General features: G+C 46.3%; 1 protein-coding gene across 1 annotated transcript; it reads left to right on the top strand.

Moving 5' to 3' along the window:
* The first annotated feature begins 25,918 nt into the window (after window positions 1–25,918).
* GRPEL2 (GrpE like 2, mitochondrial) lies at window positions 25,919–47,111 on the top strand. The gene is made up of 4 exons (XM_088475805.1): window positions 25,919–26,078; window positions 41,198–41,339; window positions 43,841–43,922; window positions 44,555–47,111. The coding sequence occupies exons 1-4, from the start codon at window positions 26,002–26,004 to the stop codon at window positions 44,875–44,877; spliced, it is 624 nt and encodes a 207-aa protein (XP_088331931.1). The 5' UTR covers window positions 25,919–26,001; the 3' UTR covers window positions 44,878–47,111.
* Window positions 47,112–72,089: the final 24,978 nt, after the last annotated feature.

Genomic DNA, 72,089 nt, shown 5'->3' with positions numbered 1-72,089 from the left:
TAAAGCTGCCTAAGCCGCCCCCCTGCGTAATGTTGACTCGACTCCAGCCGGGCACCAACGAAACTGAGGTGCCTCTGGCTCGGGGTATAGGGAGAGTGGACCAATGCATCCTGGGAGCTGAAAGCTTTTAACTGCGTGGTGCCGGATTCAGGCCCTGATTTAGAGCCGGACGCTCTGACAGAGCGCTCGCTCTGAAACAGGGCCATCCCTCCTACCTTTTGGAGCGGCCTCCTGGCCGCTCGCATAGCTGTGGGTGACCACCCACAGCTATAGCGAGCGGCCAAAATGATGGTCGCGATGGTCAACACCATCGTAACCATCGGGCTTGCGACAAGACCTTTGTGGTAGGGTCTCGCTGCCGCAAGCCCTGGAGTCCTTTTGGCTCTATCAGAGCCAAAAGCACTCCCACTGACATCACTAGTGATGTCAGTGGGGCCGGCCCCAGACAGTAGGCGTTCCCATGGGAACGCCTCCGTCTGGGCAGCCACGCCCCCGGCACGCCCACCAAAGGGTGCGTGCTGTCAATCACCATCGACAGCACCCCTTATTCGGGTCTCGCGCATGCGCACGAAGGAGCCGCCTCCGTCGTGCGCATGCGCACTTGGCCAACATCGACCCGCTTGCGAGCGGGTCTGAATCAGGCCCTCGGTTCCATCACCTACACCAAAGGTCTCCCTGTAGAGCCTATGGACCCTGAAGAAATAAAATATTCTCAGCATCAGATTCTGAGAATGATAGTGTGTCTCCCAGAGGTAAATTAACATGTATAAAAACACTTACTTCTGGTACGTCTGTATGAGTGGTCATGTCAAAGAAAATCACAAAGAATCCATATGCAGAATTGTACACTTTTGAGAATGTAAAATAGGTACCTTCATGATATTAATAGTAGATAGCCACCATAGATGACTTATATTATCAGGATAGCACAGAGGTCTTCTCAAGCTGCACATCGCCACCGGCTGCTGCTGAGGTCTGTCTGTACTGCTCCTGCCCCGTCCGCTCAGTGTCCTGTTACTGAACATGGAGATAGCTCTATGCAGCCCCTTGTCACAGCGTGTCTTCACAGCATGATGGCACAAAGGCTGCACCCGAGTTCCATCCTAAACAGTATGGGCGCAGCCATGTTGGACTCTGTCACCTGACGCTCTTCCTCCACTCAGGCCGCTGCTCCCAGACCAGCTGATTGCACCATCCAATCCCTGGGGATCCTCCGCTATATATATTCCATTCCAGACTGGCCTCTGGGCCTGATTCAGAGCCGGACGCTCTGACCAGAGCGCTCGCTCTGAATCAGTGCCCTCCTACCTTAAAATGGAGCGGCCTCCTGGCCGCTCGCATAGCTGTGGGTGACCACCCACAGCATATGCGAGAAGCCAAAAAGATGGTCGCGATGGTCTTGACCATCGGGCATGCGACGCGACCCTTGTGGTAGGGTCTTGTTGCCGCAAGCCCTGGAGTGATTTTGGCTCTATTAGAGCCAAAATCACTCCCATTGACATCACTAGAGATGTCAGTGGGGCCGGCTTCAGACGGTAGGCGTTCCCATGGGAACGCCTCCGTCTGGCAACCACGCCCACTAAAGGGGATGTGCTGTCAGTCACCATCGACAGCACGCCCCCTTTAGTGCGAGACCCATAACGACGGCTTGGCCATCGTTATTCGGGTCTCGCGCATGACGGAGCTCCCTCCGTCGTGCGCATGCGCATTGGGGGAACATCGACCCACTTGCGAGCGTCCTGCACTCGCGAACGGGTCTGAATGACCCCCTCTGTTGCCAGTACAATGTCACTTCTTGCTGAAGTTACAGCTCAGTGCTGAGCTCCCAGGTACTTTGTATCTGAACCGTGTCTGGGCCTGATTCACTACTGATCGCAACTGCGAATGCAATTGCGATTACGCACACAGTTCAACTGCGATAGTATGATAATCCATTGCGATTGCTATGCCCACTTTACCTTATTCACATCCGTAATGTTTAGCAAGACTGCAAAACCATCGGCAGGGCCGGATTAACAATGGGGCGGGTGGAGCTACAGCTCCAGGCCTCCCATTGAAAATAGGCCCACACCGACTGCAGTGCAGGCAGGAAAAAAAAGTTTTTTTTTTCCTGTCAACACTAAGGAACAGCTCAGCCAGCTCTCTCACCTAATGGCTGTCATAAATAGAGCTTAGCCCATTCTGACCTCCCCGGTCCCCACCCGTTCCCCTCCTCTTGGAGGATCGACAGGCCAGGACAAAGCCCCGCCCACCCGCGGGCCGCTGAAGCCCCGCCCACCTCGGAAGCCCTGCCGAAGCTCCACCTCCATTATACCGAGGCTCCGCCTCCTGAACCATCCTACTCCAAAGCGGTGTCAAGCGCCTAGTTGAAGAGGGAAGACAGCTCAGCCAAGCATGTCAGGATTAGCTTTACTCAGGTCAGTGTAATGTCTGGCCTCTGTCTACTCTATATATGTATGTAATTATCTATTCTCTATCTATAATATTAGGTGGGTATAAGAGCTTGTGTATCTACACATATATATATATATATATACACCCACACGTATATGTGTGTGTGTGTGTATATATGTATATATATTTATATATATATACATACACACACATGTACTGTATATATGTGTATATATATGCACATACTTGTTTGTGTGTGTATATATATGTATGTATGTGTGTAAATGTATGTTTGTGTATATGTATGTTTATATACACACACGTGTATATATGCACGTACTTGTGTCTGTGTGTATGTGTGTATATATATATGCGTGTGTATATATATATATATATATATACATATATGTACGTACTTGAGTGTGTGTATATGTATGTGTGTAAATGTATGTTTGTGGATATGTATGTGTATATACACACACACACACACACGTGTATATATGCACGTACTTGTGTCTGTGTGTGTGTATATGTATGTGTGTAAATGTATGTTTGTGGATATGTATGTGTATGTGTGTGTATGTATATATATACATATATGTACGTACTTGTGTAAATATATGTATGTGTGTGTATATGTATATATATACACACACGTGTATATATATGCACGTACGTGTGTGCGTATATATACATACACACACATGGTGGTAAATAGGGATGGTACAGGAGCTTCAGACACATTTAAGGGGACTGAAGCGGATGTGGAATGATATGTAAACATTCATCATGTTAATAGGAGAATGTCAAGATGGTCATAATGTTGAAGTTGTCCGTGTCGAACATTCATGTAGATAGTGATGGAATGTCGACATATCATCCCTGTTGGCCCAGCGCTCACTGACCTGCTCCTAATGGCTGCAGTGACTCCAGCACGGCTTCTGGATTGGGTCATGACCTCACTAACCCTAATGCCTACCCCTTACCTTATAATGCCTTTCCCTAACCTCCTCCCCCCGCATTCTAACTGTAACCTCCCCCTAGTGCCTAACCCTATCCTCCTCCCCCCGTAGCCTAACTCTAACCTTCCCCTAGTGCCTAACCCCCCCATGTAGCCTAACCCTAATGTCGACATTTTCATGACTGTCAACATACTTCGCCACACCTGCTTCAGTCCCCTTAAGTGTGCCTCAAGCCCCTGTACCTACACAATTTACGTGTATGTGGGTGTGTATGTGGGTGTGTATGTATGTACACACCCACATACACATATATATATATATAGCAGTCAAATGGGCGGCACTCTGGACGGCTTTTATAAAACACACTAAAACTCAGTTTAAGTTATCAACGCTTCAGAACTTGTATTTATTCTTTCGTCAGGATTACTGAAAGGATGAATACAAGTTCTGAAATGTTGTTAACTTAAATGGATTTTAATGTGTTTTATACAAGTCATCCAGAGTGCCGCCCATTCGACTGCTACATGGTTCCCGCCCTTCACAGCCAGAGGTAATTAGGAGGGCACCAGACGCTATAGCATTATACTTTGCACAGGAGTGCTGGCCTACACATGCACAGTCAGCGGCATAGCAGGGCTAACTCCGGAGCACCTTGTGCCAGCCCCGTGCCTCTTAAGTGCGTAACGTCATGCCGTTGCGTAGAGGTACTGAGGCCACCGGCACCTGAAAATGCAGCACTGCCCGGAGCGTCCTGGGAGAATGCTGCACTGGCCACACCCCTATGTAAACCACAACCACACCGCACTGGTCATGGCCCCACATTACCAGTCACACTGCTACGGCACTTGTCCCACCCCCTTCAGCGGCATACAATAGGCCCATCATAAATTTCAGCTCCAGGCCCATGTGGACATTAATCTGGCACTGACCATCGGTACAATCGAGTACCATTGCAGCTTCAAACACACTTGCACAAGGTCTGACTTTACTCATAAATTGCTAACTTCATCGCACGTTATGAGTCCTCAAGCTGCGTAAGGCATCGTGGTGGCAAATTTATGCACGCCCCTGCAACGGCTTTCAAACCCACTGGAATACTTGCATCTCTCCGACCACCCCCCATCACCACCCACAAACGGCACTTGCTGTCAATCACTCTGTGATGGGTCTTCGTAGTCATTGCGATCGCAGTGGCCGGCTCATGCACTGCGATGCATAGGCAGAATGCAACAATCTGATGATTTTGTGTGTAATTGCAGTTGCGATTGGTAGTGAATCAGGCCTTCAGTCCATTATATCCAGTTCCTAGACCTGGTAAACAAGTCTTCTATACTATCTTGCACACCAGTCTGGTTTTTACCACTGAGACTTGTTCTTACAGCCACCATCAGTTCCAGCTGATACCTCCTATCGGTCTCATCCGATGCTTCCAACATTCGACTCATATTATTAAGTTCTTTAATTCATCAACATCGGTCCCAATCAATCAAGTTCATCAACATCGGACTCTTATTAAGTTCTTCAACATCGGTCTTGGGTCCCGATTCAGACCGGCTTGCTAGGCTGCGTTCGCACGTAGCCAGACGGTTTTTGCAATCTGCGCATGCGTATGCATCGCAGTGCGCGTGCGTGAATGAGACCGAGCAATCAGGAAGCGTTCGCTCGCTGCACATAGACAGCCCAGATGATTGAGTGACATGAGAAGCCGTTTGTGGGTGGTGACTGGTGCTGGCCGCTAGAAACGGGGGTGTGGAGGTGCGAATGCAGGCGTGTTTGAGCGTCTTAACTAGGGGTGTGCACCGGCCACTTTTCGTGTTTTGTGTTTGGTTTTGGATCTGGATCTTTCTTCGTGTTTTGGATCTGGATTGGTTTTGCCAAAACCACCCTTCCGTGTTTTGGGTTCTGGGTTTTGTGTTTTGGATCTGTATTTTTTTTTAAAAAAGCATAAAAACAGCTAAAATCACAGAATTTGTAGGTTTTTCTGCTCCTATGCTATTATTAACCTCAATAACCTTAATTTCCACTCATTTCCAGTCTATTCTGAACACCTCACACCTCACAATAGTGTTTTTATGTCCAAAACGTTGCACCGAGGTAGCTGGATGACTATGCTAAGCGACACGAGTGGGCGGCACAAACACGTGACCCATCTAGGCGTGAAACTGCAGTGGCAGACAGGATGGCAGTTTGAAAAACTAGGCCCCAAACTGTACATAATGCAAAGAAAAAAAAGAGGTGCAAGATGGAATCATCCTCATCCTCCTCATCCACCGATTCCTCACCCTCTTCAGTGTGTACATCCTCATCCTCACAAAGTATTAACTCGTCCCCACTTGAATCCACCACCACAGGTCCCTCTGTACCTTCTGGAGGCTGGTCTCCCTGGAAGAGCTGATAATTCATTTTGATGAACATCATCTTCTCCACATTCTGTGGAAGCAACCTCCTACGCCTTTCGCTGACAAGGTTCCCGGCTGCACTAAACACTCTTTCGGAGTACACACTGGAGGGGGGGCAACTCAGGTAAAATAGAGCCAGTTTGTACAGGGGCCTCCAAATTGCCTCTTTTTCCTGCCAGTACAGGTATGGACTGTCTGCCATGCCTACTTGGATGCTGTCACCGATGTAATCCTCCACCATTCTGTCAATGGTGACAGTATCATATGCAGTGACAGTAGACATGTCAGAAATTGTTGCCAGGTCCTTCAGTCCGGACAAGATGTCCAAACTTGGTCCTGCCTGCCCTGCATCACCGCCAGCGGGTTGCTTAGGATACCTAAGTTTTTTCCTGGCAGCCCCAGTTGCAGGAGAAAATGAAGAAGGAGCCGTTGACGTGTCACGTTCCGCTTCAGCTGACAGTGTGTTCACCAGCAGGTCTTTGCACCTCTGCAGGCTTGTGTCGGCCGGAAAGAGAGACACCACATAGGCTTTAAACCTAGGATCGAGCACGGTGGCCAAAACGTAGTGGTCTGATTTCAACAGATTGACCACCCTGGAATCCTGGCAAAGCGAATGAAGGGCTTCATCCACAAGTCCCACATGCCGAGCGGAATCGCTCCGTCTTAGCTCCTCCTTCACTTTCTCCAGCTGCTTCTGCAAAAGCCTGATGAGGGGAATGACCTGACTCAAGCTGGCAGTGTCTGAACTGACTTCACGTGTGGCAAGTTCGAAGGGCTGGAGAACCTTGCACAACACGGAAATCATTCTCCACTGCGCTTGAGTCAGGTGCATACCCCCTCCTTTGCCTATGTCATAGGTGGATGTATAGGCTTGTATGGCCTTTTGCTGCTCCTCCATCCTCTGAAGCATATAGAGGGTTGAGTTCCACCGCGTCACAACCTCTTGCTTCAGGTGATGGCGGGGCAGGTTCAAGAGTGTTTGCTGGCGCTCCAGTCTTCGGCACGCAGTCGCTGAATGGCGAAAGTGGCCAGAAATTTTTCGGGCCACCCAAAGCGTCTCCTGCACGCCCCTGTCGCTTTTCAGAAAATTCTGCACCACCAAGTTTATTGTGTGAGCAAAACATGGGATGTGCTGGAATTTGCCCAGATGTAATGCCCGCACAATATTGGTGGCGTTGTCAGATATCACAAATCCCCAGGAGAGTCTAAGTGGGGTAAGCCACTGGGCGATGATTTCCCTCAGTTTCTCTAAGAGGTTGTCGGCGGTGTGCCTCTTACTGAAACCGGTGATACACAGCGTAGCCTGCCTTGTAACGAGCTGGCATTTCTGAGATGCTGCTACTGGTGACGCTGCTGCTGTTGCTGCGTAAGGTGATACATCTACCCAGTGGGCTGTCACAGTCATATAGTCCTTAGTCTGCCCTGTTCCACTTGTCCACATGTCCGTGGTTAAGTGGACATTGTGTACAACGGCATTTTTCAGGACACTGAGGACACTTTTTCTGACGTTTCTGTACAGTCTCGGTATCGCCTGCCTAGTGAAGTGGAATCTAGACGGGATTTGGAACCGGGGACACACTACCTCCATCAATTGTCTAAATCCCACTGCACTAATGGCGGATACCGGACGCACGTCTAACACCAACATAGCAGTCAAGGCCTCAGTTATACATTTTGCTTCAGGATGACTGCTGTCGTACTTCATCCTCCTCGCTAAGGACTGTTGGAGGGTCAATTGTTTAGTAAAAGTAGTGGTGTTCCTACTTCCTCTCTGGGATGATGAACGACTCCCAGCAGCAGCAACAGCAGCAGCGGCAGCAGTAGGCGTAGCAATGCAGGATCCTCCAGAGGAATCCCGGATAGGAGAGTCAGTCATGCCAGTGACATGGCCTGCAGGACTACTTCCGATCCTGACTAAGGAGGAAATTGACGAGGAGGGAGTTGACGGTGTGGTTTGCAGGCGCTTGGATACAACAGGACAACGGGATTTAGGTGTCCCTGGACTGCTTACGGTCTTAGCCAAAGTTTCTGAACTTGACAGTAACTTTTTATGATCGCGCTGCAGGTGCCGTATAAGGGAGGATGTTCCTAGGTGGTTGACGTCCCTACCCCTACTTATTTCACCTTTACATATGGTACATATGGCAAGACAGTTGTTGTCCGGATTTGGATAGAAATATTGCCAGACCAAAGAGGTGGAATGTTTGGTCTTCTGCCCAGGCATGACCGTGATGGGCTTTTTCATCCCACGGACAACAACTGTCTCCCCCGGAGCCTGATTTAAACAAACCACATCACCATCAGAATCCTCCTCGCCAACTTCCTCCTCAGCGCCAGCTACACCAGTATCCTCATCCTGTTGTACTTCAACAGTGACATCTTCAATTTGCATATCAGCAAGTGGACTGTGGGTGCTCCTTTCAGCACTTGCAGGGGGCGTGCAAATGGTGGAAAGAGCCACCTCTTCCCGTCCAGTGCTGGGAAGGTCAGGCATCGCAACCACCACCACACTTGGACTCTCCTTGGGGATTTGTGATATCTTCTTAGAAAGCACAGTTCTTCGCTGTGCTTTTGCCAGCTTAACTCTTTTGATTTTTTTAGTGGGAGGAGGGCTTCCATCGTCATGTGAAGCTGAACCACTAGTCATGAACATACTAGGGATCGACCTTAGCCGTTCCTTGCCACTCCGTGTCGTAAATGGCATATTGGCAAGTTTACGTTTCTCTTCAGCTGATTTAAATGTCTTTTTCAAGGTCATTTTCCTGAACTTTGCCATTTGGGATTGTATGTGCCCTCTACTATGACATTGGGCATCGGCCTTGGCAGACGACGTTGATGGCATGTTATCGTCTATGTCATGACTAGTGGCAGCAGCTTCAGCACTAGGAGGAAGTGGTTCTTGATCTTTCTCTATTTTATTTTTATCGGAGAAAGTTTGGTCCTCCATTTATGTTATATCGATTTGATATATACGTGCGGCTAAACACAGAAAATAATTTTTTTTTTGGTTTGGACTGGAGTGTACTTTGTGGGTTACAGCACCCTTTAACGGTCAAGCCAGCCGGCCCTTTACTTATGACACAGGCGCACGCTTGGCACTACTTTGTTGATGCACGTGCGGCTACTGCGCACACAATTCACAAACACAGAAAATAATTTTTTTTTGGTTTGGACTGGAGTGTACTTTCGGGGGTTACAGCACCCTTTAACGGTCAAGCCAGCCAGCCCTTTACTTATGACACAGGCGCACGCTTGGCACTACTTTGTTGATGCACGTGCGGCTACTGCGCACACAATTCACAAACACAGAAAATAATTTTTTTTTGGTTTGGACTGGAGTGTTCTTTCGGGGGTTACAGCACCCTTAACGGTCAAGCCAGCCGGCCCTTTACTTATGACACAGGCGCACGCTTGGCACTACTTTGTTGATGCACGTGCGGCTACTGCGCACACAATTCACAAACACAGAAAATAATTTTTTTTTGGTTTGGACTGGAGTGTACTTTCGGGGGTTACAGCACCCTTTAACGGTCAAGCCAGCCGGCCCTTTACTTATGACACAGGCGCACGCTTGGCACTACTTTGTTGATGCACGTGCGGCTACTGCGCACACAATTCACAAACACAGAAAATAATTTTTTTTTGGTTTGGACTGGAGTGTACTTTCGGGGGTTACAGCACCCTTTAACGGTCAAGCCAGCCGGCCCTTTACTTATGACACAGGCGCACGCTTGGCACTACTTTGTTGATGCACGTGCGGCTACTGCGCACACAATTCACAAACACAGAAAATAATTTTTTTTTGGTTTGGACTGGAGTGTACTTTCGGGGGTTACAGCACCCTTTAACGGTCAAGCCAGCCGGCCCTTTACTTATGACACAGGCGCACGCTTGGCACTACTTTGTTGATGCACGTGCGGCTACTGCACACACAATTCACAAACACAGAAAATAATTTTTTTTTTGGTTTGGACTGGAGTGTACTTTGGGGGTTACAGCACCCTTTAACGGTCAAGCCAGCCGGCCCTTTACTTATGACACAGGCGCACGCTTGGCACTACTTTGTTGATGCACGTGCGGCTACTGCGCACACAATTCACAAACACAGAAAATAATTTTTTTTTTGGTTTGGACTGGAGTGTACTTTCGGGGGTTACAGCACCCTTAACGGTCAAGCCAGCCGGCCCTTTACTTATGACACAGGCGCACGCTTGGCACTACTTTGTTGATGCACGTGCGGCTACTGCGCACACAATTCACAAACACAGAAAATAATTTTTTTTTGGTTTGGACTGGAGTGTACTTTCGGGGGTTACAGCACCCTTTAACGGTCAAGCCAGCCGGCCCTTTACTTATGACACAGGCGCACGCTTGGCACTACTTTGTTGATGCACCTGCGGCTACTGCGCACACAATTCACAAACACAGAAAATAATATTTTTTTTGGTTTGGACTGGAGTGTACTTTGGGGGTTACAGCACCCTTTAACGGTCAAGCCAGCCGGCCCTTTACTTATGACACAGGCGCACGCTTGGCACTACTTTGTTGATGCACGTGCGGCTACTGCGCACACAATTCACAAACACAGAAAATAATTTTTTTTTTGGTTTGGACTGGAGTGTACTTTCGGGGGTTACAGCACCCTTAACGGTCAAGCCAGCCGGCCCTTTACTTATGACACAGGCGCACGCTTGGCACTACTTTGTTGATGCACGTGCGGCTACTGCGCACACAATTCACAAACACAGAAAATAATTTTTTTTTGGTTTGGACTGGAGTGTACTTTCGGGGGTTACAGCACCCTTTAACGGTCAAGCCAGCCGGCCCTTTACTTATGACACAGGCGCACGCTTGGCACTACTTTGTTGATGCACGTGCGGCTACTGCGCACACAATTCACAAACACAGAAAATAATTTTTTTTTTGGTTTGGACTGGAGTGTACTTTCGGGGGTTACAGCACCCTTAACGGTCAAGCCAGCCGGCCCTTTACTTATGACACAGGCGCACGCTTGGCACTACTTTGTTGATGCACGTGCGGCTACTGCGCACACAATTCACAAACACAGAAAATAATTTTTTTTTGGTTTGGACTGGAGTGTACTTTCGGGGGTTACAGCACCCTTAACGGTCAAGCCAGCCGGCCCTTTACTTATGACACAGGCGCACGCTTGGCACTACTTTGTTGATGCACGTGCGGCTACTGCGCACACAATTCACAAACACAGAAAATAATTTTTTTTTTGGTTTGGACTGGAGTGTACTTTCGGGGGTTACAGCACCCTTAACGGTCAAGCCAGCCGGCCCTTTACTTATGACACAGGCGCACGCTTGGCACTACTTTGTTGATGCACGTGCGGCTACTGCGCACACAATTCACAAACACAGAAAATAATTTTTTTTTTGGTTTGGACTGGAGTGTACTTTCGGGGGTTACAGCACCCTTAACGGTCAAGCCAGCCGGCCCTTTACTTATGACACAGGCGCACGCTTGGCACTACTTTGTTGATGCACGTGCGGCTACTGCGCACACAATTCACAAACACAGAAAATATTTTTTTTTTTGGTTTGGACTGGAGTGTACTTTCGGGGGTTACAGCACCCTTAACGGTCAAGCCAGCCGGCCCTTTACTTATGACACAGGCGCACGCTTGGCACTACTTTGTTGATGCACGTGCGGCTACTGCGCACACAATTCACAAACACAGAAAATAATTTTATTTTTGGTTTGGACTGGAGTGTACTTTCGGGGGTTACAGCACCCTTAACGGTCAAGCCAGCCGGCCCTTTACTTATGACACAGGCGCACGCTTGGCACTACTTTGTTGATGCACGTGCGGCTACTGCGCACACAATTCACAAACACAGAAAATAATTTTTTTTCTGGTTTGGACTGGAGTGTACTTTCGGGGGTTACAGCACCCTTAACGGTCAAGCCAGCCGGCCCTTTACTTATGACACAGGCGCACGCTTGGCACTACTTTGTTGATGCACGTGCGGCTACTGCGCACACAATTCACAAACACAGAAAATAATTTTTTTTTTGGTTTGGACTGGAGTGTACTTTCGGGGGTTACAGCACCCTTAACGGTCAAGCCAGCCGGCCCTTTACTTATGACACAGGCGCACGCTTGGCACTACTTTGTTGATGCACGTGCGGCTACTGCGCACACAATTCACAAACACAGAAAATAATTTTTTTTTTGGTTTGGACTGGAGTGTACTTTCGGGGGTTACAGCACCCTTAACGGTCAAGCCAGCCGGCCCTTTACTTATGACACAGGCGCACGCTTGGCAGTACTTTGTTGATGCACGTGCGGCTACTGCGCACACAATTCACAAACACAGAAAATAATTTTTTTTTTGGTTTGGACTGGAGTGTACTTTCGGGGGTTACAGCACCCTTAACGGTCAAGCCAGCCGGCCCTTTACTTATGACACAGGCGCACGCTTGGCACTACTTTGTTGATGCACGTGCGGCTACTGCGCACACAATTCACAAACACAGAAAATATTTTTTTTTTTGGTTTGGACTGGAGTGTACTTTCGGGGGTTACAGCACCCTTAACGGTCAAGCCAGCCGGCCCTTTACTTATGACACAGGCGCACGCTTGGCACTACTTTGTTGATGCACGTGCGGCTACTGCGCACACAATTCACAAACACAGAAAATATATTATTTTTTTAGCACTTGGGGGGAGCACCCCTGATGGACAGAGCACCCCCTGGACAACACTGCAGCACTCCTTTAGGACTGGGACACTGCACAGGACTTTGGAGTGGACACAGCCCCTATGGAGAACTGACTGCACAACACAGTCCAGCCAGCCCCTATGGACTTTGAAGTAGTGGACACAGCCCCTATTAACAACAGCAGCACAGCACAACACAGCCAGCCCCTATGGACTTTGAAGTAGTGGACAACAGCAGCACTACACTACACTACACTACACAGCCCTAACTCCCACCCTCCCTCTTCACTGTCCACAGCCGAGTGAGAAAATGGCGCCGACGTGGGTACCTTATATAGGATCCAAAACCCGCGAGACTCGGAAGGCGGGATGATGACGTTTTGCCTCGATTTCAGATCCGAGTCAGGCGGGAAAAGTCGAGCCTGATTCGGATCGGACTCGGATCGGGGGGGCTCGGGGGGGTTCGGATTTCAGAAATCCGAACCCGCCCACCCCTAGTCTTAACGCTGTTTAAGAGGCGATCATAATTAAGAGGCAGCATCATAGTACACGTCACTTGGCTGAAATTTACACTGAAGAGCTCGCAGGGCTTGCGGAAGGGTATGGTCAACCACAAGTGCTGCGATTGCATCCGATGGTACTCGAAGTTACCTATGGTTGTATACACTTCCTGGAGATGACGTGCATTAGTGGGCAACTTAGGACAGGCTGGTGGGCGTCTGCATACACAGAGTGATTGCACGCTAAGATACAGTGAGCGTGCTAATGCCTTGCCGTGCGATCGCTTGCCTTTGCCAGATTTGCATACGCTGAGTGCGTGCAAACGCATCTATTGAGCGGGTCTGACTCAAGCCCACAAACCGATCAAGTTGATCAATTCTTCAACATCAATTCTTCACACTAGGAAGTGGGCAGTAAATGGGAGATCCACCTATTCTTCTGGGTGTGCATGGGACTACCCGAAAAGTCAGGAGTCCTTTGCACTCTCCGGGAGATTAGGCAAGTATGCACCAAAATTAAGGATGAAGGCCCTGATTCAGAGCCGGACGCAAGTGGCTGCTCGTTCGCTCCGAGCGATGTTTGCCCAACTGCGCATGCGTACGGATCGTTATACGCATGCGCGAACCACTCAGTGCGGCCGAAATTCATGTGCTCGCAAAATAGCGAATGCCTGATAATTTGAGTGACAGAAAGAGGCGTATGTGGGTGGTAACAGGGGAAGGTGCTTGAGAACGGGGAGCGGAGATCCGATCGCAGGCGTGCTTAAAGGTCAAAACGGGCGTTTTATGGGTGTGCATATTTAAAACAGCAGCGTCATTGACTACGTCACTGGGTTCTTTTATAGCCAGAACTGCTCGCAAAATTGTGGTAGCTAAAACCAACCACAAGAATAGCGAGCAGTTCATACCCTGGTCGATGTACTCGATTAATCTAATAAATAGCGGACATGACGTAGGATGCGAGCGGCCAGGGGGCGTATTTTTCCAAAAAACGAACGCAAGTTTTGTTCGCTCGTTCAGACCTAGAGGCGTGAACAGACCGCAAACAGCGAACGGTTCATTTGAATAGCCACCCCTTGTTTTAGAACGAACGACCGCAAATAGCGAGTGGCTCTGAATGAGGGCCGATGATAATAATAATACAAATTCCTACTTATGGTTAAAGGACTAATCCCAAACATGAAAACAAGAAAATTACATAGACTGTCTAGTCTCACGCATTACCCACAAGTAACCTGTAAGGAGAAACCTAGATAAGATGACGAGGCTGAAGTTGGCTTCTTATTCATTTCTTATTCACTTCTTATTCATTTCTTATTCACTTCTTATTCAAGCTCCAGCTTCTTATTCAGAAAATGTTACATTTAAATATTTAAATAAAGTTAGATCACTAAACTAACACTATGTAAACAAAGAATTATGTCCCTTACACAGTCTACAATTATTATTTTCCTGGCACCACAAGGATTTGGGCATGTAAAGGGCAGTAAAGCGGGCACAGGCACCACATTTTGTCATTTTTAATAAGAAGCTGTAGTTGTGCAGGGGTTAACTAGCTTCGGTCATCAAATGTTACACTTGAAACCCACAGAGGGTGGTCTGGTACATATGACCCACTTGTCATTTGTCTTGACCAACAAGGATTTTGGCATGATTAGGGCAGTAAACGGGCACAGGCTCCAGAATTTGTAATTTTGAATAAGAAGCTGTAGTTGTGCAGGGGTTAACTAGCTTCGGTCATCAAATGTTACACTTGAAACCCACAGAGGGTGGTCTGGTACATATGACCCACTTGTCATTTGCCTTGACCAACAAGGATTTTGGCATGAATAGGGCAGTAAAGCGGGCACAGGCACCAGATTATCTCATTTTGAATAAGAAGCTGTAGTTGTGCAGGGGTTAACTAGCTTCGGTCATCAAATGTTACACTTGAAACCCACAGAGGGTGGTCTGGTACATATGACCCACTTGTCATTTGTCTTGACCAACAAGGATTTTGGCATGAATAGGGCAGTAAACGGGCACAGGCTCCAGAATTTGTAATTTTGAATAAGAAGCTGTAGTTGTGCAGGGGTTAACTAGCTTCGGTCATCAAATGTTGCACTTGAAACCCACAGAGGGTGGTCTGGTACATATGACCCACTTGTCATTTGCCTTGACCAACAAGGATTTTGGCATGAATAGGGCAGTAAAGCGGACACAGGCACCAGATTATCTCATTTTGAATAAGAAGCTGTAGTTGTGCAGGGGTTAACTAGCTTCGGTCATCAAATGTTACACTTGAAACCCACAGAGGGTGGTCTGGTACATATGACCCACTTGTCATTTGCCTTGACCAACAAGGATTTTGGCATGAATAGGGCAGTAAACGGGCACAGGCACCAGATTATCTCATTTTGAATAAGAAGCTGTAGTTGTGCAGGGGTTAACTAGCTTCGGTCATCAAATGTTACACTTGAAACCCACAGAGGGTGGTCTGGTACATATGACCCACTTGTCATTTGTCTTGACCAACAAGGATTTTGGCATGAATAGGGCAGTAAACGGGCACAGGCTCCAGAATTTGTCATTTTGAATAAGAAGCTGTAGTTGTGCAGGGGTTAACTAGCTTCGGTCATCAAATGTTACACTTGAAACCCACAGAGGGTGGTCTGGTACATATCATCCACTTGTCATTTGCCTTGACCAACAAGGATTTTGGCATGAATAGGGCAGTAAAGTGGGCACAGGCACCAGATTATCTCATTTTGAATAAGAAGCTGTAGTTGTGCAGGGGTTAACTAGCTTCGGTCATCAAATGTTACACTTGAAACCCACAGAGGGTGGTCTGGTACATATGACCCACTTGTCATTTGCCTTGACCAACAAGGATTTTGGCATGAATAGGGCAGTAAACGGGCACAGGCACCAGATTATCTCATTTTGAATAAGAAGCTGTAGTTGTGCAGGGGTTAACTAGCTTCGGTCATCAAATGTTACACTTGAAACCCACAGAGGGTGGTCTGGTACATATGACCCACTTGTCATTTGCCTTGACCAACAAGGATTTTGGCATGAATAGGGCAGTAAACGGGCACAGGCTCCAGAATTTGTAATTTTGAATAAGAAGCTGTAGTTGTGCAGGGGTTAACTAGCTTCGGTCATCAAATGTTACACTTGAAACCCACAGAGGGTGGTCTGGTACATATGACCCACTTGTCATTTGCCTTGACCAACAAGAATTTTGGCATGAATAGGGCAGTAAAGCGGGCACAGGCACCAGATTATCTCATTTTGAATAAGAAGCTGTAGTTGTGCAGGGGTTAACTAGCTTCGGTCATCAAATGTTACACTTGAAACCCACAGAGGGTGGTCTGGTACATATAACCCACTTGCCATTTGCCTTGACCAGCAAGGATTGGGCATAAATAGGGCAGTAATGTGGGCACATGCACCAGGTTTCTTAATTTTGAATAATTACCTGTAGTTTTTCAAGGGTTAAATAGAGTTGGTCAACAAATTTGACAATTGGGGTCTTTCCCTAAACCTCTGAGCATGGTCTGGTATTGGAATACAGGAAAAAAAATCTGTGTGGGGTTCACCTTTTCTTCCGATAACCAGCACTAGGTTGGTTATAGGGAGGAAGGGGGTAACACTATAGCAGGGAGACACACTTAGCGTGGTGTCCTCCTGCCATCACATTATCCAGCACAAGGCTGGTTATAGGGAGGAGGGGGTAACACTATAGCAGGGAGATACACTTAGCGTGGTGTCCTCCTGCCATCACATTAACCAGCCCCAGACTATTCAGTATGTTTCTGGAATCTCTCAGAAAACTGCTACACCGGCAGTGGTATAATAAGGGGGTGCGTGTGGGGCACCTTGCCCTGGGCACCATCTGACAGGCCCGGCAGAGGGGGGAGCTGATGTCCAGGGCGATGTCCAGTGCTCAGTAGCGTAACTAGGGCAGGGCCGGTGACGCCCCCGCACCGCCGGCCACGGTACTGGCCCATCCTAGTTAAACAGTGTAGTGTCGACCGCAGTGAGGAGCTCATTCAGAGTTGGTCGCTGCTGGCGGCCACTCGCTCTGCATGTGGGCAGGTGTTTTTTTTTTTTATCTCCGGCTGCTTGCAAAGCTGTGGGTGACCATCCACAGCTTGTGCGAGCGGGCTGGAGACAGTCATAATTATCATGACCATCGGGCTTGCGACAAGACCCTGGGGTAGGGTCTAGCTGCCGCAAGCCCGAGTGTACTTCCTGCTCTAATAGAGCAGGAAGTCCACTACTGATATCACTAGTGATGTCAGTAACCCCTCCTAAAAATGCCAGACGTTCCTAAGGGAACGCATGCGTTTGTCTGCCCACAAAACAGGGCGAGCTGTCAATCAACATCGACAGCCGTCCCGTCTTGTTGTGAGCCACGTAGCAACTGACCTTCAGTCGCTCAGCTGGTCTCGCACATGCACCTGCTGGACGCAGTGCATACGCAAACATCGAGCTGCTTGCGATCGCTGTGCGGTCGCGAGTCGCTCTGAGTGAGCTCCTGAGTGCGGTCAGCATTTACTCAGGACTGACGCTAGGCTTCCCTCTGCCCAGCACTGTCCTGTGCTGCACAGCCGCGCCCCTTCTCTCCCCCTGAGCGCTTACCTAATAGCTCCAGGCGAAGGGTGGGAGGCGGGCTCAGGATAGCCCATAGAGCCGCCAGTGCATTTACAGCAGCCTATGAGAGTCAGACAGACTCTCATTGTCTGCTGCTGCGCCCACTGCAAGAGCTGGGCTGGAGCTCACTCATGAGCTCCGCCTTCCAGCTCCTGTAGTGGGTTATGGGAGAGATGTCATGACGTCTCTCCCATAATGCAGAGTGCGCCAGCCCGGGAGGACTGCGGTGGTGTGGACGGCGGCGTGAGCAGGAGCGGGTATTCAAGTTATTTTTTTTATTTTTTTTACTTGTGTGTTTGTCTAATGGGGGTACTGCAACAGGGGGGGAGGTGACCTCTACTAGGGACTACTACTAACGTATGGAGGTAACTACTATTGGGGGCACTGCATCGGGGGGGCTGTACTGGGGACTATTACTGGATAGGGGGATCACTACTGAGGGCCTGCATAAGTGGGACCACTACTGTGATCTGCATAAGGGGGACCACTACTGGGGGCACCGTATAAGGGGAACTAATGGCGGGCTGCATAAGAAGGACTACGACAGGGGGAACTGTGTAAGGGGCACTGCATAGGGGGATCACTACTGGGGGCACCGTATAATGGGAACTAATGGGTGACTGCATAAGGGGGACCACTACTAGGGGTACTTGTTAAGGGGCACTACTAAGGGCCTGCATAAGAGGGATCACTACTGGGGACATTGTATACTTGGGGTACTGTATAAGGGGTACTACTGGGGGCCTGCATAAGAGGGACCACTACTGGGGGCACTGCAGAGGGGGGACTGTATAAGGGGCACTGCATTAATGTGCATATGAAATGGAAAGAAATGTTCAGAGTGACGAGATAGGGATGTGTGTCATGTTGACACTCCCCATTTTTAAGTGTCCACGCCCATTTTTTGTCACACGCACATAGGGGGGGGTCCATTTTTAAACTTGTCCTGGGCTCCATATACCCTAGTTAAGCCACTGCCAGTGCTGTGACCAAATGCTTGATCCCAGCGCCTTAGTCCTGCACTCCGGTGAGATGTATCCCCAGCAGGACACATAAGTGTCCGATGGTGCCTAAGGGCACATGCGCACGATGGAGGGAGCTCCGTCGTGCGCATGCGTGAGATCCGTCGCTCGGGGTCTTGCACCAAAGGGGGCATGCTGTCGTGCTGTCGATGGTGAGTGGGCGTGCCGGGGGCGTGGTTGCCAGATGGAGGCGTTCCAATAGGAACGCCTACCGTCTGGGTCCGGCCCCACTGACATCACTAGTGATGTCAAAGGGAGTGATTTTGGCTCTGATAGAGCCAAAATCACTCCTGGGCTTGCGGCAGCGAGCCCAATGGTCGCGATGGTCTTGACCATCGCGACCATCATCATGGACGCTCGCATAAGCTGTGGGTGGTAACCCACAGCTATGCGAGCATCCAGGAGGCCGCTCCAATGTTAGGTAGGAGGGCCCTGATTCAGAGCGAGCGCTCTGGTCAGAGTGTCCGGCTCTGAATCAGGCCCAGTATGTCTGTTTTCATTGCCGGTCAAGGCCCAGCAGCGGCTGACATGTGGCGCCAGCTAATAGCTGAGTGCAGCTCATTGACCGCCGGCCATTGAAGAGGGGTGACAATTTGAATTTGAGCCAATCACAGTGGTGACAATTTTGACAATCTGAGCCAATCACGGCGTGCACCGGCAGCCAATAGAAATCGGCCACAGTGAGCCATTCGTTGTAAGCCGCATCATGGCTGGCTACGCCCGTGGTGTCTAGCGTCAGATGTCTCTGGGAGGAAGAGTCAATTTGGCGGAAATGGGTGAAGAGCTCCAGCGGCCGTGGAAGAGTCCAGAAGACACCGGGCTCAAAAGAGAAGAGCTCCAGCGGCTGCAGAAGACGCTAGGAGACACTGGGCTCAATAGAGAAGAGCTCTGACAGCGCCGCTACTGGCCAGAATGGGCCAGCGACAGAAAAATGCGGCTGAGGACCGGAGAGTACTGCATTGGTTGGGAAGTAAAAGAGCGAATGAAGATCCTCACTGCATCCTCTCCCACCCGACAGGTAGACCCTCTTTGAGGCCTTACCATCATTAACCCCTCCCTAGACCATCAGATTGTTAGGCAGTAGGCACGTAAGGGTCATGAGGCCTTAAGCCTGTGGCACAAATAGGCGGGCATTAGGCCCGTGCTCCTAAGGCTATAATTGACCCTGGGCAATAGGCCCAGGTCACATAAATAAGTGAGGTGCCAACTTCTCATCTTGCCTGGGTGCCAAACACCATAGTTATTCCCCTGGACCTTGGTCACTGCTATCTGGGTGAACACTGCTGTGGCAGTGGGAGTTTGCCAGCTCAAGGTGAAGACTACAGGAAGCACTGAGATCGTGGGAGTCGACCCACCTCGGGTGAAGAACACATAGTAATTGTGGATGAACTAGGCTTAGTTCAGCCAAAGACTACTGGACTGGTAAATCTAATTGCATTGTATTTTCATTCATTTGCGTGCTATTTTAATTGTCAGGCATTAGGCCCATGGCCACTGTGGGCGTTAAGCCCTAACCAGCAGGGACGGCCTTTGTTAGGCAGACAATAAGCCTGAGCCAGAGAGGGCACTAGTCCCACAAGGTATAAGGGGCATTAGGCCCTATAGGGTTAATTTGGGATCCACATCATTAACCCATTGTTAGGTGTTATTGATCCCCTAGAAGGCAGGCACTAGGCCAGAGGCAGCAGAAGATGATTAAGCCCTGTAGTACTGTTGTTCTGATTTGATAACAATGTATTGAGGTTTGTAACCTTGTTACCTCGTCATCTCAGCTACTACAATCAGGCCTCCATTAAAAGGTAGGCTGTAGTAAGGTACCTGTTTGTGATTATGGTAATGTTTTGTAACTGCATTATTGCCTTGTCCTGTAACAATTATTGCATTATTGGTGTAGATGCATTGTTGGGGAGCATAGGTGTAGCATGGTGATATGGAGTGCACTACATCCACCCTGTATTGCTGTTGGCAGGGTGCTGATGTATGTATGAGTAGTCAAGTTGGTGTGTGTGGTCAGAGGCGTCACCTACTTTGGTGTCACCTGGTGCGGATGCTCTGAGTCCTCCTGTGCGCCATAGGCGTGTGCTCCCAGAAGGGGCGTGGCTTCGCAGGGAGGGGCGTGACCTCGCCCGTGAAGCGACACCCCTTATGTGAGCCGATCTTGGGTGCGTTACCGCCTCCCGTTCTCGTCACACAGTGGGCTTCCCCAGTGCTCCTGCAGCTGTTGGGGCAGCCCACATTCTCTCCCTGCCTCTCTCCGCGTCCTGGCATCACGGTGACACCATCCGAAGGGGTGACACCAAAATAGCAGAGCAGCTCTGCTATTTAGGTGTCAAACCCTTTGGATGGTGTCACCCAGTGCGGCCCGCCCCCAGTGGTGGTTCTAGGGGCGGGCTAACAGGGCAGTCGCCCAGAGCACCGGCCCCTAGAGGGCACCACTGATTCCCCAGGAGTGCAAAAATAAAAATCCCATAAGAAAAATTAAAAAAAACCCAGCCCCAGTCACCCCCGCGTTGATATTTGTTATCAGCGGGCACCCGGCTCCCTCTCTGCAGTGGCAGTCGAAGCTCATTCCAGAGCTCCGGCTCCCGCATAGAGCACTATGGGAGGGACGTCCTAACGTCATGAAGTCTCTCCCATAGAACCGTGGAACCGGAGCTCACTCCTGAGCTCTGGCTCCAGCAGAGAGCACTATGGGAGGGACGTCATGACATTTCTCCCATAGATCTGTGGTGGAGCCGCGGTCGGACCAGACGGCAGCGGACGCAGGAGCGGGGCCTAAGGTAAGTATTATGTTTGTATGTTTTATTTTTCAGAAGGGAGACATGGGGCATTACTACTGGGGGCATGTCTATAAGGGGGCATTACTACTGGGGGCATGTCTATAAGGGGGCATTACTACTGGGGACATGTCTATAAAGGGGCATTACTACTGGGGACATTACTACTGGGGGCATGTCTATAAGGGGGCATTACTACTGGGGGCACTACTATAGGGGGCACTAATGGGGGCATTACAACTGTGGGCACTACTATAGGGGGCATTCCTACTGTGGGCACTACTACAGGGGGCATTATTACTGGGGGCACTACTAATGTGGGCACTACTATAGGGGGCACCACTATTGGGGGCATTACCAATGGAGGCACTACTATAGGGTACTTTACCAATGGGGGCATTAACACTGTGGGTACTACTGAGGGCACTGCATGGGGAGCACCAATACTGGGGCCATTGTGTAAGAGACACCACTGCTGTGAGCATTCTATAAGGGGCACCACTTGTGACATAATGTATTATACAGGGCATTACTGCGTGTGGCTTAATGTGTTATACAAATTCTTACTGCGTGTGGCATAATGTGTTAAACAGGGCATTACTGCATGTGGCATAATGTGTTATAAAAGCCATTACTGCATGTGGCATAATGTGTTATACAGGGCATTACTGCATGTGGCATAATGTGTTTATAAAAGGCATTACTGTGTGTGGAATTATGTGTTATAAAGGGCATTACTGCACATGGCAATTAATCGCCACGAGGGGAGAGCTTGAGGGGAAGACCAGCACCTTCGTAAGTGCTGGGCACGCCCTACAGTGTGATGAATTGGGGGTGATCCGCAAGGACACACCCCCTTTCCGGAAGCGCATGCGCTTTCAGTGCAAGCTGAGGAACGTCTACTAAAAAAAAGTTGGTAACTTAAAGTTGGCCCTTAGCTCCACAATGTCTAGAACCGGCCCTGCCCGCACCCCCCTTGTGATGCCAGTGTGTGTGGAGAACACTAAAGAAAGAAGTCAGTATAGTGAAGCCATGTAGGTGGCTGTTTTGTGTTTATCTGCAGGTACCGAGATCCGGATCATTTGTCCATTGCCCAAATTAATTATGCCAAAATCCTTGTTGGTGGTGAAGGGAAATGGCAAGTGGGTCATGTGTACCTGACCCCCTCTGTGGGTTCCAAGAGTCAAATTTATTGACCAAGGATAGTTACCCCTGCACAACTACACATACTTATTCAAAATGACAAATTATGGAGCCTGTGCCCGCTTTACTGCCCTATTCATGCCAAAATCCTTGTTGGTCAAGGCAAATGACAAGTGGGTCATATGTACCAGACCACCTTCTGTGGGTTTCAAGTGTAACATTTGATGACCGAAGCTAGTTAACCCCTGCACAACTACAGCTTCTTATTCAAAATTACAAATTCTGGAGCCTGTGCCCGTTTACTGCCCTATTCATGCCAAACTCCTTGTTGGTCAAGACAAATGACAAATGGGTCATATGTACCAGACCACCCTCTGTGGGTTTCAAGTGTAACATTTGATGACCGAAGCTATTTAACCCCTGCAAAACTACAGCTTCTTATTCAAAATGAGATAATCTGGTGCCTGTGCCCGTTTACTGCCTATTCATGCCAAAACCCTTGTTGGTCAAGGCAAATGACAAGTGGGTCATATGTACCAGACCACCCTCCGTGGATTTCAAGTGTAACATTTGATGACCAAAGCTAGTTAACCACTGCACAACTACAGATTCTTATTCAAAATTACAAATTCTGGAGCCTGTGCCCGCTTTACTGCCCTATTAATGCCAAAATCCTTGTTGGTCAAGGCAAATGACAAGTGGGTGATATGTATCAGACCAACCTCTGTGGGTTTCAAGATTAACATTTGATGACCGAAGCTAGTTAACCCCTGCACAACTACAGCTTCTTATTCAAAATGAGATAATCTGGTGCCTGTGCCCGCTTTACTGCCCTATTCATGCCAAAATCATTGTTGGTCAAGACAAATGACAAGTGGGTCATATGTACCAGACCACCCTCTGTGGGTTTCAAGTGTAACATTTGATGACCGAAGCTAGTTAACCCCTGCACAACTACAGCTTCTTATTCAAAATGACAAATTCTGGAGCCTGTGCCCGTTTACTGCCCTATTAATGCCAAAATCCTTGTTGGTCAAGCCAAATGACAAGTGGGTGATATGTACCAGACCACCCTCTGTGGGTTTCAAGTGTAACATTTGATGACCGAAGCTAGTTAACCCCTGCACAACTACAGCTTCTTATTCAAAATGAGATAATCTGGTGCCTGTGCCCGCTTTACTGCCCTATTCATGCCAAAATCCTTGTTGGTCAAGGCAAATGACAAGTGGGTCATATGTACCAGACCACCCTCTGTGGGTTTCAAGTGTAACATTTGATGACCGAAGCTATTTAACCCCTGCAAAACTACAGCTTCTTATTCAAAATGAGATAATCTGGTGCCTGTGCCCGTTTACTGCCTATTCATGCCAAAACCCTTGTTGGTCAAGGCAAATGACAAGTGGGTCATATGTACCAGACCACCCTCTGTGGATTTCAAGTGTAACATTTGATGACCGAAGCTAGTTAACCCCTGCACAACTACAGCTTCTTATTCAAAATGAGATAATCTGGTGCCTGTGCCCGCTTTACTGCCCTATTCATGCCAAAATCATTGTTGGTCAAGGCAAATGACAAGTGGGTCATATGTACCAGACCACCCTCTGTGGGTTTCAAGTGTAACATTTGATGACCGAAGCTAGTTAACCCCTGCACAACTACAGCTTCTTATTCAAAATGAGATAATCTGGTGCCTGTGCCCGCTTTACTGCCCTATTCATGCCAAAATCATTGTTGGTCAAGACAAATGACAAGTGGGTCATATGTACCAGACCACCCTCTGTGGGTTTCAAGTGTAACATTTGATGACCGAAGCTAGTTAACCCCTGCACAACTACAGCTTCTTATTCAAAATGAGATAATCTGGTGCCTGTGCCCGCTTTACTGCCCTATTCATGCCAAAATCCTTGTTGGTCAAGGCAAATGACAAGTGGGTGATATGTACCAGACCACCCTCTGTGGATTTCAAGTGTAACATTTGATGACCGAAGCTAGTTAACTCCTGCACAACTACAGCTTCTTATTCAAAATGAGATAATCTGGTGCCTGTGCCCGTTTACTGCCTTATTCATGCCAAAATCCTTGTTGGTCAAGGCAAATGACAAGTGGGTCATATGTACCAGACCACCCTCTGTGGGTTTCAAGTGTAACATTTGATGACCGAAGCTAGTTAACCCCTGCACAACTACAGCTTCTTATTCAAAATGAGATAATCTGGTGCCTGTGCCCGTTTACTGCCCTATTCATGCCAAAATCCTTGTTGGTCAAGGCAAATGACAAGTGGGTCATATGTACCAGACCACCCTCTGTGGGTTTCAAGTGCAACATTTGATGACCGAAGCTAGTTAACCCCTGCACAACTACAGCTTCTTATTCAAAATGACAAATTCTGGAGCCTGTGCCCGTTTACTGCCCTATTCATGCCAAAATCCTTGTTGGTCAAGGCAAATGACAAGTGGGTGATATGTACCAGACCACCCTCTGTGGATTTCAAGTGTAACATTTGATGACCGAAGCTAGTTAACCCCTGCACAACTACAGCTTCTTATTCAAAATGAGATAATCTGGTGCCTGTGCCCGTTTACTGCCTTATTCATGCCAAAATCCTTGTTGGTCAAGGCAAATGACAAGTGGGTCATATGTACCAGACCACCCTCTGTGGGTTTCAAGTGTAACATTTGATGACCGAAGCTAGTTAACCCCTGCACAACTACAGCTTCTTATTCAAAATGAGATAATCTGGTGCCTGTGCCCGTTTACTGCCCTATTCATGCCAAAATCCTTGTTGGTCAAGGCAAATGACAAGTGGGTGATATGTACCAGACCACCCTCTGTGGATTTCAAGTGTAACATTTGATGACCGAAGCTAGTTAACCCCTGCACAACTACAGCCTCTTATTCAAAATGACAAAATATAGTGCCTGTGCCAGCTTTACTGCCCTTTTCATGCCCAAATCCTTATTGTGCCAGGAAAATAATAATTGTAGACTGTGTAAGGGACATAATTCTTTGTTTACATAGTGTTAGTTTAGTGATCTAACTTTATTTAAATATTTTAATGTAACATTTTCTGAATAAGAAGCTGGAGCTTGAATAAGAAGTGAATAAGAATTGAATAAGAAGTGAATAAAAAATGAATAAGAAGCCAACTTCAGCCTCGTGATAAGATGAATACTGTCAGGACTACAAATTTGATACATAGACATATCAATCTCCGATCTCGCCTCCGCTGTCACAAAAAAAAAAAAAGAGGATAATAATGACACCGCTCGTGCTCGCCTCGCACTAATGTAGCAATACCCGCAGGGCTGTGAGTCATGAGACGCGGTGGATTGTGGGAGTTGTAGTTTAGCACGCCCCTCCTGCCTATTGGCCGCCGGCTACTTGGCTATGTGGGCCTGACTGTGTTGAGACGCATGCGCTGTGTGATGACCCCAGACCCTCACACACACGATAAGACGAGAGAGCAGCGGGGACTATGGCAGGACTGAGGCTGAGCGTTGCTGCTGCCAACCAGACTCGTTTACTGTGGTCACACGGTGCCCGATTTAGCAGGTGAGCGGAGCCAGGAGAGAGTGACATCACATGGAGTACGCTATGTACAGCCAGCACATGGACCGTTTTGTTCATTGCATGAGCTAGACGTATGTGCAGCGCTCCAACATAGACTCGGGGGAGGGGGATACTTGTGAATCAGTGTTCAACTATGCTGCTGGGGGTCAGGCAGGGAAAATTACACCTAATATATGCGGCACTATAGCTCCCATATCACACTGTATCTCACACTGAGGGATATCATCGCGCTTTTTGTGGTACAAAAAATAGGGATTTGAGCTGGTTTCCGTGGAAACCGCAGCAGTCCCCCCACCACAACACCGAGGGGCACTGAGTGACGGGCACTGCAGCGGGCGGTGGGTGTGGGATCTATGGGGGGAACCCAGGCAGAGTCTCCATTACAGCAGACAGGGAGTCCCATAGCTGAGCATGTACCATTACTTCCTCTTGTCATTGTACCTAATCTGTAAATTGCTCTTTGTACTTGTTCACTTTGAATCAGTCATTTTAGCCAAGTTAATGAACACTGGTGTAAGAAATGGGTTAAAATGCAAGTAAACGTGTATATTCCCTTTATTGCATTTATGGACGTGTTTGGTATATAGGCCCTTACAGATCTAAATTCACTGTCAGCAGAGTGGAAAGTAGAAATATTAGCGCATGGTATAAGAAGAAAGTTGATGTTCCCAAGACCTCAATTGTCACCAAATGAACCTAAAATATTAATTTCCCTGTGCCCGCATTCAGCTGTGCTCCCTGGGCGACTGCCCCTCACACATAGGGGCATATGTATCAAAGCATGATGTGAGATAAAATTGTGAGATGTATATCACCAACCAATCCGCTTCTAACTTACATTCTGCGGGCTGTGTTTAAGAAGTGATAGTTTGGCGCTGATTGGTTGGTGATTATATATTTCCCAATTTTATCTCACATCAAGCTTTGATACATATGACCCGTAACACCTTAAAATGCCATGAAAATGGATCCTAGTATTGTGTTTCATAATAGAAGAATGACTTTTCTTTTGTGTGAGTGTTAAGGCCCCCATACATCAGAGATTGATTGCAGCAATCGTGCAATTTGCAATCGATTGTGTATAAAAATCTTTCCCTTTTTCAATCGATTGCCCGATTGCTGCAATCAATTGCTGATGCATGGGGGCCTTTAAAGATCACCTGTCTGTTTTAAGTAGAAATTATGTTTTACTTAATCAGGGTCAAAACTTTATGTATTTATCATAATATAAAGTGATGAAAATATTGTCAGGCTAGTTTTACGTCTGTTATCAAGGAATATATATATATATATATATATATATATATGTGTGTGTGTTACACAGTACATTATTTACTTAATCAGTATTTAACTATGCTTCTGGAGATCAGTCAGGAAAAAGATAACATATAAATTATTTTTGTAATGCTTAGGTATTTTGAAAATTAGGTTGTAACTATTAAAACTACAACCTGAAAAAGTGGTTCTTATGAAGTACATTCTGCCATCTCCAGTGCTTTATATATACAGGATATGTTAATTACACTTTCAGCTACATTGCTATTAGAATTGTAGGTATATCAGGAAATAATTCCAAATCTTTAACATAGGCCATTCATATTTACCTCTAATAGTTAAGGCTAATCGTTTTGTCCACCATCTGGTTAGTCCGGCTTAAATATATTGCCCAGACCATATTGTTTTTTTTCCCACCAAAGAACAAACATGGTTTTGTTCTCTGTGAACCTTGGTGGTCAGTGTAAGGCCACACATGGGGAATATGTGCTAGTCTCCTGGTGACGAGATTACCATGTATGTATCCAGTTTTACAGCAAATTACACAATCTCTCCTTTTTTGACTGTACTTGTTTTAACTATCAATTGTTCCCAGAGATATGCATATAAGAGGAATAAATTGGTGACAGCCTTCTATTCATTTCTAGGCTAACACATTTACATTGATGAAGATAGCCAATTACAATACAAAGTAGTGACAATTAACATGATAAAACACTCTTGACACACAGTAATTGCTTAGTCACCTCAAAGCTAAAACTTAATTTATATGGAGAGGTAATTGGAAGAATGAAGTTAAGGTTCCCATTCTCATTGTGTAGTGTAGTCTGTTTTGTTAAGGACAGACATCATTCTTATCTGTGTTTCAGCTGGTCAACTGTAAATATTTATCCTTGACACTTGAGAATGTGGTATATATGTGTTATGAGCATGTCATTAAATGCTTCCTGGCCCAGGAAGGCTTCTCACATCCTACAGGCTGTCACATTAATTATAAATATGCATTCATTGTCAAATGTAAGTGGATTCTTAAAACAGTTGCTTTCTTCAGGCCCCAGTGTCTGTTGTTGTAATCTAGGCGCATGAATTGTTTGGTGAGGAGGGTTTCAGGGATCCACTGAGTAATAATGTAGATCTCAAACCAATGAAATTATGTCTGTCTGTATGTATGTATGTATATATAATAAATATATATATATATCTCATTATATTGGTCTTCTGTCTTATTGTTTAAAACCAGCACTTAAACTACCTATATTTCCGTATTAAGAGGATAACTATATAGGTAAGCTATACAGCCTGTCGGATTCTTAGGGCGACATTAATTTAAGGGGAATTGTCATGCAGTACATTAATGGTAAGAAACGTATTTTGCTGCAGTTACGTCTGGGCCTTTATGCTAATGGAAATTAACAAAAAAAAAAAAACCTGATGCTCACATTGCAGCGTCTTCAGATAGTGCAGTTCAGTCTCTGCGTGACAGTCACACCCTCAAAACTTGTACAAGCCCTATGGCAGGTGTAGTTTCTCCGTCTGAGTTTGGCCTCCTCTGTGATTGGCTGTGCATCTTGGAAGCAGCCTCTTCCAGTGGCACATCTGTGACACGCCAACGTCAGCTTCGCTACCAAATTACAAATTGACAATCGGGATGCATGCGGCATCGACACTGCATCAATCTCAGAATCAGGCCCTGTGCGAGGTTCCAGCGCACATTAGATAATGTAGGTAAATATCTGATTAGTTACTATGGGTTAAGGCACCAATTTTCATGAGTGTCCCCTATTGTTTCTGTCTTCAAATGTGTTTTTATCCTTAAAAATGGCATTAAACAAGTCATGAGATTTATACAGCGTAGCTAACAAAGTTGGACACCAGAAGTAGATTTCTTTTCGCTCATGTTCAGGCTGTTTTCCACTTTGGTGATGAATATCTTATGCCAAACCTTTGCTATAGTTTCTGCCTTAGCTTTATGGCTGTTTCTAATAGTAGGCTCAAACTTACAAGTAGTAGGCCAGCATAACAAAGGTGCTGATTCAGAGATGCACGCAATGACTGTCGCTCCTGTCATTTAATAAGCAGTGGACTTGGGAAAATATGCTAATGACGTAGCCGCCATCTGCACAGAGATACTCACTACTGGCATATCACATCTGCTGCTACAAAAGCAGAAACATCGGTCACACATCGAACCACTGAGCAAACCTATGCTGTCTCAGAATGAGCGTCTCACCTAAGATACCGGGGTCTCTCCTGCTCTGTACGAATTCAGAGGTTAACTACCGACGCACCTGCGTTTTTCTAGCAACACCGTTACCTCCTCCAAACGCTGAACACCTGTCACACTGCGAATAAATCCTTTCTGCAACAAGGCAGTGCGGCCTTGGTGAATTCGCAGTAGTAGAAAATTGTTCCACTGCGTCTGACATCTACATTGCTTGCATCTCTGAATCAGGCCCAGGGTCCCTTTGAATTTTAGGTTAGGTCAGAGGTTCCCAAACACAGTCCCCAATAGTCCAGGTTTTAGAGATATCCATGGTTAAGCACAGGTGACTTAATTAGTACCTCAGTTAATTTGATTTAACCACCTGTGCTCATCCATGGATATCTCTAAAACCTGAACTGTTGGGGAGCCTTGAGGACCGTGTTTGGGAACATCTGAGTTAGGTGAACCAGCAAAACTTGTCATCTTGAGGAGTAACATTGCTTAGTTTGGTTGCTCTGGGTAACAGACATTGCTGTGATGCTTTATAACATCCTGCCCACCTATATACTCCATTTTGTCTTTCATCTCTGCAGATGTTGGCTCTGTGTATGGTTCGGTCGCTAGCTGCATACAGGCATGACATGCACCTTGGCGATATTGTCACAGGGAAGACAGAGTTCAGTGCTGCTATTGGTTGCATGTATGCAGCAGACTAGATGAATTGTAGTTTACTGCCACAAACACTGCATATAGCGCGTGATATTACTGCTGTTCCCCCACTAGAAGTTTCTAATGTGTTAGTATTGCATCAGGTAGTGTTTCAGCTAGGACACTAATGTATATTCTGTATTCAGAGTATGCAAAATTGAATCCTAAATTATCACCGGAATCATACACACAGGTTTTTATTTGATCACTAATATTAAGTTGTCAGTGTGAGGCATCCCTATACCATGTTCATGTTCACATCCCCTATCAAGGGCAGTAAAACTGCCTATATGTGTGAGACTAATAATTGCTTTCCTAGGTGGTCATTAGCTGTTGTTAGGGATGTTTGCAGCAACTGTAACTTGTGCCTGTGTGATAAACCATAAAACACATTGTTACTCACATCACACTTGTTGGGAGAAAACACTGTACTTGAAGCATATTGTATTCATAGGTAAATCTGCTTCTCCAACACCACGTTGCTAATTGGGTGAGGTTTGGAAAAGTTTCTGTGCGCATTGACATTGTGACCACCTTGATAGTAAATGCTAGTTTTAGTTTTCTACCAATTGATCACGCACGTTCTTTGTGAGTTATTAGAATCGGATTGGCTTTGATCAGGTTGACTCTCTGTAGGTTTAATGTCATCAGCAGAATTGCAGGGGAAGATACTATGGACATCAGACTGTGGCTTATTACTAACTAGACTGCATTACCTGTTCCAAAGTGAGGACAAATGGTACTTTTTTTTTAAAAACATGTTTTGGAGACCATAAAAGAGTACAGGGCACTGGTTAGGCTTATGGTTAAAATGTGAAACTCTAATGGAGCATACGCACGTTCAGATTTTTCATCAGATCTGAACGATAACGATTTAAAAAATCGTTCATATCTGAAGGAAAATCTGACATGTCTGAACGATGAATGATGCGCGTTCCTGATGGTCAGATAACGATATCTGACATCTGATGTGTTTGCAGTCAGATTTGGACGATTCCATTCATTTTAATGCAGTCAAAAATCGTTCAAATCTTTGGTAAAATCGTTCATCTGACAAATCTGACCGTGTGTATGCTCCATTAGTTTAATATTCCATGTTATCATTTTAATTTACATTCAGAATCCAAACTTATGATTTTGTTTGAATATATGGCATATTTCATATGAGTAGTAAAATTGTATTTTAAAGACCTTTTTAACTGCGTGTTAAAATAAAACCCCCACACACATGGAAATTACAATACCAAGCATGAGACTCGGAACAAGATCACTTTAAACAGTCTATTTTTAAAAAAAAAAATTGAACTAAAGATTTGCAGATTTTATAATCTCATTCTAGTTTTGGTAAACAGTGAATATGTACGCTATGAGCAGATTATAAGGGTCAGTCTAGATTTGTTTTCCTTCCTACACTGGATTTTATTGTTAGTTTTACCAGCTGCTGTTGCATCTCCTTCTGCAGTGTGTAAAGGAAAATCCTGGTATAGGGAGGGGAGAGATGTGTGAGGGCTCTGCCTCCCTCAGAATCCATTCTGTGTCTCCTCTCCATCACGTAGTCCAGCCAGAGCTTTATAACACTATTCCTACCGAGTGGAGAGGCACTCCTTAATTTGCTTTTGGCTAAAGTAACAAATAGTGGCAATCCTTTTTCTTTTATAATCAATTGGTTGCAGCAGCAATTTGCATTTAGCATGGCTTGCGCAAGTGCAGCATTGAAAGTAATTTCATGGGACAGCAGTTTTACTACACAAGGGATATCACGTTCTACCTATTATAAGTATTTCTCTCTCCTAAAGTTATTAACCTGGACCAGATAATATAGTGGTTAGCATGGAATGTAGTCATAATGTCGACAGTTATGTCGGCATGTGCAGAATGTCGACATTCTGCTTGGAATGGCGGAAGAGAGTTAGGCTATGGGAGTGGAGGGATAGGTTTAGGCTAAGGGGGATTATGTTAGTCATAATTAGCGCCAGAAACTATGCAGTATTAGCTGGAGGTCATCTTGATGTCACTGTCGGACCCGGCAGATACCGCTGGCGCCACCACACCAGATAGGTCTCCACTAGACCACCAGGAACGTCATGTTGACATTCTTATTATATCGACATTTCATCAGTGTTGCCAAAATATACCACACCCATTTACAATACTGTTGCACAACACTGTGGTCATAGGTTTGATTTCAGCTAGTGCCCTGCCTATGTGGAGTTTGTATATTCTCACTTTGGTCGTTTGGCTTTCCTGCAGTTTCGTTCCACAGTTTAAAAATAAAAACATATTAAGAGCCTGGACTATGCAATTATTTTCTGCTGTAAGCCGCGAGGGTGCACTTAACACAGATTTCTGTTTGCACCTCAACAGGGTACAAACAGAAATCGGTAGTAAGTGCACCCTCGGGACTTGCTGCGCGGTGTAGTTTTTTTTAGCTCCGGGCACTTATCTCTTATCCGGGCACTTACCGTACGTTAGTAAGTTGCGGAGAAGGGGGCTTATGGAAGATGTAGTTCCTGGCTGGGTCAGGGGTAGTGTAGTGTGTGCAGGGCTAGTGACTGTAGTGTAGTGTGTGTGTGGTTATGGGTAGTGTCTGTCCTGTCCCCAGCCAGTCCATTGAGACGGAGGAGGATAGCACTGCAGAAGGTGAGTAATTAAGGACTAATTAAGCAATGGATGTTTCCAATTAGCTTAATTAGTCATTAGGGAGACTGTCCAAAGGGGTCCAGAGCTGGTGCAGATATTCTTTCCTTAAAATATGGATTTTACAAAAATTAGACCTGCTCTGGATGCGCTCAAAAAAAGAATTAATACCCTGCACTCAATTGGATACCAAAAATCTCGCACCTGCAGGTAAACTCGCATCTAATTGGATAAACCCCAAAATCTATAATTCGTCAGGGACTGATGTGAATGAGTACTTATTCTCTGTACATCGCTGCGAGGCATGATTGGTACTATATAAAGAGGTTCATTCGGTTTTAAAGACACAGCTTGCTGTAAAAAGAAAAAAATATGTATACATATAAAGAGAGTGAGAGTCTACAAGGAAGGTACATAATATGATCACTTAATATGCAGTTCACATATGCAAATAAAATTGTAATACTTTTGAATAATAAATTGGTCTGAAATGTGCATTTTAACATGTAACAAGTATAAGACCACCTCTGTGCACGTACCCTTACTCAAATATTAAACCTACACTACTGGTAAATATTTTGCTGTTGCATCATTTGCTGTAAACTGTATTGGCCTCATCTCCTTGGGGCACATGACATGACATTTTTGTGTGTTTGTTTTATTTTGTTTATCTGATGTCTGTATTTAGCTTACACTCTTCTACCTTGTAGTTTCCCTTCTGTACTGCTCTAAAGTTGCATACACACGTAATGATTTTGTAACCAACGATTCTCTGTCAGATTTTCCCTTGAAAAAGTGAACGATTTTTACAACGATTAACGAAAATGTTCCTTCCCTTAATGAAAATCGTTATGTTGGACAGTCTGAAATGGACGATGAACGATAACTACAAACGGGAGCGATCTTGAACTATTGTCGTTCATCGTTATAACTCAGAAACTGAACGATTTTTTTGAACGATAACGACGTAGTTAACGACAAATCGTTACGTGTGTATGCACCCTTATTCTTCTGTTCTGTCATTGTTTCTAGTACTGGAATACTGCACATTAAATGCTAGAGAGATTTTACCAGTCCAAAAACTATTTAGAGATTAACAAACTTTCTACTTCAGGGTCCATAGGGTATCCACAGGATACCTTGGGGTATAGGTGTGACGTCAGTCGCAGGGCACCAAAGAGTTAAGCTTTCAGCCTCCCAGGATGCACTAGGTCCCCCTCCTATACCCCGCCCCCAGGCCAAGGCACCTCAGTTTAGTTTGGTGCCCGGCCGGAGTCGGGTGCACCTGTTGGAGTGGGGGCTAGAAGAGCCCCTGAAGCTTATTCTTCATGCAGCTGTGGCTGCACAACTGGATGAACAGCATGGACAGTCAGTCCTGACGTCCATGCTGTCTTCCCTACACCCCGCCGGTACCAGAACGCCGGTACTGATCCGGGGATGCTGGTGGGCGTCTGGGGTCACAGCTAGCGGTGACCCCAGATGCTCCGGACCATGGCCGGATTCAAGGGGGACAGAGGTAAGCAGCGGGGTCCCGCGGTGGGTCCCCGCTGATCACATGGTCCTAAGTCCCCAGGCAGGGGGCTCCCTGGGGACTGGCTGCAGCGTGGAGCCAGGCGACCAACCTGCGCTTCCACTACCCCCTGGGACAGCGGACCGCAGCAGAGCGGTAGCGCTGCGGCGTCCCAGGGGTTAAATGCATGCCAGGGGAGCGCGCCTTCCCTGTCTCACAGCCGGCGCCTCCCCCGCTGCACACAGCCCTCTCTGCACTGTGCTGACTGGTCCTGTGTCAGCGCTCCTCCCCCAGGCCAGCTTCTCTCTGCTCCTCGGCGGCCATCTTCTCTGCAACGCATGGTGAACGCTGCTGGAAGTCTGGAAGGAAGCATCGTGGTCTGGGTCCCCCCGCATACCTCTCCTCCGCTGTGGCTCAGGTCTGTGTATGCAGCGCTGTGTCCTACCAGGCCCTGTGTCTGTGTGGTTGAGTGATCAGCGCTGTTAGTGCAGGAATTGTTATTTCTCTGCATTGTATGTGACTGTGCTAGCGCTGCCTGTAACTATTCTTCACTAAACTGTCAGCTTTATTACTGTCCCTGTTCTTTCTGCTAAAGCCCTTGCGGTGCGGTGCTGCAGGGTGGTCTCTCGCCTATTTAATACTTAATTGGTGAGAGAGGTCACATACGTGGTGCCATCATGTCTGAAAGTGATTTTCCCCTCCGGCTACAGTGTACCACGTGCAAAGTACCGTTAGCGGAGGGGGAGGGTAGCGCGGAGGGCCTTTGCCGGCAGTGTTGTCCATGGCGCGGCCTATTACGGTTACAGCACCGGTACAGGAGCCGCCCTGGGCTTGTTTCGCTCAGGCGTTAACAGCTTTAGTGGGCCAGTTAGCTCCGCAGCCCGCGTTTACTCCGATGGGTTTGTCCCAGCAGTCTGTGGTGTCGTCACCCATGCAGGGGTTCCCACGACAATTGGTGGTACCCCACAGTCTCCCTATTTCCCCGCTCCCGGGTTCTCAGGAGCCAGCGTGGGTTAACTCCCTGACGAGTTCTTTACAGCACTTGTCGGATGTATTGCAAGGGGAGTCTGTGATGCGGCCTCATAAAAGGCCGGTGGCGTCTCTGTCCGCTCCTTATGAGGATGACGAAGGGACGTCTGATGATGGGGAGATTCTGGATCCTTACGATCAGGAACCTTTCCATACTAAGGACGCTGATGCTAAGTCCAAAGTATATATTCCTGGACTTATTCGGGCGGTCCGCACAGCCTTGGTGATTGAGGACGAAGTTCCCCCAGCGGCTAAATCTAAGTATGCCTTTTTCAAAGATGTGAAGGGCGATGCCACAGTCTTTCCTCTTTCGGGTCAGTTGGTGGACCATTTAGAGGAGGCGTGGAAACAACCTGGCAAAAGATACCAGCCGCAGAGACGCCTGGCGGTGGCTTATCCGTTCGCGGATAATTATTTTGCTAAGTGTGAATCCCCTCCACAGGTGGATTCTCACGTGACCCGTCTTGTCCGTAGTGCCACATTGCCGATGCCATCCATGTCCTCCCTTAAGGATGCTACGGACCGCAAGGTAGAAATCTGCCTGAAGTCCGCTTATTCCCTTGCAGGGGGGGCAGCACGGCCGGCTATGGCCATTTGCTGGGTTGCCAGAGCGATGGAGCGCTGGGCGGATTCATTAGAGGCTTCTTTTGAATCCGACTGTCCGGCCGAACAAGCGGAGTTGATTGGCAATCTCCGTGATTCGGCCACCTACATCAACGAGGCGGCTCTAGACATTAGTACTCTGGTGTCTAGAATTTCTTCAGCAGCGGTAGCTGCTCGTCGCACCTTGTGGCTGCGATCCTGGAAGGCGGACGCAGATCCAAGAAAGGTCTGGAAGCGTTGCCGTTTACCGGAGAAGTTCTCTTCGGTCCGGATCTGGATAAGATTGTGGCCACGCTGGCGGCAGCCAAATCTGCTTGTCTCCCGTCGGCCGCTGCTCCTTCTGGTTCTGGACCATCGTCCTTTCGGTCATCTAGGGCCCAGGGCAGGCCCAAACCACAGTCGTTTCCTCGACAGGCTGGCCCTAAGAAATCGGGCAAGCCCCGGAAACAGGCATGGAGTACCAGACGTCCGGCCCCCAAGCCAGATGACAAGCCTGCGGCCTGACGGTCCGGGTCTCCCCTTGGGGGATCCCAGGGTGGGAGGCCGCCTGCTGCAGTTCTCCCGGTGTTGGTCGTTCACTACGACAGACACTTGGGTTCTGGAGGTGGTCTCTCACGGGTACGCCCTCTCCTTCCGGCACAGACCCCCGGCTCGATTCTTCACCACGGGTCTACCATCAGACCGGAACAAGGCTACGGAGCTGCGGAAGGTATTGCACACTATGCTCCAGGCTGGAGTTATAGTGCCTGTTCCATTCTCCCAGAGGGGCCAGGGTTTCTATTCAAATCTATTTTTGGTACAGAAACCCAATGGGTCATATCGTCCGATTCTCAACCTCAAAGCACTCAACAAGTCTTTGCGGGTCCCGAAGTTTCGGATGGAGACCCTACGGTCCATCATTCTGGTGCTGGAACCTGGGGACTACATGGTGTCATTGGACATACAGGACGCTATGGCGGTCATGGCGGCTTCTCTGCGGCTGCAAGGAGTCCGCATGTTGCCGTACTTGGACGACCTGTTATTGGTGGCAGGATCTCCAGAGCTCCTGTTACACCACTTGGACCTGACCATTGCACTGCTGCAACGGCACGGCTGGCTAATTAACTGGCAGAAGTCCACTCTAATCCCGTCTCGGAGGATTCTGCATCTTGGAGCCTTATTGGACTCGGGACAGCAAAGGATCTTCGTGACGGAGGACAAGATCTCTGCTTTACAGTCAAGGGTGCGCAGTTGTCTGCACAGCCGCCGGGTGTCCTTACACTCGGCGATGAGGTTACTGGGCTCCATGGTGTCGGTGTTCGACATGGTGGAATACGCCCAGTTTCACTCTAGACCTCTGCAGCACCTGATCCTGTCCAAGTGGAACGGGCTGCCTCAGTCTCTGAAGTTCCAGACGATTGTGCTCACCCCGGAGGTTCGCCTGTCCCTTGCGTGGTGGTTAAAGATGACCCACCTCAACAAGGGACGTCCGTTCTGGGTTCCAAATTGGGTCCTGTTGACAACGGACGCCAGTCTTCGAGGCTGGGGAGCAGTTTCGGGTCCACACTTGTTCCAGGGCAGGTGGACACCGACAGAAGCGGAGCTTCCAATAAATATCTTGGAACTCCGTGCGGTCTTCAATGCTCTCCTGCAGGCACAGCGGTTTCTCCAGGGTCACCCGGTGCAGGTCCAGTCGGACAATGCTACCACCGTGGCCTACATAAACAGGCAAGGAGGAACTCTCAGTCGGGCGGCTCTCGTAGAGGTCTCTCGGATCCTGGTTTGGGCGGAGCGCAATCTTCCGGCCATATCAGCGGTCTTCATCCCGGGAGTGCTAAATTGGGAGGCGGACTTTCTAAGTCGCCAGGACGTTCATCCAGGGGAATGGTCCCTGCACCCGGACGTTTTTCAACTACTGGTGGACAGGTGGGGTCTTCCAGAAATCGACCTCATGGCGTCCCGGCACAACAACAAGTTGCCGGTGTACGGGTCTCGCACAAGAGACGAAGGGGCGTCTCTGGTGGATGCTCTGTCCGTCCGGTGGACGTTCAGGTTCGCATACCTGTTCCCTCCGGTCTCCCTTCTTCCACGGGTAATCCGGAAATTCAAACAGGAAGGAGGGACGCTCCTGTTGATAGCTCCCGCGTGGCCCAGACGGCACTGGTTCTCAGACCTTCAGGGTCTGTCCGTGGACAGTCCTCTGCGGTTGCCGCTACGACCGGACCTTCTGTCTCAGGGTCCTTGTCTTCACCCGGACCTGACTCGGCTGTCTTTGGCGGCGTGGCTGTTGAGACGGCCATGCTGAGGTCCTGGGGGTTTGCCAGCTCTATGCTGTGTACCATGTTACGAGCTCGGAAACCGTCTTCCGCGAGGATATACCATCGCGTGTGGCATACGTTCTTCCAGTGGTGTCGACCGAGAGGTTATGCACCGCGGGAGTTTCGTCTGTCTCGGATTCTCGCCTTCCTGCAAGCGGGACTAGATCATGGGCTTCGCCTTGCTTCTTTGAAGGTACAGGTTTCGGCCCTATCTGTCTGGTTTCACCGTAGGATTGCTACAATCCCGGATGTGCGCACCTTTATGCAAGGTGTTCTCCGTATTCAGCCGCCCTTTGTTCCACCTGTGGCGCCTTGGGATTTGGCTGTGGTCCTGAGGACTCTCCAAGGACCGCCGTTTGAACCACTGGGCTCAGTGGATATTAAATGGCTAACAGCTAAGACTGTTTTCCTTCTGGCCGTTGCTTCAGCCAGACGTGTTTCTGAGTTAGGGGCTCTTTCTTGTAGACCCCCTTTCTTGGTTTTTTTCATGGGAACAGGGCAGTGCTCCGCACTCGGCCCGAGTTTCTCCCCAAAGTTGTTTCCCAGTTTCAGGTTAACGAGGAAATAGTTGTTCCGGCCTTTAACTCACCGGGTCTTTCCGTGGGTGAGGCCTCTTTGGATGTTGTGCGGGCCTTAAGGACTTATGTGGACCGCACTTCTTTGTTTAGGAAGTCGGACGCTTTGTTGTCCTCTATGGCTTCTGTAAAAAGGGTTGGCCTGCTTCAAAGCAAACTTTGGCAGCCTGGATCCGTATGGCTATTTCTGAAGCTTATCTTCATGAAGGCCTACCGGTCCCTCCTTCTCTGAAGGCTCATTCCACTAGGTCTGTGGGTCCTTCGTGGGCAGCTTGACGTGGTGCCTCGGCAGTTCAGATCTGCAAGGCTGCTACGTGGTCTTCTGTCCATACCTTCGTGAGGTATTACAGGTTTGACACCTTCGCCTCTCAGGATGCTTCCTTCGGGCGGCGGATTCTCCTTTCTGCACAGGAGCGTCCCCACCCTTAAAGGATACTGCTTTGGGACATCCCCAAGGTATCCTGTGGATACCCTATGGACCCTGAAGTAGAAAATATGAGATATGGTAAGAACTTACCCTTGTTATCTCTATTTCTACGAAGTCCATAGGGTTCCACAGGACTCCCGCCCTGTCGCACCTGTGCTGCAGATGGGCTTTGCTCTGGTCACCGGTTTTCCGTCTCCCTCTGGTGAGAATGTGATTCTTGTATGTGTCCAGATCTTTGTTCTCTCTCTTCCTTCTCCTCCTCCGGCCTATGGCTTGGTAACTAACTGAGGTGCCTTGGCCTGGGGGCGGGGTATAGGAGGGGGACCTAGTGCATCCTGGGAGGCTGAAAGCTTAACTCTTTGGTGCCCTGCGACTGACGTCACACCTATACCCCAAGGTATCCTGTGGAACCCTATGGACTTCGTAGAAATAGAGATAACAAGGGTAAGTTCTTACCATATCTCATATTATTTCATAGATGTTACTGGTGGTGCTCTGAGACCTTTCTCCAGAACAAAACTGACTGGTGACCTCAGTGATAGCAGAGACACAATTTATTGGAAATGAGTAATGAATAACTGCTCTGTCAGCCTACTCTAACAAAAGGACACATAAAGCTATATGGAAAACAGTGACGTGTGCGGTCTTCATTTCCTCTTTCAGGTTTTGGGAATAGGTACAAATTACAAGTGAAAGGCAAGCTGAGCTGCCGGATTACAGATGGTCTCTGTGCAGCAGGACTCAGGAATGTGCCCATTGTCAGACACTTTTACGCAGAGGCTCCATAGGATGGGGGATGGGTGCTTGTCACTAAGATCACATTTGGATCTATTCACTAGCCACACATCCCTTTTTTTTTTTTTTTTTTTTTTTATATAGAATGATCATGGGAGAGATAAATAATCATCATCTTACTTTCAGGCCCAGATTTATTCAATAGATTCCTGGGAAATGTTGTGCTAGTAAAGCTGGGTACATAATGGAACGATGTCGGGCTGATTTGAGGTTTTGTAATGACAAATCCCCTACATCGCGATTATTCTCTCCCACGGTCGCTAGCGATAGTTGCTAGGTTTGATGTGCTGCACATCAAACCTAGCAATGCCGTTAGCGACCTGTAGTAAGTTAATAAAGGACAGAACAATGATTGTTCTGTCATTCATTAACTCGTTCCAGTGTGTACAGGCAATCGTTCCCATCGCTCCAATATGTACCTAGCTTTACTTTTGTGCTCTTTGTGTAGTAGAAGCAGAATGTCCCATGATACAGGTTCTAGTATTGCTTCGTTGGGATGTTTCTAGTGTACAGGTAGGATGGTACCCAGAGTATTAGGTGTTCCAAGTGTGGAGCTGTGTTGGATTTTTTTATTATACCAAACTTTTTTATTTTTTTGTCTCAATAGAAATCTAGACTAGGTCATCTATTGTGACTTGCAAAGAGTGAAAAATTTCAACTTCAGACTCAGAAATTAATCCAGTGTGCCCGTAGGGGAGGCAATTTTGTGTCTTTTTTTTTTTTTAAGGTCAAAGTCTTGACATAAAAGGAAGTTATTAATGCAGTTTGTGACCTTGTGTCAGTTACTGAAGTGTGTATGGTGATTGACATAGAATGCCTATAGTAAGTATGTAAGGCAGAATTTTACTTTTTAAAGGACTTGTACATAACAATATTTAAATACAAGCATCTACAAAATTGAACAAGTCACCATCGTTACAGATTAGAGCATCTTGCACCTTTCAGTTGTTAAATACAGTTTTTGTCTGTGTTCTCACTCTCCTTGTCTATAATTTTGTACAGACTTGCTTCTGTGTATCTCACACATCTTTCTCTATTACAGGTGTTCTAGTACAGCACCACAGAAGAGAAGTCCGGGTGACCAGACCACCGCAGGTGATGGGAATGTGGAGCCGGGGTCATACATTGTGCGGACACTGGAGATGAAAGCTCTCAAGCTAGAAGAAGAAGTGCAGAAACTATCAGTGAGTTTCACACAAGTCTTCCCCGATAAGAATATGCTGGTTACGTTCTATGCAATACCTCATTTATCTTTGAGACGCTAAAGCAGAGTTTCCGAACTCCAGTCCATAAGTATCCCTAAAAGTGCATGTTTTACAGATCTCCTCAGTATCACAATTTAAATAATTAGCTCCAACTGTGGAACCTTTAAAACGTGTCAGCCAGTAATGTGCACCAACCAGGAGATGTGTAAAAAATGCACTGTTAGGGGTCCCTGAGGACTGGAGTTGGGAAAACACTGCACTAAATAGTACAAAATGCAAATGTATGTAACTATTAATTGCCCACGTCATTTAATTCAAAGTAAGTATGTACCAGTATTTGGAGCTTTATGTAACTATTAATTGCCCATGTCATTTAATTCAAAGTAAGTATGTACCAGTATTTGGAGCTTTAAATCCACTATAACACACTGTAAATGTACCCAGGTCTTTGTTATCCCAAGTATGCCCCCTCCTCTTTACTTTGTTTGGCCATGCTCCACACAGGGATTCTAAGCATAGCTCAGTGATGGGTCCTGTCTGTATGACATTCCCATCCCCACTACCTTGTATGGCAGTCCTCTTCATAGTGTTTGTGAGAGGATAGTGCTCAGTGATTGTCATGTGCGTATCAATAATGGGTACACACAGGAACCTGGGTCCAGGGAGGCCCGCACCGTACACCCTTCATCCATACATCACACTTACCTCTCCAGAGTCCGGTGCCAGCACTGCAGAAATCACTAGGAAGATGGTGCGGCTGTCAGTTTCCCCTGAGATTTCCGCATGCACAGGCGCCATGTTCCCCGAGACCTGCTTGCGCGGTAGACACTGACACAGTAGCAGAATCTACTTTGCAACTGTGTCGGGGAAGGGGGCTCACACAGAGACTGCACACGGGCCGCCTCTTCTCTTAAGCCGCCACTGGTGCTAGTGTGGGGAACTATTGCTGAGCAAAATCAGTTTATTTATGTTTATGAATACAGAGTTTCTAAATAAACAATCAAATATCTGTGCATATGTCTCTCTTAAGGGGCCTATCCATTAGCAGATAAATTTGAAGGATTTATCGTTCAGTCGTTCAATTTATCTGCTAATGGATAGGCTCTGAACGATAAAAATGCGTACTCCCGTGGCCGACAAATTTTGTCTTTTGTCTTTCCAACATGTTGGTCAATTATCGCTGACAGATATTAGAAATATCTGTTGCGGTAAACGACGAACAATTTATTTATTTTTTTAAATTAAAGTGAATAGAAACTTTAAAAAAAAATCCACTCTAAGAATTATGTCATACAATTTCGTTCGTCGTTTGCAAAAATCTGTCATGTACATGACAGATATCTGTCACTGCAGCCCCAGGAATTTTCAAAAGCTAAATCTTTTGCCTTTCAGAAAGATCTGCTAATGGATAGGCCCCATTACTGTACAAATCCTTGATACCTCAAAGTATTAACAGAGTTGTTAAGTCTGTCTAGTTACAGAATCTGGTGCATACAAGAAATATACACAGGGTATAAGTGCCTCTACGCTTAAAACATTCATCTTCTATTTGGTGGCATTTTCTATTGTGGGTAAGATCTACCATGTAGCCCACAGGTTCCGAAACTCCACCATTAATGCTAATTAAGTCACCTGTGCTCAAGCATGGATATCCTTAAAACCTGGATGGGTAATGGCAGAGTTTGGGAACCTCTGGCTTAGCCTATACTTGCTATATTTAAAGAATATTTAGTAACATATAAGGAAAGCTAGAAACTTGAAATTTCAAACTCCAAAAATCTCAGTATAGTGTCCTCCTACATGGCAAGAAGAGGTTTATTATTTCAGTTTCTGATTATAAAAAATTATTTTTATAGCAACAAAAATAGGTTAAACAAAACAATGACAACAACTTTGTATGCTTCAGTGTGACTTCTGGGATGAATATTTACACCCTACTGATGCCAAGTAACCACCACTATTACTGGCCACATAAGTAGTAATGTAATTGCAATAAATATGAAGTATAAATCACATGATTTGCAGTCTTGGTTTGGTATATTTGTTGTTAAATGATGCATCTTTATGGAGGGCAAAGTGGGTAGCTTGGTGTAGATGATCTAACAGTTTGTTCTGCAAATGTAAAGAACTCCCCCCTACAATATATCCCAGGGATGCTGAGTGGCTGACTGGTCACAGGGACTTTGGCTGGTAGTGGATGTGCCAAGGAGTCTGGACACAAAAGAACACTGCAGTAACATAAGCAGGAGAAAGTGTGAGCTCACGATTTAAGGACCAGCTACAAGTGTCCACTGTGTGATCTATATAACTTCTACAGTGCAGTGACCGTGCAATAGCCACAAAGAAAACACACAGCCTAAATCAACCCAAATATTAATGATAGAGAAACATTGTTAAAATGACTAAGGTAAAGTAAAAGCATGGCATCGCATACAGTATATGTATAACATTTGTTCATCCTTCTTTCTGTTCTTCATTAGGAGTCTTACAGGAGGGCCATAGCAGACTCTGAAAATGTTAGGAAAAGAACACAGAAGTTTGTGGAAGACGCAAAGCTGTTTGGTAAGAAAATGCATACATTACCTGTCTAATTTGCATAACTTTTTATCCACAGAAGGTTAATTAGCACACGTATCCTTGGCTGTTGAACTAGCCTTCCTTCTCCCTACCCCCTTCTGTGAATGTATTATACACCAATCATGCTATGAATGTAAACTCTGATTTGTGGCTGGATGTGGTCCAGCTACTTGTGACTGGCGAGAGCTGTCTTCCTGAAGAGGAACAATGCTTCTGTAGCTACATTTGTCACATGCATAAACTGTAGTCCTTGGATTTACTTTTTGTTGAGCAAATCTATTCTCTTTTAAACCATACTATTTTACAGGAATTGCTCCATGATGAGATACTGTTAAAATCTTAGCCTATTGCTAACTTGTTTGGGAGATAAATACCCCAAGAATGTCTGTAGCAGATGATTCACTGTACACTAGAAAGTTGTAGTACGTCGTGTCTTCTGAGTGCCAGAGTGGCTAGAAATGGCAATTCAATTTGTTTCACGTTCTACTGAAAGGTTCCTGGAGTACCCTAGATGAACACTATAAACCAGAACTACCCATAATAAGCTACTGAATTGGAGAGACTGGGGCATGTTCAGTCTCTAGCTTGTGCTTAGCCTTTTTGTTTTCTTTTTGCAGGAATCCAGAGCTTCTGCCGTGACCTGGTGGAAGTGGCAGACCTCTTGGAGCAGGCAGTTGGCAAAGCAGAAGAGGAGGGGACTAAGGAAATCCTAGCTAAGGTTGATGGGAAACTGCAAAGTGTGTTTACAAAGCATGGACTGCAGAAAATGGCAGCAGTGGGAAGTGACTATGACCCTTACGACCATGAAATAGTTTGCCACGTGCCTGCTGAAGGGAGGAGACCTGGGAGTGTGGCAACTATACAGCAAGATGGGTACAAGTTACACGGCCGCACCATACGGCATGCACATGTCGGAATAGCAGTGGAAACACAAGACTGAGAAATGCTGAAACGGATTCCCCTTCTATGTTCTTCTAAAAAAAAAATCCCCTTATTTATTGCATTATGTTTAGAGCTTTAGATTTTTTTTATTTTTTATTTCAGAGACTTTAAACAAAGCTTTTATGCTCCACAAGGGTCACCGGTCCTGCTGGTGAATTAAGGGACACCTCTTTATTTTTTATTTATTGTAGTTTATTATTTAGAAGGTAGAAGTAATACTTAATGGATATATGATTTTGATAATTATGATGGAGCTTAAGGAGACTTTATTGTTTCACAGATCCATCCTTCATTACCTGCCAAAGCAAATTCTAGATTAATAAGTCTTTCATACTACTATACCTTGTTTTACATAATCGGTTCCTGTCTCTCACTGCATCATTCATTTGTGAAAACTGCCTCTGAGTCCATTTTTCCACTCATTACTTTTGCCTGGGTTACTTATGTTTTTCCTCCTGTAGGATGTCTTTAACCCTGATGTTGCCAGCAACTTGCAGTATTTAGCAGAGCAATATTTTGAAATGTTTAAGTTCTCTTTTTATTTAGCAAGTGCTGTTTATTTTAATTCTCGAAAGTAACTATTTTGGGCGTTTTCATCCAAACTCTTCTCATCCTTTTACTAATTTAAACTGCCTCTAAAAAAGAACTTGGGCTTCACATCAGTCAGTAACCATTCCTACCCATCTCAAGCAGAACTGCTTGGACCTTGTCTCAGTAGACCCTACATATGCATTGAAACACCTTTCTTTTAGCTCCTGCTGCAAGGAAATAATCTGAATGTTAAGGGATGTAGATATTAGCATCACATAAATGGTACTGGTACATTGGGATTCTGCGGTTCTGCTACTTTGTGGAAGTGGGGCATAATATTGCTTGTGAGCCTCACATACCGTTCACCATGTCACAGAGAAGGAGGTCCTTTATACATCTGTTTCTGCCTAGGGAGATACTTAGGCTGTTACACTGCAATGAGTTACTGGCCGCAACTACAGGCTAATGCTGTGCTGAAGATCTGATCTTTTGCTGTTTTCCACATACTAGTTTCAATCTGCGTCAGAATGGGACGCTATTAATAATTGATAGCTAATTAATGTACATTTCTTCCAATCAGAAAATGCGGGATTGTGTACAGCCTGCTTTGATGACTACTTGGAAAGGGTTAGTGTCTGTGTAAGATATAAAACGCTACACACACCTGAACATAAATGGGATAATTTACTAATGTCTGTTCATAGGGTTAGTATTCCTTTGAGCCTTTCCTTTGAGCCTTCCTCTATAAAGTGACACTAGTACTTACAACTAGTATTCTGTCACCCGGTATCTGCAAAATAAATGTGTGCATTTCAAGTTCCAAGTAATGTAACTTTAAGCTGCAATGTTCCAAAACATCAGTGAGCTATAGTCTCATCTACAGACTTAAATTAATTGCATACAACTTTTTATTGGATTTTCACAATATCATTTCTGTTAAAATCAACATTTTAGTTAATGTTTTCTTTGAGCACAAATTTATGATGATCCACAACAAGTGTATAGGCTTTAATAGAGACTGGAAGTATATAATATTTGAATGTATATAATGTCTTATTATGAATCGCGTCTCTTCCCCTATGCTCTGAAGCGTAGTGGTTCCCTGCAGGTACAGAATGTAGCTCAGGAAGGGACTTGTAATAAATGGTTTTCCATATTGTGGAACTAAACTGTTCTTCCTTTAGAAGTTGAGTCTTCCATTTTGCTAATATAATGTTTGTTGATTTAATTTATATTGTTAAATCCTCTTGTTTTTGAAGAAGTATATAATTAATAAGGGGTTAGCTTGAACAACATTTCATACTGGAATGAAGGACAGATCCTTTCCCACCTTACCCACCAGGTGCATTGAAGTTCTGTCAGTCACATTCCTTTATATCTACATGCTGATGTACAACATTGTATTCTATCTACCTCCTGTACCAGTAAGTTGTCCTTCATATTGAAGACCTGCTATGTAGAAACATGGTTTGCTGGGAAACAGAAAAGGAATTTGGAAGTTCTAATTTAGCGGACCTTAACTCAGTCTTACCTGAGCGGCGTGTGGTACTGTCATTCTATGCAGCAGGTGTTCTTACACATCCTGCCTGTTGGGCAGGGGGAAAGGAGTAACCAAGTATGAAATGTGTCTGTTAGGGGACACCATTTGTTTTTCGCCAGTTCTACTTGTGTTTTCACCAGAATAAATTTTTTTTTTTCATGTGCACTCGTACTGATTTTATTTTCTCAGTCATTTTCTTCTTCATAATCATTCTCAGAATGGAAAAACAAACAATTGCATAGTTGTATCTTTCAATGTTCAAAGTAAATTAAACAATCCTGTAGTGTAACACACATTTATACACTGTGTTTATCCAGCCTTAACCACTTAACTGGCGTGGTTGCTTGAGATGCGAACCCGGCCATCTATGCTTCAACTGACACTCTCATCCCATGCGACCATGCTGCCCCACTGCGTCCTCTGACTTTTAAAGAGGAGCTTTGTTCTGCACATGTGCAGAATGGACCCCAGGCAGTGATGCGGTGGTCTGTGACCGCTGACAACATTGCCGGAATGCTGTGTGGACAAAAGGGCGAACGGTTTTCTCACCCGAGCACTATTGGCTGATCTGCAGCAGGGGTTGACTGATCATCAGTCCTCACTGACACATTTTCTGCATGTGTGTAGAGGAAGGGGTAATGCCCAATGGGGGTGGGGAGTAATACTCCCAGGGTGATCTACCTTCAGTGAGGGTGGGGGATGGGCCCCAATAAAGTAATTTGATGCTGGAGGAGGGGGGAAGGTGGTTAAAAATAATAATAAAATTACACTGGTCACAGAGGAGGATTGTGTGTGGGGGGCTACTGTTAATAAGGATCAATGACCACTGGGGGTCTATTGCCAATGGGTGATTGGAGGTAAGTTTACAATTGGTGCCTATGGACAAGAAGGCACTAGGCATTTATTTTTTCAATAAAATGTTTAAATATCTTTTTAAACTATATTTAATAAAAAAACTACACCTTTTGACCAGTTTTGGGAAATAAAGGTGCATACACACGTAACGATTTTTTTGAACGGTTCAATTATAACTACGTCATTATCGTTCAATCATTGAAAAAAACGTTCCATTTTTCAGTTATAACGAACGATTATAGTTCACGCGCATTCCCGTTTGTAGCTCATTCTGACTGACCAACTGAATGATTTTCATTAAGGGAAGTTACAAAAATCGTTTGTAGATCAAAAAATCATTCATTACACTTTAAAAAAATCTGACAGATAATTGACAGAATCGTTGGTAACAAAATCGTTGTGTGTGTATGCAGCTTAAAAAATATCAGTTAAGTTGTTAAGGGACCCCCTCAGTCTCCGCATCATTCCGGCGTCCCATCATGGTCCATGGAGCTGCTGCCGCCTCTCCTCTGCCCCATCCCACATCCTGGTCCCAGAACGGATTAAAGGGGGACACAGGGAGACATGTCTTGGGACCCGCTCACTCAGGGTCTCCCCCATCGAACAGTAATTAAGACGGCCGTGTCCAGTGCAGCATCTGGACTGTAAGCAGAGAAGCATGAGAGCGGTGGGGTGTGTTCCGTGGAGGGGGCGGGGCTAAACCACTGGGAACAGTCCTCCTGTCTACAGGCACCATGGGAAATAGGAAGGTGGAGCTGCAAAAGTCTTACCTCTCCAGTGACGAGACAACTTGAGCTACCTGGCCTGCAAGGTAAGAGTATAACTTTAGTGTGTGTGTCTCCATGTATGTGACTGTGCATATGACCTGCGGCAAGTGTGACCCGCTGCATGTGCCACTCTGCGCCTGGGACCTGCTGCTTGTGTGACGTGTAAAGCTGGGTACACCCTACAATTATCAGGCGGATCACACGATAATTGCATGATCAGCTCAATAATTGTATAGTGTGTATGCAGGAGAATTGGCCGATAAACTGCTTCAAATGCACCTGCAAACAGTCAGAATGGGAGGTCGCATCTTATGAGCTGCAATGTAGTGTAGAATCTACATGGACCAGTAATGTAGTGTAGGGTATAGAGAGGTCAGTAATGTAGTGTAGGGTATAGAGGGATCAGTAATGTAGTGTAGGGTATAGAGGGATCAGTAATGTAGTGTAGGGTGTATAGAGGGATCAGTAATGTAGTGTAGGATATAGAGAGGTCAGTAATGTAGTGTAGGGTATAGAGAGGTCAGTAATGTAGTGTAGGGTATAGAGGGATCAGTAATGTAGTGTAGGGTGTATAGAGGGATCAGTAATGTAGTGTAGGGTATAGAGAGGTCAGTAGTGTAGGGTATAGAGGGGTCAGTAATGTAGTGTAGGGTATAGAGAGGTCAGTAATGTAGTGTAGGGTATAGAGGGGTCAGTAATGTAGTGTAGAATCTACATGGACCAGTAATGTAGTGTAGGGTATAGAGGGATCAGTAATGTAGTGTAGGGTGTATAGAGGGATCAGTAATGTAGTGTAGGGTATAGAGAGGTCAGTAGTGTAGGGTATAGAGGGGTCAGTAATGTAGTGTAGGGTATAGAGAGGTCAGTAATGTAGTGTAGGATATAGAGAGGTCAGTAATGTAGTGTAGGGTATAGAGAGGTCAGTAATGTAGTGTAGGGTATAGAGAGGTCAGTAATGTAGTGTAGGATATAGAGAGGTCAGTAATGTAGTGTAGGATATAGAGAGGTCAGTAATGTAGTGTAGGGTATAGAGGGATCAGTAATGTAGTGTAGGTGTATAGAGGGATCAGTAATGTAGTGTAGGTGTATAGAGGGATCAGTAATGTAGTGTAGGGTATAGAGAGGTCAGTAATGTAGTGTAGGGTATAGAGAGGTCAGTAATGTAGTGTAGGGTATAGAGGGGTCAGTAATGTAGTGTAGGGTATAGAGAGGTCAGTAATGTAGTGTAGGGTATAGAGGGATCAGTAATGTAGTGTAGGGTATAGAGAGGTCAGTAATGTAGTGTAGAATCTACATGGACCAGTAATGTAGTGTAGGATATAGAGAGGTCAGTAATGTAGTGTAGGGTATAGAGAGGTCAGTAATGTAGTGTAGGGTATAGAGAGGTCAGTAATGTAGTGTAGGGTATAGAGGGATCAGTAATGTAGTGTAGGGTGTATAGAGGGATCAGTAATGTAGTGTAGGGTATAGAGAGGTCAGTAATGTAGTGTAGGATATAGAGAGGTCAGTAATGTAGTGTAGAATCTACATGGACCAGTAATGTAGTGTAGGGTATAGAGAGGTCAGTAATGTAGTGTAGGGTATAGAGGGATCAGTAATGTAGTGTAGGGTATAGAGGGGTCAGTAATGTAGTGTAGGGTATAGAGAGGTCAGTAATGTAGTGTAGAATCTACATGGACCAGTAATGTAGTGTAGGATATAGAGAGGTCAGTAATGTAGTGTAGGGTATAGAGAGGTCAGTAATGTAGTGTAGGGTATAGAGAGGTCAGTAATGTAGTGTAGGGTATAGAGAGGTCAGTAATGTAGTGTAGGGTATAGAGAGGTCAGTAATGTAGTGTAGGGTATAGAGGGGTCAGTAATGTAGTGTAGGGTATAGAGAGGTCAGTAATGTAGTGTAGGGTATAGAGAGGTCAGTAATGTAGTGTAGGGTATAGAGGGGTCAGTAATGTAGTGTAGGGTATAGAGAGGTCAGTAATGTAGTGTAGGGTATAGAGGGATCAGTAATGTAGTGTAGGGTATAGAGAGGTCAGTAATGTAGTGTAGAATCTACATGGACCAGTAATGTAGTGTAGGATATAGAGAGGTCAGTAATGTAGTGTAGGGTATAGAGAGGTCAGTAATGTAGTGTAGGTTATAGAGAGGTCAGTAATGTAGTGTAGAATATAGAGGGGTCAGTAATTAGTGTATACTAATCCCAAGTACCTAGTACACACCATTGAATTGAGCAAAATGCAGGAAAAAGAACACGATCCATGTAAATGAAAGGCAGAGGTTCAATACGAGTGAACTGCGCCATGCCTTTCATCACATCATTATGCTTAAACTGAGATGTTAGGTTTGTTTTTGCAATATGTGGGGTGTGTGTGTGGGGGGGGGTTTGGCTAGAATTTGAACAATTATTACCTGTGAGTTGTGTTTTGTCACGTTCCTCCGCAGAAGCCTACTATTCTGTTATGCATAGTTTTTGTGTCTATCCATTAAATGTGATGTGTAATGATGGGGAAGAGTCCGAAGGCACCAGGACGATGATGAGGTGGCCTTTGTATACATGTGCGCCAGCATGAGCTTACTCTGCCACTCTATCCGTCACTGATTATCAGTGGTTTTACTGATTCGTCTCATGCTATGTATACACTTAGCGATGTCCGACAGGGGACAGCTACGTGTCATTCTGCAGCATGGCATCGTTGGTGAGATCCCCCGTCGGCCCTACTGCTAGCGACTCGCAGGAGTGCACATATCATGGGTACACACTAGACAATGTACCCGATGTCGCTCAGGTATGCAGGATTGGACGACATATCGTCTAGTGTGTACTCAGCTTTAGAGTTCATTTATCATCAGGAACTTGCTGTTACTGCCCCTGCTACTGGTGTTACTTAGCCAGCAGATACAAACGTGAGCTCCAACTGCTCTCTAGTTGTAGGACCGTATTTGCCGTCACATTCAGGCTCCTTCACCAGCACTTGAAACCGCTTGCTTGCAGGTGTTTTGTAGTTGTGACTGTAGTTGGTAACTTCTGAGCACTTACCTAGTATCAGGCCTGCAGATCAACAGGAGTGTTGACTCAGAATGCTGGGTTCACACTATAGTCAGGAGACGGATTAGAGCAGGCCGCACCAACCTGTGGCTCTCTAACTGTTGTGAAACTACAAGTCCCAGTATTCCCTGCCACAGTTTTGCTGTTAGGAAATGCTAAAACTGTGGTAGAGCATGCAGAGATTTCTAGTTTCACAACAGTTGGAGAGCCACAGGTTGTTCAGGCATGGATTAGAGCAGTGGTTCTTAAACTCGGTCCTCAGGACCCCAAACAGTGCATGATTTTCAGTTGTCAACACAGAATCACAAGTGTGAAAATGTGCTGCTTTAAAAACATTTAAAAATGTGTCAGTGAGTAATGAATACACCTGTGCGCCTGCTAGGTGACCTGGAAAACGTGAACTGTTTGGGGTCCTGAGGACTGAGTTTGAGTACCACTGGATTAGAGAGATGGCTACTATCTGTATGTCACAGCAGATAATAGTTATTGTAAAATGGAATAGTGTTTAATGCTCATTACGATTTTTTTTTCCCACCAGGGACAGTTAAACATTACTATGAAAGAGTGATGATACACCCAGTTGGAATACAAGAATGTACAAACCTACATGGGTCTCTGCTGCCTTTTTATACTTCTATTTTGTAAACTGGTTTGGTATGGCATGGCGGCAGTCACAATCCCGACAGGGATAGGAAACTCCCCCTGACCCCACTACTTATGGTCGGGATGCTGGCCCTGGGATTCTGACTAGTGTCGGCATTCTGTGCCCTGGCATCCCGACAGCTGGGATTTAAACTACATCTCTTGCAAACCTAGTTTGAAGAAGAGGGGTAATCCAGCCATCTGCCTCTATCCAAGGCAGTTTTATTAACAAATCTTTCATGTGAATCAGCCTGGATGGAGCCGCTCATTTTAACATTGTTCCCAGTGATTTCATTTTCTTCCAAAAAACTTCCAGTATACCTGCTATCTGGATGTCCCCTCCAAAGGAGTATGTAGCCAGATCCCAGGTCATAAATCACCCAGGAGCCAATGGTGGAGGCTGTTGTGCTGCAGTGTGGCACTATGCTGGTTGAGTCTACCAAGAGGCATTGCATCTACTTAATTCATTTAAATCCATAAGACCCTCTGGCACCATAGTCCCGCTGCTACCATCTGGGATAAATGCCATTCCTGCAACCTCTCCAGTAGATCACCAGGGAAACCTCCCTGGAACCACAGTTTTCTGGTTTCCAGGGACAGGAAGTGGAGCAGTGACCAGAGGGCTCTCCAATCCCACTGGACGACTGGGATTGAGGAAACTTTTACACATTTGTTTCCTCATACACCATACGATGGCATAATGAGCCGCCAGGTCCCCTGCGACTCTTTACTGAGCGTCTTTTTGGGGCAAAAATGCATCTTAGTCGCAATTTGATAGGACTAAGATGCACCAGGGGACTGCACTGATTAATTTGCAGTACTTGTATATCTGTGTGCGACTGAGTCTGTAAATGAAGCACAACGGAACTTGGCATGGAAAAAAGCTGCAGTAACGTAGCACTTTGTATACAGATTCAGACTCAGTCGCACACAGATATACACGTGTCTCATATCAGAGGTTATTTGCCGTGACTTGAGCAATAGTGTGCGAGGACACATCTGTAGATAAATCATACTTAAAGCACTGAAGCATGGGACTTGACCCATTCAATGTTGCACCATAAATGTATGCATTTATAACACTTGAATGGAGCCTGTTGTAGCTGCAGCACTGTTTATCACCCCTTCTGACTACGCAGTTCCAGGTATTTGCTAAAACATTAACTTCAACATATGTAGAAGGAAGGAGGGGCCTGGCCACAACATCCGATGCAAACTTAGTTCATGACTAGCCTTAAGCTAGTAAGAGAATTAACCCTATAGTAATATCTGCCATTGAGGGACTCAAGCAAACACAATTAACAGGTTATACTTGTGGAGTATTTTAAGTAAAATAAAAAATCTATATGCTGACTCTCCTAATACAGAGAAAATCATGTACTAGATAGGAGTTTGAGTTTTCAGAAGTATGAACAGAGAGCCGTATAGAGCAACAACCCCCAGCCTCTCACAGTAAATCTAGAGAGTTGTCTTTGGGGCAGTCAAGGAATAGGAGGTTATACAGGGAGACAGGTGCGTTATTGGGGCACTATCAGTATCGCAACATGAACCAAATTGATCTCAATCATACGGGAAACAAGTTCAGGGTCAGTTATAATAGAAGTCAAGAAATAACAAAACTTTAGTAAATGGATGAGCAGCAGGCAAAGCACTTAATCCAGAGGCTCCCAAACTCTGTCCTCAAGGCACCCTAACAGTCCAGGTTTTAAGGATATCCATGCTTGACCAAACGTGACTTAATTAGTACCTCAGTCAATTTCATTTAACCACCTGTGCTCAACCATGGATATCTCTAAAACTTGTGTTGTTGGGGTGCTCTGACTTAATATAAATAGTTTTCAAAGAAGTTTGGCCCCAAAAACTTCAGTCCAGGAAGACAAGGGGTTAAATTTACTATGCAACACTTTTCAAAGTCACTGCATCTTCAGTGGTTTTGACCACTGGATTTAAAATGGTTAATTATATTAACAACAAAATCATTTGAAATTGCACTTTTAAATCCAGTGTTTGAAACCACCAAAGACACGGTGACTTTGAAAGTGCCACAAAGTAAATTTACCCACAGGCTTTTCTGAAACTGTGTGTAGTGTTATGTAATGAGTCAGATGCTTTTTATACGGTATGTTGCCCAAACGATATTAATGGTGGCAATGCAGGAGGCTGACTCTGTAACCTTCCAAGACTAAATGAGGAGAGTATATTGTGGCACGTCACAACTGAATTGCCCTGTGATCCTGACATTGGGGATTTTGTGGATTGTTCTAGGAAGACGATGAGGGTCAATCTAAAGCAACGAGGGAGTAATGCTGGGTACACACTACATGATGTGTACCCAGCACAACATCGCTGGCGATGGGACCCTGCACGCGGCAAATGCATACACACTGCCAATTCTGCAGCATGGCATCTCTAACGACTTCCCCCATTACAGTAAAGCCGAAGGGCAATGTTGCTAGCGACCCCCGGGAGCGCGCATATCATGGGTACACCCTAGACCAGGGGTTCCCAACCACGGTCCTCAAGGCACACTAACAGTCCAGGTTTTAAGGCTAGCCATAGCTGGGCACAGGTGACTTAATTAGCACCTCAGTTATTTTGATTTAAAGATCTGTGCTTAAGCATGGATATCACTAAAACCAGAACTGTTAGTGTGCCTTGAGGACTGTGGTTTGGGAATCACTACCCTAGACACCGGATATGTGGCTCTGATCCACGGGATTGGACATATCGTCTAGTGCAGAGGTTCCCAAACACGGTCCTCAAGGCACCCCAACAGTTCAGGTTTTAGAGATATCCATGGTTGAGCACAGGTGGTTAAATCAAATTGACTGAGGTACTAATTAAGTCACCTGTGATCAAGAATGGATAGCCTTACAACCTGGACTGTTAGGGTGCCTTGAGGACAGAGTTTGGGAACCACTGGTCTAGTGCAGTGGCAGACCCTTCAACATGACCCCTTCCATCACGTACAAAATGCTCTGCTCCTGGAGATGCCACCTAATTTTTCATTGCAGTCACCTGTGTTGAAAAACACATTTCTCATCAATTACCTATGTTAACACAGGTGACTTAGATCATAAATTAGGTGGGAAGTCCAGGAGCAGAGTATTTTGTACCTGATTAAAGGGGTCATGTTGGAGGGTCTGCAGTGGTTCTCAAACTCGGACCCCAGGACCCCATACAGTCACATTTTCCAGGTCACCTAGCAGGTGCACAGGTGTAGTCATTACTCATTGACACATTTTAAAAGATCCACAGGTGAAGCTTTCACTTGTGATTCTGTGAGACTTGGGGTCCTGAGGACCGAGTTTGAGAACCTGTGGTCTATCGTGTATCCAGGGGATCGGTAAAAATCCAGACAGGAGAAGCCCAACATGAGGAGATCCCGCCGCCGGCTGGTAAGTACCCTATGAGTTGCCTGATAATATTTCATGAGATTAGGAACTCCAAGGACTCCATGCATTTGGTGTTTATACCAGTGGTTTCCAAACTTTCTTGAATCACGGCGCCCTAGAGCATCAGCATTTTTTCCATGGCACCCCTAGACCAAAGGTTTCATATACCCCTTTTACACTGCTGCAATAATCCGGGTTATTGCTGGGTCTACCCGGGTTGCAGCTCAGTGTAAAAGGGTCCCTGAAAAATAACCCGGGTCAAGTGACCTGGCAATCCAACCCAGATAGCTACCAGGGTCGGACCCAGGATGGTCCTGGGTAATGGTGCAGTGTAAACGGCGCAACCCGAACCCGGTTTATCAGACCTGGGTCATGCCTAAAATGAGTGTATTGGTGGTTGTGGAGCAGTCCCCTCCCACTTTTTATGACCTCACAAGTTTAGCAGGGCAGACCCAGGTTCAGTGTGAACGGGCTGACCTGGGAATAACCCAGATTGATGGTGCTGTGTAAATGGTGTCTGACCTGGGGTTGAACCATGGGCCTGATTCAGAGCCGCTCGTAAGCGGCCGCTCGTTCGTTCCGAGCGATGTTTGCCCAACTGCGCATGCGTACGGATCGTTATACGCATGCGCGAACCAATCAGTGCGGTCGAAAATCGTGTGCTCGCAAAATAGCGAATGCCTGCTAATTTGAGTGACAGGATGAGGCGTTTGTGGGTGGTAACAGGGGAAGGTGCTTGAAAACGGGGAGTGGAGATCTGAACGCAGGCGTGCCAAACGGTCAAAACGGGTGTGCATAATTAACAAAGCAGCGTCATTGACCGCGTCACTTGGTTGTCTTTTAGCCTGAACTGCTCGCATGATTGCGGTAGGAAAATGCTACCACAAGCACTGCGAGCAGTTCATAAGCCTTTCGATGTACTCGATTAATCAAATAAATAGCGGAGATGACGTATGATGCGAGCGGCCAGGGGTCGTTTTTTCCAAAATAGTGAGCGCATGTTTCGTTCGCTCTTTCAGACATAGAGGCGTCAACAGACCGCAAAGAGCGAGCGCTTAATTTAAATAGCCAGACCCTTTTTCTGAACGAGCGTCCGCAAATAGCGTCCGGCTCTGAATCAGGCCCCATATCTGAGAACCCAGGTCGGACCTGGGTTTTTGGTGGAAAAGAGGTATAATTGAGAAATTTAGCAAAAATTATTCAATTAAGTCAATTGTGTTTACCTATTATTCTTAGGTCAGTTATGTGGCGGTGGACAGGGTTGTGCGCTGGTTGTCCACGGTTTATAATTGGCAGCCACCAACACTGATTTCTCCCATTACATAGACCAGTGGTCGCCAACCTTAAGTGGGGTGTGAGTTACTCGAGAAAAATTAAACCTCCTGAAGAGTTACTAAAATGATAGAAAAAAAAAAATCTGGCTAATAACTGAACAAGGTCATTTAATGAAAATGAAAAAAAATGCATATAATTAATACAGTGATATTGTTGCAATATGTAAATAAAATGTAAGAACAGGCACATTTCACTGTTAATTACCATCTCCAAGGAGGTAAGTTCAGTAAAGGAACAAAAGATATAGGCAGGGCTGGGCAGGAGTCACTAGCTGTCTTCGTCACATATTGTGCCGCTCTGCTGGGGCGTAGACGCCATGGGTGGAACCACGGGGAAGCACATCAGGTGATTGTCGTAGCCGCTACTGCAATCACTTGACGCGATTCCCCGTGCCTCCACCCATGGCGTTGATTCCACAGGGGAGCGTGCATCAGAGGTCATTTCCACCTAATTGACTCCTAGCTTACAATGCAGCACTGTAGCTAGGTGAGCTACCAAAATTATGACTGCAAGCTACCAGTAGCTCGCAAGCTACGGGTTGGAGACCACTGACATAAAGATTTTGATTTAGTTCTGGATCTCCAACCCGAGGTTCCCTTGCAAGTACCCGGGGCACCCAGTTTGGTAACCACTGGTTTATACAATATTTCAGGGGTTCTCAAACTCTGTCCTCAAGGCACGCTAAAGCTGGGTACACACTTAGCAGATATATCTGCAGATGATGGTTGTCATACACACTGAACAACCAACATCTTCCATCTGTCAGCGGGTCGTGCTGTGACCCCCTCCCCACGGCTACCGCTGCAAGTGTACGGGCGGTTAGTTGACCGCCCGTACACACAGCACGATGAACAGATATCTGATCGCGGGTCTTTGACCATCGTTGATGGGTTCGTAGTGTGCTGAATGATCAATATCGATCATCCAGCACACCCGGGAGATCGTTCAACAATATTGTTATCGTTGACGATCCTCCCGTGTGTATGCCCCATAAGACCTCTAACAGCAGAAATGAAAATTTGAGGAATATCCCAGTTACACTGTTGTTTCTAAGGGCAGGGTTGGACTGGCCCACAGGGGTACAGGGGAATTCACCAGTGGGCCCCACTCCTTCCTCCAGGTGCTAGGTTCCAGACTGTGCACTCAAATTATACATTGTTACTCTATTAGTGGGTCAATTACCTGGCAGTTACCTGGTGGAGCAGGACCACAGATAAACATGGATGCTTGGAGCACTTCTATAGAAACTACACTAAACTTTGCCAAATGATTAGCCAAGCGGCTGGTCACACCCCCTCTGGTGGCTTACCACACCCCTTAAGCATGGGCCCCTACCACTGCATACCCCCGGTGGGCCCCTCATGCCCCAGTCCGATACTGTCTATGGGCAATCTGCTTTCCAATGATCTCTCACTCATAGATAGCCTTTGGCCAAGGTGAGGAGCAGTAGAATTAGGAATAGCAGTTTCTCTACCCTGACCTTCCTAATTTTCCATTATTAAGGTAATTATATAATGGGGCAAACTGATGTTTTAGAATTGTGCAATTGAAGCCTAACACACATTTGAGACCATTTCCTAATATTTCGCCTTTGGATATTTGTAATTATGAAAGGGGACTTAGGGCCTGATTCAGAGCCGGACGCTATTTGCGCTCGCTCTTTCAGAAAAAGGGGCTGGATATTTAAATTGAGCGCCGCTCTTTGTGGTCTGTTGACGCCTCTATGTCTGAGCGAGCGAACGAAACATGCGCTCGCTATTTTGTAAAGACGCCCCCTGGCCGCTCGCATCCTACGTCATCTCCGCTATTTATTAGATTAATCGAGTACATCGAAAGGCGTCTGAACTGCTCGCAGTGCTTGTGGTTGGATTTTCTTACCGCAATCATGCGAACAGTTCAGGATAAGAAACAACCAAGTGACGTGGTCGATGACGCTACTTTGTTAATTATGCACACCCTTAAAACGCCCGTTTGACCATTTGGCACGCCTGCGTTCGGATCTCCACTCCCCGTTTTCAAGCACCTTCCCCTGTTACCACCCACTATCACCTCATCCTGTCACTCAAATTAGCAGGCACTCGCTATTTTGCGAGCGCTCGATTTCCGACCGCAATGACTGGTTGGCGCATGCGCATTACGACCCATACGCATGCGCAGTTGTGCGAACATCACTCGGAGCGAACGAGCGGCCGCTTACGAGCGGCTCTGAATCAGGCCCTTAATATCTCCTACCTTGCAATTGTGATTTATTTATATATGGAATTTTATTTTGGACAATTATATAGGAAATCGAGTACCACGGTATCATGTTACATGTGTTTTGTTCAACTTTTGGCCTCATGATTGCCGAGATTTAGGAGGTATAAATATCTCATATCTCCTCATCACTATATATGTGTGCATGTGTTATGAGTCCCAGAGGGGACTACTATATTGTAAATAGTGTGTGCTAATAGTTTTAAATTTATGCCTTAAAGTTTGCCAAGTGGGGTAGAAATATATATTAACTATGATATATTAAAAGTTGTGTTTTAAATTGAAAACATTTTAATTTCCAAGAGTGCTCACACAACAGAGTTCCTTCTCTCTTCTTAATTTGACTTAATTAGTATCTCAGTTATTTTGATTTAACAATCTGTGCTCAAGCATGGATATCACTAAAACTAGTACTGCTTTTATACCTAAATTCCGGGTCTGATCCAGATGTTGGAACAGGGTTCCAAACCAGAACAGACCCACAATTTATCCGGCGCCGACCCAGGAAATTCCCGAGTTGGCGCCATTCACACTGGAGCCGTGACCCGGCTTTTCCGGCGTGGAAGTGGACGCTTGGAGATGACGTCATCTCCAAGTGCCACTGAAGCCGGCGGCGCACTCCAGGTCATCGTGACCCGGATTGCGCCGTTTACACTGCAGGGTTTCACGGGTTATTCCCATGTGTAAACCCTGCAAGTTACCTGGGTTGGATTGCCAGGTCACTCGACCCAGGAATCCAACCCTGTCCCCCTTTACACCAAGGAGCTACCCGGGTTAACCCTGCAATAACCCGGGTTTTAGCTCTGGTGTAAAAGGGGTATAGGACTTGTCGAAGCTGGATAATTGGCTGAGACAGGATTGGTTTAAAATTAAATCTGCATGACCCCATTTTGCAAATGGCAATGAGATGCCATTTTGCGACTGGCCGCCCAGCGCCATTTTAGTGAATCTCTCCCATTATAAGTACATAGGGCGATGCTATTATTTAGCGTTGTGCAATTCCCACGCAATAGAAAGAAGTTAAGTCCTCACCATATAAATACAGACAGTCACTAAAACATATAAAATGATTAACCCTGCAAAACACGTACCATGGTGTACTCCACAAACACGTAGTCGCACAACACTAACTAGCGTCTTTTCTCAATTCCCCAATACTTACACACTGCACACTTACATAAAAGGTTCCCTAGTATTAAAGTCTAATATTCAAGGTTTATTCAGTATTATTAATGTTGTGAAATAAATGTAATTTGATATCCAAGGTTTAGTACATTTTAAGCAGACCGTGTTTGGTGTTGTACTGATCCACTGTGTCTTTGCAGATTTCCGGTACCATCAGTGAGACGATCGCAACATATGTCTGCAAACTATGGACCATAGAGAGTTAAACATTAAAATGTACTCTAATGTAGCCAGCTTAGATTTATTATGCAGCGGGAAAAAGGACACAAAGGGCTGTTGGAGGCTGGATTGTGTCTATACGAACTGACCTATGAACTATACTGTAACAGAAGAACCAGGAAGAAGAACCAATGGAATCATGCCAAATTGTTCTATTGTATTGCCTATCTCTGTAAGAGTATATATGTGGGCTTTCTAAACCTGGATGCCAGTCTGCTTGCTTTGCTGCTGACGGAGGTTTCTACTTTGATGCCGGTATCTGGGTCAAGAGCGTGTACGTATGTAACAACTGTACCTTGGGTCTGTATTATTTATTTGTGCTAATTGTATTTAGATCACAGCATGTAACCATCTGTTTTTATATTGAATAATAACTTTTTGTGCTTTGGAACCACACTCAAAGTCTGAAAGCATTTATTTCTTGTGCGACTCATAAACGCTAAATAGCGACAATTTTAGCAGGTAGAGACAGGCAGGAATCGATAGACTGTTATACCCCTTTTACACCAGAGCTAAAACCCAGGTTATTGCAGGGTTAACCGGGTAGCTCCTTGGTGTAAAAGAAGACAGGGCTGGATTCCCGGGTTGAGTGACCTGGCAATCCAACCCAGGTAACTTGCAGGGTTTAACCCGGGAACGACCAGTGAAACCCTGCAGTGTAAACGGCGCAATCCGGGTCAAGATGACCCGGAGGGCGCCGCATGCCGGCTGATTGGCCGGCTTCAGTGGCGCTTGGAGATGACGTCATCTCCAAGCGTCCACCTCCATGCCAGAAGAGCCGGGTCACTGCAGACACAGGCTAAATTCCAGGTCTGATCCGTTTGTTTTGTTTTTTTTTAGAATGGCCTCCTGGCCGCTCGCATAGCTGCGGGTGACCACCCACAGCGAGCGGCCATGATGATGGTCGGATCACCCTACCACAAGGGCTTGCAACAAGACCCTTGTGGTAGGGTCTCGTGGCCGCAAGCCCCAGAGAGCTCCGTTTGGGCAGCCACCCCCCCCGGTCCACCCACCAAAAGGGGGCGAGCTGTCACTCAACATCGACAGCTCGCCCCCTTTGTTGTGAGACCCGGAGCGACCGAGTGCCCGTCGCCATCCGGGTCTCGCACATGCGCACGACGGAGCAGGCTCAGTCGTGCGCATGTGCACTGGCCCACCATCGACCCGGTTGCGAGCGCACAGCGCTTGCGACCGGGTCTGAATCAGGCCCTCAGTCTGCTGTCTGGATTCCGGCGCCGGGATTCTAACTGCCGGCATCCCGACCTCCGGGTTGTCGACTATATCCCCACAGAGGGAGTACAAGACTGAAGAGCATGGACTCTTAAAAGTGAAGGAGGATGATAGTATCATTGGCTTCTGTCCTGGAGTTTCTTCACCTCTATAGCTTCTCCGGAGATGTGCAGGGAATGGATTACATCAGTGTTTCCCAAGTCCAGTCCTAATGGCCCCCTAACAGTGCATATTTTACACGGGATGTAGTTATGAGTCTCAATCCTGACACTGGAATCCCAACAAGGGACTTAAGATAGGCGCCAAAATCCCGACGCCTATCTTAATCCCGACTTCTAAATCCAGGAGGAGGCGTGCCCGAACGAAGGTAAGCCCTTGGTGTTAGGGGGGGGTGAGGGAATAGGTTTAGGTAAATTAGCGAGGTTAGCATTAGATTTTGGGGGCGGGGGTTAGTGTCAGGCACTAGGTTTAGGTACGAAGGTGAGAAACTTAAGGTGCATACACACACAACGATTTTGTAAATGAACGATTTTAGTAAACTATTTTCGTTCATTTTTTCAAAATCGTTTACTAAAATCGTTCATGTATTAAATGTAATGAACGATTTTTTGGAACTACAAACTATTTTTGCTTATTCCCTTAATGAAAATCGTTGAGTTGGTCAGTCTGACTGAACTACAAACGTGAACGCGCATGAACCATAATCGTTCATCATTTTACCCGATTTTAGGATTTCCCAATCTTGCAAACTGCACCTACATATTACAGATCTATTTCAGTGAATTTGCAGATCACTTTCAGCAAATACAGATCTGACAATCTTGAAAGGCCCATGATTTTACTAACAGTCTACAAATCTGCTGATTGTTACCATACACTAGCAATCTACAGCCCAAATTTATCTGTGAAATCCAACATGTTGGACAACCTGATTTACCAATTCCAATCACTTTTTGGTTGAAGTCTGTGATCTGTGAACCCCATACATTGCAGATTTTTTTTGCACAATAAGCTGCAAAACGCAAAATTGCCACAATCGATTGCTGATGTATGGGCAGATTGGTGGATTGGGAAAATAAATCACAGGATCTGTTAATTGTTTTTTGTTATTGCTGATGTATGGACCCCTATACTGAGGAGATCTGTAAAACATGCACTTGTATGGGTTCCCGTGGACTAGTGTTTGGAAACATTCACGTGGTAAGCTTTTATTGCTATAGAAATTAAAATATTAGACATGCAATCATATAAGATATTTAAAGTCTCTTAGTATATTAAAAAGACCCATCACAATCTATATATACACATAATTATTACTTTTTTTTTTTAAATGTTTTTTTCATAGCAATGTAGTTTTGACTGATGTTTTGCATGCATCAATGGTCAGAGGTCTTGTGTTGAAGGTAAAAATGATGTTAAGCTGTTGATGTCCCATTCCTAAAGGTGCATACACACGTAACAATTTTTTGAACAATTTAACTATAACGGCGTCGTTATCGTTCAAAAAATCGTTCAGTTTCTGAGTTATATCGATGAACAATTATCGTTCATGCGCGTTCCCATTTGTAGTTCATTCTGACTGACCAACTGAGCGATTTTTATTAAGGGAAGTTACAAAAATCGTTTGTATTCAAAAAATCGTTCATTACACTTTAAAAAATCTGACAGATAATCTGACAGAAAATCGTTCATAAATCGTTGGTAACAAAATCGTTGTGTGTATGCAGTTTAAGAGATGGATACAATAAGGACTTGAAGGGGGACAGACACAAAAAATGAGGAGGAAAAAAAAGGATGCACATGGGCGTGATAGAGACATACACACTGGGGAGGGAGCAGCTATTGGAGGAGCAAAGATCAGGGGGCACACTAATAAGGAGCTGTGGCCCCCTATGGAAATAAAGTGGGCACATTCAGTGGCGTCACAATGGGTGGTGACATCCAGTGTTGCACCGAGGTACTCCTCGTGTGTACAACGGGATGTGGCCTCATTCCCATGCCCTCTGCTGCGTAACATTTTGGGGGCATAACCGCGTGTCATGTCCCCGTTTTCATCACGCTTAGGGCTTGCACTCTATCACAGCTGCAACGCTGCTCCAGGTGACACCATCCAAGGGAGTGACACCAAAATAGCAGAGCAGCTGTGCTATTTTGGCATTACCTCCTCGGATGGAGTCACCCGATGTAGCCCACATTCACTCTGGTGACGCCACTGGTCTCATTCTACCAATAAATGTTGATAAGCAGTGTGCGGACAGTTTACCTTCCGAATAGGGGCAGTATCACCGGGGGTGGGGGGGGGGTTGGAGAATCACTGTCAGGCACCCCTGCTGGTAGATTAGTTTAAGATGAGCACTGCACAATATGTATGTGCAACGAGCTATAGACATAACTTCATAGTACTTGTGTACAGGCCATTTTTTTGTTCCTAGAGTATTATTAGCCTCAATAACATTAATTTCCAATCATTTAAAATCAATTTAGAACCTCACAATATTGTTTTCACAGTGTCGAAACCGGATAATTGGCGAAGACAGAATCTGTTTGCAATTGGAATCTGCGCAATGCTATCTTGTAAAGGGCGACAAGACTCCATCTTAGAAATAAAATCTCACAGCACTGTTTTGAAAAAAAAGGTACATAGTCAGCCTTCCTCAAACACAGGCAGACAGTGTTTAACACAAACAATAACTTATTAGCATTTGGAATCCTATACAAAGCCCCATCCTGGAGAAAATCCCTATACCATAACACGACACAATATACCGTGGTGCTATGAGCATTTTTACATAAGAATATATGAGCTATGACAATTGTAATGTAGCCTAGCTATGGAGCTACACAATTGAGTCCATCCCCACAACCAAAACAAGCAGAATAAAGAGTGAGGCTCCGACTACACTGCTGGGAGCCTCCACCCTGTATGAGAACTAAGGCCCTGATTCAGAGCCGGACGCTCTGACCAGAGCGCTCACTCTGAATCAGGGCCCTCCTCCATTAAAATGGAGCGTCCTCCTGGACGCTCGTATAGCTGTGGGTCACCACCCACAGCATATGCGAGCGTCCATGATGATGGTCGCGATGGTCTTGACCTTCGCGACCATCGGGCTTGCGACGGAGACCCTGCGGTCGGGTTTCCCAGCCGCAAGGCCAGGAGTGATTTTGGATGTATCAGAGCCAAAATCACTCCCACTGACATCACTAGTGATGTCAGTGGGGCCGGCGTCTGGCAGGCACGCCCACCAAAGGGGGCGTGCTGTCAATCAACATCGACAGCACGCCCCCTTTGGTGCGAGACCCCGAGCGATGGAAAGCCCGTCGCTCGCCGGGTCTCGCGCATGCGCACGACGGAGCTCCCTCCGTCGTGCGCATGCGCAGTGGGGAACATCGACCCACTTGCGAGCGTACTGCCGCTCGCGAGTGGGTCTGAATGACCCCCTAAATTCACTGAATAAACACATTTTGCAATTGCAGTTTAAAAACATCAGAAAAATACATGTGTGTGTGTGTATATATATATATGTGTATGTGTGTACATGTGGCCCATCATGCATGGACTTACGTGTATAATATCACACACAGACTTATATTTGAAAAGTAGCAAAATTCCCTGCAACTCGTACACACAATGTTAAACAGAACACAGTCAGCTTTTTAGTGATCCTTCCCAAAATCATACTGACATGGCCACACACACACATAGATGCCCTTCCAGCTTAGTGCTGCTCGCTGAGTGCCCCACCGACCCTCAGACGCACAACGCAATTCAGTGCTGTTTCTCCCAGCATACATACATTTAAAAGCAATGGTCCCGTAACGCAAAAAGGATAATTATTACTTGATTTAAACACAATGTCAGTATATAAAGAAATGAATGTTTTCTGTAACTATGGCTTAGTAAATGACAATTGGACTGTGTTTGGTGCCGTACTAATCTACTCTGTTTCAACAGCGTTCCGGTGGCATCGGTGAGAAGATCAGAACATGCGGCTATGAAATATGAATGTTAGAGAGAATAACTTCTTGAAATGTTGCATGCCATAGTTAGATTAGATTTATTATGCAGCGGGAAGGTGAACACAATCAGGCTGTTAGAGGCTGGGTTGTGTCTTTGCACTGACCTATGAATTGTACCGTAACGGAAGAAGCAAGAAGAGGAACCAATGAGAACCTGCCAACGTATTCTATTGTATTGCTTATCCCAGTACGGGTATATATGTGAGTGCTCTGAAACAAGATGCCAGTCTGCAGTGTTCCTGTTATGCTGTTCGACGGAGGTCTCATTATTGATGCCGGTAACTGGTCCCAGAGCGCACGCGTATGTATTGACTGTACCTTATGACCTAATGTTTGTACAATTTATTTTGCGCTCATTGTTAGATCATAGCGTGGTAACATCTGTACTTTTACCTGAATAATAATCTTTAGCGCATTGGACCGCTATTCAACTGTCTTAGAGTTTTATTAATGGTATAATTAAACACAGCGCTAATTAGCGACATCTTGTGGTTTTAGAAGGTATAGGCAGGTTTTGTCTTAGAGGTTCTAGGCAGGTGAATCTTAGAGGTTTATAGGCAGGAATGTACTAAAGGTTTATTTACGATTTAACATGTTATTATGGGATGGCACAAGGTGGTTCTTAATCCATCAATAATGTGTCTCTGAGTGGGGACATAAAACTACTATTATACGCACACCGCGGATAATGGAAGATCATGTGAAAGGTGTGGGGACACACCAGTCCTATAAAGGCAGTCTCGAAGGGGAATTGAGACTTTACATTATCTGAGGTGTTTTAAAAATGACATTTCAATAATACAGTCTATGCATGTCTAAATATAATACATTAAATGATGGTATTTCCTAGTTCAGGGTTGTAATGCAGTTCTGTATTTACCTCGGTATTCATACTGACCACCATCATAATTTCGTTCAGGCAGGTGAATCTTAGAGGTTTATAGGCAGGAATGTACTAAAGGTTTATTTACGATTCAACAACCATTATTGGCCAAAGGCTGCAGTGAGCTGGCTGGTTACTAAGCAAAGAGCAGCGGTACAGACACCGCAGTTTGAAGCACATCTATGAAACATTGCCACACAGCAGTGGCAGAAATGAGAGGTAGTGCAAGATGCAATTGTCCTTGGGAAGTGGGGTACGGCCAGCAGAGTCACAGTGCTTGTATACGCAGTGGGCTACGGCCCAAGGAGCCATAGTGCTTGTATACACAGTGGCAGGGGCGTTTCTAGAGAGGAGGGGGCCCGTGTGCAGCCTCCAACACTGGCCCCCTCATCTCCACCCGGCAGCGCACTGAGTTAGAGACTGGGCACTAGACGGGAAAATGGCCGCCGCGGCCATTTTCCAGTCATTTTACAGCGCCGGACCCCCACGCTGACGTGGGACCCCGGAGAGGTAAGTAATATTATGGGTGCAGGGTGTGCGGTGCCCCCCTGGACCCAGGGGCCCGTGTTCCCCGCACACCCTGCACCCATTATAGATACGCACCTGCACAGTGGACTACGGCCCAAGGAGTCACAGTGCTTGTATATACAGTGGGCTATGTCCCAAGGAGTCACAATGCTTGTATACACAGTGGTACAGCCAAAAGCGTCACAATACTTGTATACGCAGTGGGGTACGGCCGAAGGAGTCACAGTGCTTGTATACACAGTGGGATATGGCCCAAGGAGTCACAGTGCTTGTATACAGTGGGATATGGCCCAAGGAGTTATGGTGCTTGTATACACAGTGGACTACGGTCTGCAGAGTCACAGTACTTGTATACAGTACACAGTGGGGTACAGCACAAATAAAAAAAATGTTTTACTTTTATTAATTTATATTACTTTTTTTTAACTTTGCTTGCGTTAACTTATCACAGTACTTGTGTGCTATGAACACGCAGTCGGCTACAGCCCAAGGAGTCACAGTGCTTGTATACACAGTGGGGTACAGGCCAAAGAGTCACGGTGCTTGTATACACAATGGGCTATGGCCCAATGAGTCACACTGCTTGTATACACAATGGGGTACAGCCCAAGGAGTCAGGTGCTTGTATATACAGTGGGGCACAGCACAAAAAAATATTTTTTACTTTTTAAACTTTTTTTTTGTACACAGTCACTTGTGAGTATAGCGCAGCATACATCAACGTGCAGTGTGCCCCCTATACACAGTCACTTTGCCAGCACAGCCACTTGTGAGTCTGAACACAGGCACTTTAATCAGAAGAGTATAGCGCAGCATTTATCAGCATGCAGTGTGCCCCCTATACACAGTCACTTTGCCAGCACAGCCACTTGTGAGTCTCTGGACACAGCCAATTAATAGAGTATAGCACAGTATACATCAGCGTGCAGTCAGTGCCCCCTATACTATACAGTCACTTTACCAGCACAGCCACTTACGAGTCTCAGCAGAGCAGTGCGCAGCGCGAGTGAAATGGCACTGAGTCATAGAAAACAACTCTCATGAGAAACCAACGTCGGGAGGATGACGTTCGGCCTCGAAGTGGGATCCGAGTCAGGTGGGAACATCCTAGCCATGGCTCGGGTAGACTCGGATCCCCGGTGTTCGGAGCGGTTCAGATTCCACAGAATCCAAACCGCTCAGCCCTAGTTTTAAGGATTTCTGTCTGTGGAAGCAGGTGGGACAATTACTGACCCAGCAAAATAGAGTAGCTCACCTGTGCATGATTAAATAAATCCACCACACATAACCTGACTGGAGTTGAGAACTACTGATCTAAATATTTCATTCAGTTCTAGTGTATTCTAAACAATCACAGGATCTTCAGTGCTCAGTTTCTATTGTGACTGCCAGCAGCACCCCAATTCTAATCCTTAAATCTACTCAGTGCAAACAAAAATATTATACACATTTACAAGTTTACATTTTGATGCACTACAAATTAGGGATGAGCGGGTTCGGTTCCCTGAGAACCGAACCCACCCGAACTTCGGGGATCCGGGGCGATCCGAGCCCAAGCTCGGATCTCCCTGTCTGCCCCGGATCCCTCTCCCGAGGCAAAACCTCGAGATCTGCTGTCGGATCTCGAGGTTTTGCCTCGAGCGGCCATTTAAAAAAAAATGCCTTTGCCTTTAATGGGCAAAGTGCTGATTGGCTGACAGAGCCGTCTGTCACGGCTCTCAGCCAATCAGCATTATGGTGCTCATTTGCATGTAGCACGGACTCGTGAGATCCGTGCTACATGCATCTGTGTGATTGACAGTGACACAGAGCACAGATGGGTCAGTGAGACCCGTCTGTGCTGCTGTGTATTTCAATGACACAGATGCACGCACGGACCAGGAGATCCGTGCTACTTGCATCTGTGTCATTGACACAGAGCACTAACGGGTCCGTGAGACCCGTCTGTGCTGCTGTGGTAAATAAAAAAAAAAAAACCTGTGTAAAAAGAGAAAAAAATGGCGTGCCCCCCCCCAAAAAAAGAGCAACCAGCCCCGGGCATTAGTGACCCAGTGCTGGGTGTGCTTAAATACAGGGGACAAACGACATAGGGGTCCCCTGTACTTAAACACAACCAGCACCGGGCTAGTCAGAACCAGAGCTGGTTGCCAAAATACGGGGGACAAACGACGTAGGGGTCCCCCGTATTCTGCGCAACCAGCTCTGGGCTCTGATCCGGTCCTGGTTCTGGAAATACAGGGGAAAAAAATGAGTAGGGTTCCCCTGTATGTTCCAGAACCAGCACTGGACTTTTTCTAGCGGGGGGCTGATGCCACAGCCAGGGGAGCCCTTTCACCGGGCCCCCCAGCCGCAGCATCAGCCCTGACCGCTAGTCAGCCCAGGCCGGGGATCCCTGGAGAGCTGGGGACCCCCCCAATAAAGGGGTCACCCTCTCCAGGGCTCCCCAGGCCCATGCTGATAGCCCGGGGCTATCCCCGCCACCCCTGGTGGCGGTGGGTGGCGGGTTGATTGTGTGGTGTGGTGTAAATAAAGAATATCAAACATTGTCTTTACAAGTAGAACTGCAAGTCCCAGCAAGCCTGCCCCGCATGCTGGTACTTGGAGAACCACAAGTACCAGCATGCAGGGCATTAAGGGCCCACTAGTACCTGTAGTTCACCTGTAAAAAAATGTTTAAAAAAAACACAGGACACACACACCGTGACAGTATAAGTTTATTAAACATACATACACACACACACACACACATGTACACATACTCACCTATGTAACCCTGTAGCATCGGTCCACTTGTCCGGTAAAGTATCCATAGGGGACCTGTGAAAAAAAACATACTCACCATCTCCTATGCGAGGTTCTGTCCTCTTCGTTCCAAAGTAGGCATCCCCGGACTTGGCAAAAAAAAAAAAACGAAAACGCGATCCACGAACTTAGTACCGTTCTATAGAACGGTACTTCCCGAATGAGAGCTTAGCGGCGGGGTATCACCATGGAAACCCCGCTGCTAAGCGTTCATTGGCTGAGAGAGGCCATCTCCCGTCTCTCTCAGCCAATGAACGGCTCCCTCCATTGTAGTCAATGCTGGGAGCCGCAAGGTTATTAAAGTTTACCCTGCGGTTCCCACCATTGACTACAATGGAGGGAGCCGTTCATTGGCTGAGAGACGGGAGATGACCTCTCTCAGCCAATGAACGCTTAGCAGCGGGGTTTCCATGGTGATACCCCGCCGCTAAGCTCTCATTCGGGAAGTACCGTTCTATAGAACGGTACTAAGTTCGTGGATCGCGTTTTCGTTTTTTTTTTTTTGCCAAGTCCGGGGATGCCTACTTTGGAACGAAGAGGACAGAACCTCGCATAGGAGATGGTGAGTATGTTTTTTTTCACAGGTCCCCTAGGGATACTTTACCGGACAAGTGGACCGATGCTACAGGTTACATAGGTGAGTATGTGTACATGTGTGTGTGTGTATGTATGTTTAATAAACTTATACTGTCACGGTGTGTGTGTCCTGTGTTTTTTTAAACATTTTTTTTACAGGTGAACTACAGGTACTAGTGGGCCCTTAATGCCCTGCATGCTGGTACTTGTGGTTCTCCAAGTACCAGCATGCGGGGCAGGCTAGCTGGGACTTGCAGTTCTACTTGTAAAGACAATGTTTGATATTCTTTATTTACACCACACCACACAATCAACCCGCCACCCACCGCCACCAGGGGTGGCGGGGATAGCCCCGGGCTATCAGCCTGGGCCTGGGGTGCCCTGGAGAGGGTGACCCCTTTATTGGGGGGGTCCCCAGCTCTCCAGGGATCCCCGGCCTGGGCTGACTAGCGGTCAGGGTTGATGCTGCGGCTGGGGGGCCCGGTGAAAGGGCTCCCCTGGCTGTGGCATCAGCCCCCCGCTAGAAAAAGTCCAGTGCTGGTTCTGGAACATACAGGGGAACCCTACTCATTTTTTGTCCCCTATATTTCCAGAACCAGGACCGGATCAGAGCCCAGAGCTGGTTGCGCAGAATACAGGGGACCCCTACGTCGTTTGTCCCCCGTATTTTGGCAACCAGCGCTGGTTCTGACTAGCCCGGTGCTGGTTGTGCTTAAGTACAGGGGACCCCTACGTCGTTTGTCCCCTGTATTTAAGCACACCCAGCACTGGGTTACTAATGCCCGGGGCTGGTTGCTCTTTTTTGGGGGGGTGCACGCCATTTTTTTCTTTTTTTACACAGGTTTTTTTTTTTTTTTTTACCACAGCAGCACAGACGGGTCTCACGGACCTGTCATTGCTCTGTGCCAATCACACAGATGCATGTAGCACGGATCTCCCGGGTTCGTGCTACATGCAAATGGGCACCATAACGCTGATTGGCTTCCTGTCTGCCACTGCAGTGCCACTCCTAGATGGGCCACGTGTTTGTGCCGCCCCCTTGTGTCGCTTAGCATAGTCATCCAGCTTCCTCGGTACAACCTTTTGGCCTAAAAACAATATTGTGAGGTGTGAGGTGTTCAGAATAGAGTGGAAATGAGTGGAAATTAATGTTATTGGGGTTATTAATAGCGTAGGAACAAAAAAAGGCCCATTTATGTGATTTTAGCGTTTTTTTTTTATTTTTTAAGAAAAAATCCAGATCCAAAACACAAAACCCAGAACCCAAAACACGGAAGGGTGGTTTTGGCAAAACCAATCCAGATCCAAAACACGAAGAAAGATCCAGATCCAAAACCAAAACACAAACCACGAAAAGTGTCCGGTGCACACCCCTACTACAAATGCACAATTCCATTTTATACTATATA

Source organism: Taudactylus pleione, unplaced genomic scaffold (genome assembly GCF_031769625.1).
Source record: "Taudactylus pleione unplaced genomic scaffold, aTauple2 ptg000178l, whole genome shotgun sequence".
Classification (NCBI taxonomy): domain Eukaryota; kingdom Metazoa; phylum Chordata; class Amphibia; order Anura; family Myobatrachidae; genus Taudactylus; species Taudactylus pleione.
The sequence above is the reverse complement of the archived record's forward strand: the minus strand, read 5'-3'. Positions and strand labels throughout refer to the sequence as shown.

Excerpts from the sequence above, each read along its gene's own strand:
- GRPEL2 (XM_088475805.1), top strand. The coding sequence starts at position 26,002 with ATGGCAGGACTGAGGCTGAGCGTTGCTGCTGCCAACCAGACTCGTTTA. Across the intron at positions 26,079-41,197 it reads CACGGTGCCCGATTTAGCAG|GTGTTCTAGTACAGCACCAC; the intron begins GTGAGCGGAGCC and ends TCTCTATTACAG. Across the intron at positions 41,340-43,840 it reads AAGAAGTGCAGAAACTATCA|GAGTCTTACAGGAGGGCCAT; the intron begins GTGAGTTTCACA and ends GTTCTTCATTAG.